Source organism: Poecilia mexicana, unplaced genomic scaffold (genome assembly GCF_051168715.1).
Source record: "Poecilia mexicana isolate PSO_F unplaced genomic scaffold, ASM5116871v1 scaffold_3, whole genome shotgun sequence".
NCBI classification, from domain to species: Eukaryota; Metazoa; Chordata; class Actinopteri; order Cyprinodontiformes; family Poeciliidae; genus Poecilia; species Poecilia mexicana.
In genome coordinates, this window is record NW_028263372.1 from 13,000,626 (window position 1) to 13,062,659 (window position 62,034).

Sequence of the window (62,034 nt, forward strand, 5' to 3'; positions counted from 1 at the left end):
ACATGACTTCTTTTTTTTTTTTAAGAAAGAAAAACACACAAACATCTCCATTTATCACTCATCAGGTAAAATTACAAACTCCAGGATCCACTTAGCTCTTTCACAACAACAGAATAGGACCTAGAAAAATCAGAAACGTACTTTACAAAACCGGACTCAGTTCCATTCAAATTCAAAAAAACCCTTTGTTAATCCCTCAAGGGGGAAATTAAATGTGGTTGTAACTCATCCAATTTTCTTCAAAGGGTTGTTGTGAACGTTGATGGCTGTGGGCAGGGATGGTATCCCTGAAGCAGTCTGTGTTACGGCGGTTTTTGAACAAGCCTCTGACTGAAGAAACTCTGTTGTTGTAAACAAAGCCTCATGAAGAGGATGTTTTGGGAAGCAGGGAAAATGACTGGGAGATTTCATCTTCTGAGGACTTTACTGCATGTTAGTTGGTGTTTTTTTTTTCCAGAAGGTGATGATTCTAATACAAGAGTCTTTAGCTCCCGCAGGGGAGTTTTGGTGACTTTGTGTCTTGTTCAGTAGTGATGGTAGGATGGAGCTAGATAGAGATAGACGGATTCTTGCCTCGCCTTCAGTAGCGTGTGAAAAATTAAAAACACAAATGTAAAATCCCTTTTATTTACAATAAAGAACTAAACATAGGACTGAATATGAAATTATATCTACCACATTATTTTGATTATGACACAGAATTCAGAATAAATTCCAGCTTAATTTAATCGTTTTCAAGAGGTTATTGCTCAAGATATTGCATAGATGTTTTGTTCAACTTGTCAAAACATACCCAGCAGATATTAGCAGGTTAGTTAGTCAGGCTATCTGCTCAGGTTCCCAGTCAACAGAGATGCTTCTTGTAAGCTGACAACTGTCGTAGCGTTACATGAATGAGTGACGGGCGACGCTTCTTCAGAATTTATTTCAACATTTTTCTTCCTTGTAAGCTAGTAAAAAAAAATCTATGAGCCTTTTTTCAGCTGCTGATCTGCAGTGCGCAGCAATATGGGATATGTTACTTTGCATTTCAGCTGGAGCTCAAAGGTTAGTGGAAGCTCAGTTTTATAAAACAAACCTTTTAAGCTTAAAATAAGGAATGGAGTGTTGACGATAAAGGCAGATGCCCCTTTTCATGTTATTACAAGGTTGAGGCCTGTCCACCGTATATCACAATTTCTATTAAATTTATAGACAAATAACATTGATTACATTAATTATTAGTGTTATGTTTTGACTTGGAAACACAGGTAAAAAGATAACATTGTGCTCGGAGGTACTGGGCGGTGACTGAAATGTCGCCTAGCTACATATAAACATATATAGATGAGTGTTTGCTTGATGGACAACTGTTAATCTCCTGGTTTAAAAGCTGTGAGAAACTCTTCAGGACGTGTCTGTCATGGCCGCCTGGTTGTGAAGATGACAATAATAAATACTGACGTGAAATCAGCCACAGAGCAGTGAGTAGATGCTCGAGCTGGCTGTGGTTTCACACACTAGAGATCTCACTAACAGCTGAGGTATTGATCCCTGTCTGCTCTGAGAAGCAAAGTGACAAAACACTGTCAAGACGAAGATGAGGAGGAGGAGGAGGAAGAACAACAGTGAGGAGTGTTTATTTCTGACATTTGTGCTGCATTATCAGTACTGGCTTGTGGTTTGGCACTAATTGGCTTCCGTAGACATTTAATGAGGAGGTTTAAAGCAGCAGAGGTTCTCAATACCCAGTTGCTGCTCAGGGCGCCACAGTCTAGGGGCAACAAAAGAGTGAAAGAAATGGTAATAAATACAAAGTTATCTTAAATTGCTCACTTAATGACTCTACTATATTGTTTCTTTTCATGTTCAATCAGTACTGTAAGAAAATGTTGCTGTGTACCACTTATGCCTGGTGGTGCAGCCTATTAAACATCATTTCTTCTGTTTTTAAGGAGTCTGGACTGGATTTGTCAATATGTAATTCAAAATCTAAACTTCCTGCTCAAATACATATTACTGAAAATCCAGTTTAAGATAAAAAAAAACACATTATTTTAGATCCAGACAAGTTTGAAAATTGTTAGCCTCTCTGAATCAATTAATATTAGATCAATAAAAGTTTTATGTCTTTGTGTTTCTATTCAGTTAGGTGTTTTGCAGATTAGGCTTCTTGCAGAAGGAAAGTCTCACCCAGACTCACCCAGGACGCCCTTTATGCAAGAACTGCCTCATAGCAAAAAGAAAGTACACCCTCTTCCAGCTTGTGTACAATAACACACAACAGACTCCGCATGATCATTGATCAAACAAAGATGAAACCAAATGGAAAAGCTTTGTTTGAAAAAAGTAAATCCTTGTGATAAGACTTTTGGTGCAGCTGAACATTTCCTTATTCACCAAACTTTAGCTGAAGCTTTAGGTGTTGAACTGAAGACCTCATAACAAAACTTTAGCATGCAGAGGAGATAACACCTCCTCTGCATGATGATCATGCAGAGGAGGATCATCATGCATGATCCTCTGCATGATGATCATGCTCTGATCATCACACCTCCACCTCCATGCTGGGAGATGTTTGTGCTGAAATGCCATGTTTGTTTTTCATCAACCATTGCATTGTGTGTATGACCAAGCATCTTCAGGCTTTCTGTTCAAATGACATTGTTCCTGCTGTCTCCTGGCTCATTCAGGTATAATGCGGTAAACCTCAGATGTGCTGATATATTCTGTTTTGGAGAGGAGAGGTTTTCATCTGAAGACTCTTGAAACGAGTCGCTTTTGTTCCATCCTTCCCTAACTGTATTTCCATGAGTTTGTGATGGAAATGTCCAAGCTACTATACAACAATCTGGCATTATTGGTCAACCATTGCAAATGGAGATGTGTTGCATGACCAGTGTTACACCAAGACCAGCTTGGGCAGGAAGGACAACAGAGAGAAAGTTAGACATCAGGTAACCCACAGCAAAAACATCTTATAATTGCTGTACTTCTTTTACTTTTTTAATCTTTCACTGGTGTGACTGCAGAGGTTCGGCAGGTGCCTGTGGATGGTACTCATGTTAGTTACAGGCCATGTCTAAATTTGTGTTGTCTGACTCTCCTGCCACCTATAGTTTCGACTGGGTGCGCACGGTGTTGCCATAGAAACTATTTAAATCCAGCTGGGGTGTCCTCAAAGCTCACTTAAAGTCAAACTGATTATAGCAGCTAAATGTTTCCAGACCGTTTCACGACGAACAAGAAATTTTAAGATCTCGTGGCACGAGGCCTCATCACAACCCTAACCATCGTATTGATATGTGTTTCGATGGATTGTAATGAATCAAGTTGCATTGTATGTCTTATTTTATATGTGTATAGCATATTCTATCATATTGTGTTGTATTGGGATCTATCATGTTATAAAGTAACATTTTACATGACAGGAAAATACCAGAAATCACCTGCTAGCAATTTAGGCTATTTTTGGTCCTGGACGACGATATTTCCATCTTGTAATCAAGACATCCATCTAGTGTTTTAGTCAAAAGCATATATTCACTTTTCTAAAATAATGGACCACGTCTTCCTTTTTTTTTTTTCCCAAATCATCTTTTTGGCCAAAAATAACCTATACCATTATTTTAGGAAGGTGACGCTGTGCCATTCACCTCCTTTGAACTGAAGGCATCTAGACTCCCAATTACACTCGCCAGTGCCGACTCATGTGTTTTTACTATGACCCGGATGGACTTACGACCTGCCGACGTCCCGCAGCTGTTGACTCCGGCCTGCCTGTGCGCCTGAAAAGGTTGCAAACAAGATGGGCCGGTGATGCGTGGTGATTTCCACGGGTAATGGAGGAAAAACAGGAAAATTAGACAGAAAATAACAAGCATTGCTTGAAAACGTGACTCCTCTTAAAACGTTTCGATGCACAAATTATAATTTAACACCGAAAATAAGGGGAAAGCCCGGCATCACACGCTCTTTAATTTGCAGACCGTTGTGGTGGCCTCAGCCCACAGGATAGAAACCGCTCCACATGAAGGTGAAAATTAGCGCCAGAAAAACACAAGCTAATCATTATTGATTAAAACGGCCGTTTCAGAGCAATAACTCACCTTATTTGTGACACCAAAAAAAAAACACACAAAATGATTTTCCATTAATTCAAAAAGTCTCGTACACTCATTAAGATAATTACAATGCCATGAGCTGTGGAGGGATGATTACACAGTGAAGGGGTGGAGTTCAAGAGCCAGTGGCAGGATTAGGCAGTTTCCCTTCAGGTCACTGTGAGGTCGGCAGCCACCGCAGCGCCCAGGACAAGAGCCAGAGAGCCTTCTCCACCGCTCGGAGCCTGGGATCCATTTCTTCTCCTCCATGACCATAAATCTGAATAAAGCAAAAAAGCAAAAAACAAAAAACAAAAAAACAATTAGGATAGGAAAATGGACCCAGGTGAAAAGAAAACAGGGTGGCATGGAAACGCGGTAAGCTCTAGACGAGTCCTGCCAGCGGCCGCTCTCCCACCAGTGGCCCCTCCTCTGAATCCTTTTACTGTATCCAAACCACAAATCCCACACTTTTCCTGGAAGAGCAAAGAGGAGACTGGATTGAAATATACATTGGAATTTTCTTCAGTGAGTGGGGGTACGGGAATGCCCCAGAAACTTTCGAAAAGATTAAATCTAGCTATGCAAATAAGAGTTTAAATCAAAAGTCGATGCTTATTCATTGAATTAGCCTCTGCTCCTCTTGCACTGGCAGCTCTATTTTTAAGCTCTGAATGTAAGTATATGGTGGCCCCTGGAAAGATTTTTTGAACACTGAAATGCTTAATTAGTTTTCCTCAGGAGTGCTGCAAGTTTGTAATCAAACTCTCGTAGCTTTTTAGGCCAAGGCTAATTACAGGTTGGAGCAGGGAGCCCGCAGAGATCCAGGGTCAAAACAAAAAAAAAAATGTCTGACTGCTTGAACCCAGGGAGGCTTACAGCTCCTTTTCTCCTTGGACTCGTGGCCTGAGTTTCGCTTTGAGCGCCTTTTCCTGCTTACATTACCTTTTTAATCTCATTCTTTCTGCTCCAATGCGAGTTTCCATAAATGATTGCGTTGTCAGGATGCCATCAGGCTATGAACAGAGAGCTTTCTGCTGCAGTGGGTGCGCGCCTGAGCGCCATGCTGTGGTTTGTTGTGTAATCTCTTAGTTATGCGCTTTATTTCCTTACCACTGGCACCGAGATGCCTTCCTTTCACTGTTTTCCATCGCCACCAGTGCTTTTAAAGCCAAGATGATAGTTAAAGCTTGATTATAGATTTTGAAAAAGATTTTAAATAGAACGCAAGAACAGTGTTTTGTTTTTTTTCTAGCAGAATAAAACATGCACGTTCCTCTGGTGCTAAAGAGCCCAAATGTCTGCTGTCTTAACCTTTTAGCTTAACTGTAAAATTCCTATCTGCAACACATCACGGCCGTGCCTGAAGGTCCTCATTAAAACGAAAGCTTTTTGGGATTTGTTAGCAGCCCTGTAAAGCTTTTCATGATGTGGCTTTGCTTTATAATCCACTCAGTAAATGAGTTTACATTCCTTCATTTGCTTTGCATGTGTGTGGAGTGACAGTAAGCTGCACGGTGGTTAGAACTGACTGAACCAGATAACCTTTTTGTTTTTTTTTTGTTTTTTTTTTACTGTATGTTTAAAAAAAAATACAAAGGAGTCTGGTTGTTTTTAGGTTGGTATGCTAACAGCGGGCGTGTTAAGCGAGATCATGACGGGCAAATGTTTCTTCTTTATATGTATAATGCTTAAAATATTGCCATGATGTGTTAGTCTCAAGTTGAACAAAAATGCAAAGCTGCATTTTCCCCCCGTTTTTAGCCTTTGAGAAAATAATAATTAAGCTTTCCTTGTATTTCTTTAAGGTGCTTATGATCAATATTTCTCCAGGCTTTCTGGAGGTCTTTGTGTTTTTCTTTGCTCCTTTGATTGCTTTTATAGTAGTTTCCTGCTCAGTCCCTATTTCTAACGATGCCCACAGATTGTGCAGTGCATGCCTGAAAAAAAGGATGAGGAAATGTATAAGTGCACGAAAAAAGAAGTGTCAAGTTTACAAAACTGTCCCCATCAGAATAAAACCTCCGGTATCTCGAGGTTATTTCTTTAAGAAATCTGAAAGAAATCCAGTAAAAATCAGAAACAAGGACCTGAGAGAGCCATCAGCTGAAAGGGAAGAGCTCTTCTAGTGGCTCTTTGGGAATCACCTTGTTGGGACTTAAATACAGTTTTCCGCCTGTCAGTTGAATTACTTTAATGATTCAACCAAGGAATTGAGAACAAACGCGTCTTTATTTCAGCTTTTTAAAAATCTACGTTAAGTGCAGATATCAAATCTTTCTGTTGAACATGATTGGGACTTATTCTCTTCTTTAATTACATTAAATCAATGTAAAGTGTTTGGAGGGTGAGTGGGGGGGTAACCACTTTCACCCAGATGTGTCCAACAGCAGGAGTTCAAATTTACAAAGTGTGAAGGAAACACATTGAAATATCTGATCCATTACAAAATCTGCAAGTTACTCTGAAATTGTTTGTTTTTGGAGGAACAAACTAAAAAAAATAACTCTTTGACATGTGAGAATAAGGCCATTAAGTAATAATATAAAACATTTTAGATACTTGGTTGTGATCTTAAATTATTCAACTGAAATAATATGAAACAGTGAAATGAGCTGAGAAAATTATCACTTCATAATAACAACATAGCAGCTGTTTTACAACAATATAATATAATGATATTTTAGCTCAGTTAATAGTTTTGAACCACCACAGATGCATTCATTTAATACAAATACTTTATTGACAATGTGTGTGTGTTTGTGTGATGCAAATATTTTAATGGAATTGAAAAATATTGAGAACATAAACCAAGTTTGTCACTTTTACAGTTTAGGTTTGAAAAAACAAAAGACACTGAAAGGCTGTAATGCATATATAGAATCAAAGTGCATATTCTTGTTCCTTTTTATGTTGACAATATACACATTATACTATACATAAATAATTGCATCGTAAAAATGACTCAAGTATTTACATGTAAAATATATTTTATATAATATATAAATTTATATTAAATCTAGGTAGATTACAATTGGGGTAGTGAGTCCGGTTGCTTCCTGTGAGTCGGGCCGTGTCGGTGTGCTATCTGTGGGTGTTGAGCAGCACCTCCAGCCAGCAGGGGCAGGAGGTGATGAACTGTCTGGAGTAGCAGGGGCCCCAACCCTTAGCGAAACTGATCCGGATGCTGTGGGGGTCCCAGGGCCCTTCCTGAGTCTCTGGCTTCACGCCGTGCTCTGTCATCCAGCTAGAACACTCAAAGTCAAACACCTTGAGGGAGAAACCAGGCATCACCCTCCTCACGCTCAGCCCACGAGCGCTCGGCAGGTCCAGAGTGGGCGAGTGGACGAACACCGGGTGCTGGCTGCGGTTGTAGACCCACACGCCGTCGGCCTCGAGACTCAGCACAATGCCGAAACCGATTTTACTGCGAATCTGTTGTACATTGCCGCCGCCGCCGCCGCCGTTGCCTCCCGATCTCCCTCCTCTTCCGTGGCTGTGGTGCCGGTAAGGGTCCGATGCGGCGTGGATGCTCGGGTCCTCGCGGCGGCTGTGGTAGGCGTTGGCGTGGAGCTGGCCGAGGCAGAGGCCCGTGCCCTGAGGTAGGTCGTAGAAGATACTGAGTGAGGGCTCGTAGGCCGGGTACAGGCGGCCCACGCGGGTCCGCTGCTCCCAGTAGGCGACGCTGCACCAGTGAGAGCGGTGTCCGCCGGAGGTGGAGGAGCCGATGGAGGTACCAGTGTCTGACAGGAAAACAGAGACGGGAGAGATAATGTCAGCGTCATCAGGTCACTGTAGCAGAGATTTCACCAGCAAAGCTTCGGTAGCAAAGTTGGTATATGTGTGTGTGTATATATAAAATGTGACATACTCTGCTTCTTTGTCATTTAAAACAGTGGCTGCCAAATTCAGCTCTCAGGGGCCGGTGCCCTGCAGCTTTTAGAGCTGCTTCACCACACCCGATCCAAATGAATGTCATTACTTTCTCTGCTTTGATTCATTCATTTAAGTGGAGACGCTTCTCTAAAGGTAGCAGAGCCCACAGATCAAAAAACGAACTTTCATCAGTTCAATACAATATTTAAACTAAAAGCATCATAAAGAAAAAACAAAAAAATCAAAACATGCTTTTATCTTAAAAGTTGTTAATTCCACACAACTAATTAGCAAGAATATATTCTTAAAAACATGAAGTGTTTGTAGCTGTTTTACCTAAAAATATGTAAATTATTATTATATTACGCTAAGGTTCTTTACAGCATAATTTGTGAACAAATAAAAATCTGCCTTTTCAATGCTCTGTTTGGTAGCAAAACCACAGGTCTGCAGGTAGATCTAGGCTTTAGATTTTTGAATTTCTGTGTATTTATTTGTTGCCTCTATCACTAGGTCTGACATAAAACTTGTTGTTTAAATACATGTCAATATTAAAAACACTTTTAATATCAAGGAATAAAGCCAGAAAATTCACAATATTTCCATACTGAAACTTCTATTTTCAATACTAATCCAGATCTGCATATTCCAGACATTCCAGCACTGAGATATTGTGTAATCCAATGATGAATCTAGTCTCAGGATCTCAAAAGTCCTTTCACTCTGCAGTGTTTATCATGACCTTAAGGGGGCGACAAAACGGGCGGCAGAACGACTGATTCATTTTCAAAGCAGGTAATTTCCTATGAGGTTTGTTTTCAATCAGCAGTTTCCTTCCCTTCAGATGTAATTAACTATATCTTGATTAGTAGAAAATTAATTATGTTCCAGATTAGGATCTGCCTTTCTTCTAGTGATAAATGTATGTATGCGTGCAGAGATTCAGGAGATTCTCATTATTATTAGAAATAAGAAAAACTTTGATTACTTAAACACAAAAGTCCACAAACTGATCGCCATAATTAGGTCCATCTTGGCCAATGATCTTTCTCCTCTGCAAAACCCATATGGCAAAATTAACAAAGAGCTGGAAGATTAAAGACGTGCGGTTTTCTTTTGCGCTCAGTCAAAAGTTTCACTTCAATTTGTCACCTGTCTGTCTCAATTTGAAAAAGCGGGTTTCCCCTCCGCCGTCCCCCATCTCCTCCTCTGACATCCCTCACCATCACCCTCCGCAACCCTTCCTCAGGTCCAGAGGTAAAAGAGGAGATTTAGAGTGGCAGAGAGGAAAGTTGGGGGGCCGAAAGCATTCAGCTCTCTGTCAACCTAGCATAAGCCCATGAACCCCTGACCCCCGGCCCTCATGCTATCAGCTCACATTAACTCCCACACAGAGTGATGCCATTATTTTGCTCCAGAGACTCTATTGACACAGAGGATTTAAAGACCCATGTGCCTGTGGCCCCATTCCTTTCACATAACACCCCCTCTTCACCCGCGAAGAGCCAGATGATGGCTGCTCTCTCATTAACGCGCTGCTTTTAGGTGAAACCGGGACCGAGACGGGACCGGGTTCATTTCAGCAGGTCTGAGCATAAAAGGTAGGGGCTCTTGTGAGTGCAATCGCTGGGAGACAGGGTCTCTCTCTCTCTCTCTCTCTCTCTCTCTCTCTCTCTCTCTCTCTCTCTCTCTCACACTCACACTCACACACACACACACACACACACACTCTCGTACAGGCCGAGCCTTCTGATTCAAACGGCACCAGTGCAAACACACAAACACCCCTTGCACAAAATTGCACTTCTCATCTGAGGCCCACGTGTGTCATTAGTGAATTCCAGGCTGGCAACTCCTGCAGTCTGGAGGTTTTACAGCTCTCCAACAAGAGAGCAGGCTGCTCAGCTAGCAGCTCTCTCACTCTTTCTCTCACACACCCACGCACACACACACACACACACACACACACACACACACACAAAGAATCGCACACACTTTTACAAGCCTTGCTGCCTTATTCCCTGTAATATGGCAACACAAACATGTCTGGGGAAACACAGGGAGACTTTATGAGCTCATGATCAAATTAATGCCCAAAGAAAACAGAGAACAAACTGATTTTTTAAAGATTTTTTTTTTCATTTTGTAAAGATGCATGCTGCAACAGGAAGGCAACAATTAGACCCTGACATGTGAAACAATTCAAGAGTTTTTACCTAATTTTTCAGTTTATGACTCGATAAGAAGCTAAATATCTCATTTTGCAAATAGCGTGCCTCAGGTGAGGGAGCTGTTCAGGACTTCAAAGCTACAGGATTAAAGTCACGAACGAAAAATAAATGAAGTCTTGTGTTTCTCAGAGTTAGTTTTTTTTTTTTTGAAACCATTGAAAGCGCTCTGGATCGATAGTTTGGTGGATAATTTTCTTTTTGTTTGGTGAGAAGAAACACGCATTACTCAGGTCCCGTTCGATGTTCGCTGGATGTTATTTTCATTCACTTTGATCATGTTTTAAGCACAATAGAACAGGAAATGAATCTAAGAAAAGCATTCAAGTCCAACGGAAACCTTTCAGAAAGCCTGGAAATGTATTAAAACAAGCTTTACAAGCTTGGAAACACCTTTTGCACCTAAAAAAAAACAAAAGCATGGAGAAATTAAAAGGGGCACGAAGCTTAATCATGGTCCTCTACGGTGAGAAGTTCAAAGCTCTAAATCATGATGTGCATCAGTGTTTGACAGCCCCAGAGGAACAGCAAGACATGCTTAATGTTTCTGGCACCGGCCTCAGTGTCATCACGCTCAGCCTGGCTATCATCCAACTAAAGGTATGACAAGCTCGTGTGAGAACGGCGAGGGAGGGAGGAGGAGCAGGAGGGAGGGGCAACCGACTTCTTCAATGGAATTTTTAAAGAGGGGTTCAGACCTGAGGTTATCAGCGTATTTATGTTTGAGTGGAGGAAGTCGAGGTGGGGCGGGAGCAGAGGGAGGAGGAGGGAAAAAAAAAAAAAAAGAAAGAAAGCCGTGGGTGACTGTGATGCGAGCGTGCAGGCCTGCATCTGTACAACAGGGCTGGCAGCAATTACAGCGTCCTGCAAGCGTTTAGGCCGACCACTATTTAAGAGCTCTGTTTACCAATTAGATAAGTAGCCTTTGTTATTTCACTTCAAAATCGCTGTCTCTTAGTGCCAATCTCACCGAGGCGTCCACTGCGCCTCACACCGGCTTCGCACAAACAAATGGGGTTAATTAGATATATAAAATGACTATAACACTGAACAACAGTCACCTTCTTAAAAGGACTGAGACGATTTTAGAGGTTAGCGACGTTAGCATCCGACGTTCAGAAGACAGTCAGTCAGTTTCCTCCTGGTTCCCCGCAGACGCTTAAAATCGGGACTTCAAACATCGCGTGGCGGACGCTCATCTTCCCTCCTTGATTTCCTGACATTTCTTCCGCAAGGATCACAAATGAACAGGCAGAGTAAAAATAGATGCTTTAGCATTATTCTGCAGGGGTACCTGTGTGCAAAAACTGAAAATTAAAAAGACTTTAGATTTTAAAAAATTGTCTTTTTTCATTTAATTCACGGTTAATTCAAAGAATTAAGAGACTACTTCTTCTAGTTTTATGTGGTTTTAATAAGACCAAAGTCGGCATGTGTTGAGCTTCCCACAGGAGTCAGTGGTGAGTCCCGTTTTCCACAACATTTTAATTGAGTACGATGCAGGCAGAGCTTCCAAAATAACAGCAGAGTAATCTCTGTGCTCTATGTGTAACACTCCACTGCTATTACCTACAATGATGAGTTCTGTCTCAATTTAAAGAGTCTGTGGTATGCTGAGACAAAGAAAAAACAACACAAGGATGGGGCATGAATATGAGAAGATGTGATCCAGAGAGCATCATGGTACTTGTGGAGCTCTGGTTCCACACCCAAAGGGCACAGGTTGCTGCTCAGACAAAAGCAGTTTGACCTAAAAAAATGTCTAAAAATGTCTACTGTGTGTAAAAAAAATAATGGTAAAATGCAGTTTAAGTAATAAAAAAAGTCTATTTTATCATTTGGAAGAGTTTTCTACTTTGACAGTACGATGGATGCTTTACCGATCTGATCAGGCCTCCACACTAAAACCGTTGGTAAGCAACACATTACATACAATTTGGGTTAAAACTTTGATCATTAATCAAGTTTTGTTTTTAATCATAAGCAATTTCGTTCAATAACTCAAAGCAAAACATTTGAGTTATGAGAAATTAAACTTGGTTAATAACAGAACTCTGTTCACAGTCCCGATAAACCATTTGGTTGTTTATATATATATATATATATATATATATATATATATATATATATATATATATATATATATATATATATATGTATATATATATATATATATATATATATATATATATATATATATATATATATATATATATGTATATATATATATATATACATATATATATATATATATATATATATATATATATATATATATATATATATATATATATATATATATATATATATATATATATGTATATATATATATATATATACATATATATATATATATACATATATATGTATATATATATATATGTGTATATATATATATATATATATATATATATATATATATATATATATATATATATATATATATATATATATATATATATATATATATATATATATATATATATATATGTATAGCAAAACTCCTGAATAGGAACATACTTCATTTTCACTCTCCTCTTCTCAGTGACAGAGTATTGACCAGCCCATTATGGCCTCTAACAGGTTGAAGAGAAAATACTGTATTATACTGTTGTTCCATTGAGCAACAACTGTATAAATAAGGGTGGGTGTTTTCCGTGACCAAAAATATTTCTAGAAGATGTACTTTGTTCCTGTGTTTGCTTTTAAACTAAATATTTCCTTCTTTTCAAGCAGTTGACCGAGCGCTCTCAGCAACAGGTGTGGGAGGGGGGACGGCTGCTTAACACTGAATCCGGCTGAAGAAAACTTGGTTTTCACCGACTCTCTAACTGGCACCTCATCATAAGGTCTTTTTAAAGCAGGAATACATGACGGATGGAGGTTTTGAAATCATGTCAGCATGGTTCATCTTCAAAAGGATTTATCTATTTATTTATTTCTACACTCAGTGATATGAGATCCATCTATAATGGTGTCAGACTCATTTTCATTTTTGGCCTTATCGTGATCATTAATGTTCTTAAAGGGAAGTTTGTGCCAGAATGTACTGATGAAGTTCATTAACAAACTCTTAGAATATTATTAAATATCTATGTCTGCATTCTTCTTAAAATTAAAAAAAAGTATTAATCATTTCACAATGATGTACTTTGACAAAAACTGATTTAATTTGAGTGATAAAATAATATGGTAAGCGCACAATTGCTCTATTTAGGTGTCCTGCTAAAGTTTACAGGCCCATGTAAAAATTCATGGCGGGCCGAATCTGGCCCTCGCGCCTCGAGTTTGACACATGTGGTCAAATGTTTTGAATTTTGAAAAGTAAACGTTGAACTTACTAATTTATTTTACCTGCAGTTTTCTATCTGAATTTCTTCATCATGTCACCAACCTATAGAGGTAGAGAGTCTGGGAGGAAAACAGGGGAAAAAGAGGGGGAAAAAAGGAATAAAAAAAAGAGAGGTGGACCGGGTGAAAGAGGGAGAGAGAACCTGCCAAGCATAACCAGCATCCACGGAAAAAATGAAGAGAGAGAAAGAGACTGTGAGAAAGAGAGGGAGGGAGGGAGACCCTCATCTTTCATCCAGTGCCAAGGATTAGATTCCCCTCCAGTTACTAGACTCTTCCACTGTGCTGAAAGAAGTGGGAGGGTTGGGAGAGGGGGAGACAGAGGGGGCATGCGAGGGAGTCGGAGGGGGAACAGGAGCGAAGGATAGGATTTAGCCACTGACCATTGTCAGGAGTCGAGATGTTTTGTTATCATCCTATGTCGTCGTGTTTGCTGTGGAAAACTCAGAGTGGAAAAAAACATCACAAAAAAGGGAGAGAGAAAAACTCTCCCCTGCCTGAAGAGAAATGGTAGATTCTGTGTTGTTTGAGACAACTATCATTAGAGGGCAACTTCAAACCAGCAAGCCACATTTAAGCTGGCGTCTCGACTATCTCTGCCATCAGCGAGCTGCCTTATCGCCAGACGAGGCCTTTACAGTCGAGCACAACCCAGGCTCTCACACGCATCAACACACACGCACATTCTTGCACGCTTGCTTCCCTGCCACCGCCAACCCCCCCGCTCCACTCTCCACTCTCTTGCTTTTCATTGCAAAGTGGACCTAGTAATGGAACAGAATGCAACTAATGACGTTTCTGCGCTCAGAAATTCACGGCGAGTCGGACGAGTTCCTTGAGCCTGGAGGGTGGCCGAGCTGCAGGGAAAGCCGCTGTGCGTCCCTGTGAAATTCCTGGGCAGATCTTAGAAGCAGAGAGCTCCTCCAGAAGGAAGAGAAAAAGTGACCAGCTTCCTGCGTTTCTGCTGCGACTTCAAACAACTCGCCCTGAAGGAATGCCGCGGCTTGAACGTATACACAACGGCGTCCTTGACAACCCCACTGTCACGTCGTGTTTATCGACATCCATCACGTCCAAAGTCAGGTGGTACTTTGGAAATGATTTCTGCAAACTCTTGTCGTTTGTTCTTCTGTTGCATATGCAAACATGCTAAACATGGGACGCCTACTCATTTAATCCAGACACATGTCCGTTCTTGTTGAGAGTCAGCAGTTCTTAAGGTGCAAGCGGAGAATCTGTGAATGCAGTATTGATTTTGTGCAACAAAAGTGTAAGAAAGCTGATTTGTAGAGACACGATTGCTGACTGAGACTAGGGGAGAGCCTGCTAGTTGACAAGTCTCCCCTCCCAACACATTCCTGGACAGGCCCTTTTCCTCAACACTTCCTCCCCCCGCTCCGAGAGTCACAAGGGTCAAGTTGACAAGTCTCTCATTGAGCCTCACGTGGTCCCACTATATGGCCTTCACTCCTCACAACATAATTACACTCATTTATTGGTGGAATACATCCATTTGTTCCGCTGCGAAGGAGGAATTATGAAATTCCTCTGCAAACGTTAGTCAGATAAACGATCCGGCGGTGCCGATGCACGAGAGCGGACTGAAAGACGCAAGGCGCAACGCCGATGCGCCAGGAGACGCAGGTCAGAATGAACTTTTAAACATGTTTTTACAGCCGGCCCTAAGGCAAACATTTGACCTTTCCAGATCTTTTAAGAGGACTAAGAACTGTTAATGTGCTTTTTAGACGAATAAGTTCCGAAGCAGTGATAAAAAGGTCATTAACCTTTTTGCTCAAATTCTTTGCTGCATTCATAGATTTTTTTTTTTTTTGTGAAGGGGGAGCGGGGAGCTGGGGGGGCTTTATAAACTCAGAGTCTGTCGACATCTGCAAAGAATCTTTAGGTTCTGCAGCATGGCAGGCTTCCATTAAAAGCCAAATTGCGAGTTGGCAAAAACTCTGAGGGAAAGCCACAGCCAGTCCTGTAATTTAAACCTTATTTTAAATGGTGATTGCCTGACAACATGGACCCAAGGAGAGGGAGGAGAAATGCGACTCACAAAGACGTAAAGAGGGAGGACAAGAGAGGCGAAGGCAGCAAAGGAGAGTGGGCAGCTGACAGCAGCAATAAATATTCTGTGCTTCAAATGGCAAATGTGCTGATCAGAAGAAATAAAACGAAAACAGGTCAAACTAATAGGAAACTGGACTTAAATAAGAGAACATGGCAATGGATAGGTCAGTACAAGACAAACGCAGAGCGTGTTGAATGTTTTATTTCCTGCTGTGAATTAACAATAAAAGCCTGTTTTTCTTTTTTGATCTCGGGCTGCTGTCACAGCGTTTCCCATCTTCCCATGTATCGAAAATAAAATAAAGGGTGAAACATCGAGCGCTGTCACGACTTTGATGCACGCGTGTCGGTTTTAATGTGCTCCCACTTTGAATAGTGTGCTTGTGCTAGAATCAAAGGTGTGGAATTTCTTCTACCTTTATAATATTTTTTTTTTTGCTGAGATGTCACTGTCACATTTTAGTTATTTTTCCACCCTGAAGGATCAGCAGAAATGCCACATGTTCTAATAATAATTAGACCAATGATGGTTGGCCATCTTGTGAGATTCATTTTGAGTTTTAGGTATCCAGCATGCCGAGGTAAGTGATGCATTGGTACTGTGTAGAGGGATAGGTAATATTATTATTGGATAACTGCTGCATTATAGAAGTCCTAGTGATGGCATAAGCTGCAGTTTTCAAAGATTTTGTCCCAAAAGTCATGATCAGACTGCGGAAACATAGATAAATGCATAGTGAGTTGATGCTGTGAACGCTGATTCCTATAGCACATCGCGTCTTCATCGTGTCTTCATCGTGGCTTGCTATACCATTGAACAGACACGCAATAGTGCGATGCGAGGATTAGGCTGAAATGCAACTAAATCTGTTTTTCTCAATGGGGATAAATGCTGGAAGATTTAATCAGCATTACAACTTCAAATGGCTTGATCCGCTCACATTTTACAGTATTAGAGTAGTAGCAGAGGCAGAAACACGAGGAATCAAATAGCAATAGCGCCATACTCTTCTTCCTCTGACTGGCCCTGCTTTTCATTGATGTAAAGGAATCTGATAACGCTGGCGTCTTGTCTGAGTGGGCAGCATTATCACATTTCTGGGGAAGTTCTGATTGCAATCTCGCTGTGTTTGACCAAACAACATTCGTGCTCTGTTTTCAGTGCTGGAAAAATCGGAACCACATGTATTAACACTTGTGCCGGCCCATATTTTTAGCATATTTTCTGCTTTCAGAACAACTGCAGACAGCAGAGCAAAATAGAGAGACGCTTATTTACTCTCTATCAGTTCATCTTCCTATTATAAGAATTGTACGATAGCATCTAGAGGTAAAGGAGAGAAGAACACTGACTAAGCTCCCATCATGATAATAATAATGATGATGCTGCAACCTCTCCTCCGTTCGCTCTCTGATTGGACGTCTAAGGCTGCAGAAGTCTGTGGTTGTGTCTGCCCTTGTTAAAATCAACCATACTCAACAGTGCGATTGCAATAAAACATTTGCAAGTAAGAAACAGATAAGACCTCTTTGTCACGCAAACTGTTCATCACGTTCAAACTTGTAGAAAGGTGACTGAGCTGTGGCTGAACGGCACTTGATTTACCATCCAGGTTGAAAGATCTCAAACTTTAAAAGTCGTGGTCACTGCCAGAGGTACGAGAAAAAGACGTGAGATTTATCTGTGTAAATCTCTCCAATATCCGAATGACTTAAGTGACTCAGTTTAGAGAATGATGACGCCACCCCAACCCATTCAATGGTCGCCAGAGAAATTAGGAAATGATAAACTAACCTGATCAGCGTCATGGTGAGGCAGGTACATTAAACATGATTAAGGCTTCTTCTATCAATTTTTTGTTGACGTCACAGTTGTAGCCCTTCTTGATCCAGACCTGCAGTGTCAATCACACAGCAGGTCCTGATGCTCAATTTCAATTTTAGCGTGGTCATTCATACGATTGATTGAATAAGAACACAGTGAGATTTCTGTTTGTCCAGTAATGAGAGCAGTATTGTCACAAGATCATAACATGGTAAAGGAAGCTAAGAAACAGAAAATAGAAGTGACCCTTTTATGGGTCATTGACTGCGGTACACTGTGGTTATGGAAATATTAAGCAACATGTTAGTTTATGCTCAGCTGGTACTTAGGAGCTAAATATACCCCAGACCATCACACCTCCGCCACCAACCAGAACTGTTTGGGTTATTGTAGGACGGCTCAGTTCTTCCCTGTTACTTATTCTGATTCTGACCTTCTGACCTGAAATCAAGACTCATCAAACCATGCAACACTTTTCCAGCTTGTTATTGATGAATTTGTAAATTTTAGCCTGTCTTAGCCTGGTCTTCTGCTCCAAGGTTTGTGTTGTATGCTGAAGGACCATATTCCACGTGCTTTGGCTGAAACAAGCTATTTGTGTTGCTGTTGTCTTTCAACCTCTAGCGAGTCTCCCCATTCTGCTCTGACCTCTGACATTAACTAACTAATTATCCACATGTCTGTTGGGTAACACTTTATTTGAAGGGGGTTGAATAAGACTGTCATGACACTGTCATAAACATGACATAACCTGTCATGAACATGAATAAGCCTTCATGAATATTTATGACTGTTGTCATAAAGCGTCAGTCGGTAAATTATGACACTTTTAATACAAAGTTGACATCATTCAAAATGTCTTTGTTATGACAACTTGACATTAACCAGGAAATTATTACTGTTTAAACTTTACCTTTAATAACATAAAGTTACCTAATTTTTAAAGTCCAATCAGTAATACTTTTATAACAAATTTATATCAGTCAAATTCATGACTAAATCTCAAATTCATGACTAAATTATGTGATTTGTCTCAAAATCATCAGACGTTTCACACTTTTCATCTGAGTATCATCACATTAGAAAAATAAGTAGTAGGGGAAGATGCAGAGCGTAGTTAACAATTTCCCCCAGGAATTTGCTTCTTGTTTTCCACTCAACAGTTCACAATATTATTCTCACAATCGATATTTAATAGATCAGATCTGGCAAGACGTAAAAAGAAAGTTAAGTATCTCTTAAAACTAGCAAGCTCTTAATACACAGTGGACATGTGAGGATGTTATGTTCACAAATTAAAAAAGGATATTTGAAAATAAACTTCACTTTGGAAACTGTAAAAAGTAATGTTTTCTGGATGCGAAGGGAAACGCAGCAGAAAAAAAAATTACGTGTTGCCAAATTCCCTCGTACAGGAATGCGTACAGATAAAGTGTTGGCAGTGAATAAGCACAACTATTAAAATGTTAGCATAGTTAGCCTTTTAACTATGCTAATGAAATCAAAATCTTGGCTGTACATATAAAACTGTTGGTGAGGAAAATGCGACACTGCTGATTTTGGAGTAAAGTGTGTGCCACATCCTCGGTTGTGTTTGTCCTTCCTTTAGAGTAAAAGTACTGTGATGGAAAATATTTGAGGAAATGACAAATGGTTAATGGGCCAGTGCTTGTTGTTAAATTCCATAGTCTAATGTGTCTCAGTCAGGCATAAGACCAAGTGTTGTACGCCTGCCAGAAAACAGTTTGGAGGCTCATCGACAAACGATTCTCCCTGGAAACACTAACACGCTGATTCCCTTCTACGTCTTAAGATCCTGAATTACTCTTTAATCAGATTTCCTTTAATGTGTCTTAAAGTTCTGCCTGCCATTTTGTTTTCAAATCACAAGCCTTGGTAGATAATTTACAGAACCTTGTTTAACTACGTTCACCTTCACTGACCCGGAGAGCTTCACACTTTACTGAACCAAACTCTTGAGCGCAGCTCAGCTTCAGTCAAACTCCCAAACCCGCCCTTGACCAGGAATGTCAGTGCAATTTAGTGTGTTTCTTAAGAGTTAATGCAGTATGTTCATACATATCTGATGTCACTCTCCAGAGTGAGATCCCCAGGTGCCCCCCTACCACACTTCTTTCACCTCAAGGCCCCACTCCTGACCCCACCTTCCCCATTTCCCAACATTCCTGGGCCGTGCCACATCAGTCAAAGGCCCAATTCATGGGGTTAATGCTGCAGCGAGTGCAGACAGGGCTTCGAGACAGGATGTTTGGCTGATACCTCGCTCTGCTAAAGCAAACAAGCCCCCAAAATATGATTACCAAGGGCAGACTGGGAGCAGCGCTCCAGCCTCACTTTAGTTCATCCAGGCCACACTAATGTCCTCTAAGTGTCTTAGCTTTACTTGTTTCCACATGTTGAACAACCCAAACCTGAAGGTGGATCAGTCTGGAGCTTATGAGAACAGGGGGAAGATGTCCACTGTTTAGGCATTGCTCTTTTAGGCTGTAGACCGCTTTGAAAAACTGAAGGCGAAGGCTGATTCCACAAAATATAAAAAAAAAAAAACTTCTCAAAATCTTAACTTGGCAGTGTGCTTTAAAGTCTACAAACCTTTGCCTGAGTCATTTAAGTTGGATTATGTCAATAAATGCAGCGAACGGACAAATAAATGCTGCATACATAGAACTTAGCTAACACTGAACTAATAAAAAAAAGGAGGAAAATCAAGTTCGGTCTTTCTTTAAGGTCTTAATAAAACATTTCTGAGGAACTCCACACAGAAACCTGTGGTTTTTTTGGCCGGATATGGATGCGAGTGCAGCGCATTTTGTGGATTGGTCCCACTGGATTTGACGCACTGGAAGGACTAAACACAGAGTTTTAGGCGACCACCACGTGACTGAAACTTTCCTAAATGCAACAACAAAAAACAACTTCCAACGTTTAAAAAATACCTCAATAACATAAAATAAATCTTTTCATGTATATAAATGGAGATAAAAGCCAACAAACAAGGTAAAGTAAAACAACAAAGCCGAATCATTTTTCCCTCTTGCTCCAGTTTGCAAGCTAACGTTAGCACTGCTGAACAGCTAGCTGCTGCAGGAAGTTGTCTCACTTAGAAACTTACTATGCTTTATTTTCCCTTGTGTAATGGTAATGTCACAATGAATCCAGTATTTGTCCATGTACTCAAAGCAGTGAAAGAGATTATACACTGATATAGGTGGCAGAACTAGTAAATCGTCTTACTTAGAAGTAAATAATGTGTTCAAAGGGTTTATTTCTGTGCCATTTACTTATCATAACTAGTTTCACAGGCATCACCTCACATTCCAAGTAACTTATCTAATCACAATCCTGCTCACAAGATCCAACTTCAACAGCCAACATGGCTGACTTACACTAAGAAAGAGGCGATAAAGGCGATAATAAACTACTTTTTTACACAACCTCAAGCTGTAAACCTGTTGGTGAAACGCCTAATATTTAGAGTATCGGCAACAAAACATAGTTTTCACCTTGTCTTATATATCTTCATGCAAAAAAAGGGTAGATGACCCTTTTTTTAGGGTAAATGACTAGTCTAATTGATACTCCACAAAGATAAACGTGTTAGATAATGGATGGATGGATGTGCATTTATGTGGCACTTGTATTGAGAAAATTGGGCTCAATTTTACATCAGAGAGGAAAAAAGTTATCTGGATTTAGTAGCAGATGAATTAAACAAGTCAAACCTACTAATAACAAATTACAGCAGTAATGGAAATGGCTTATTTAGGACACTTCATTATTCTCTGATAAATGTGAGCCACTGCACTAACCATCACACATGACTTTAATTTTCTTTTTGACACAATATTTGGCATTTACTACGAACCATATTCACCTTTCTCACTCACAACCGTGCCAACTCTTGAGATTATTGTGAGTCCAATGATTTTCCTCCCTCATTTCAGTAATTTGCATACCACATCAGAAGAGAGACTAAATGTAAATACAGCAGACAGGCGTTGTAATTTGAGAAACGGCAACAGAAGCCTTTTTAAACACAGTCCAGCGCCCAGAAGACAAGCGGCTCTCGCCTGGACGTAAACCGTGAAGGTAGAAAAGCCCCTCCATTCATCCCACCCAGCTCATTGCGTGATGGGAGAACATGTGTGTGAGAGTGTGTGTGAGGGTTTTGTTCCGATAGGGCCCCTATGTGAGCACACTGAGACGATCTTATCACCGAGTCAGACAGAAATTCCTCGCTGTCTCTCCTCCGTCACACAAACACACAAACACACACACACACACGCATTCGCACACAAACTGAAAATAAGCAGCCGAATCGCACATTTTGTTGGGAGCCGCACACAGATGATCCGCGCAGATATGAACATACTAAACTTCCAATTTTTCCCTTGTCATAGCAGGCCTGCTGTTTTTAAAGGGAACGTTAACTGATCGAACGATAAAGGAGGCAAGGGCAAAGGTATGCATGAACCACGCCCTGCTGTGCCTTTTTTTAAGGCTAAGCTGGCCGATTTTAAAGGTATAAAACAGATGCCGAGGTGCCACAGCACTTATTCAGAGCTTGTTTTTGTTCTGAGAAAGTATCGGAGACTTAAGGTGACACACACGAGGATTACCTCCACAATAAAAGAGTCAGTGACTCTCTCGAAGCATCTATCTGAGATTAAGGCTTTTGTTAAAATATCGTCAGTCATCTCTTCCATGCATGTTGGTGTGCGCAGCGCGTTCAGCGTATTTCCTGTTATTTGACCGGCTCTGGCTCCTAATAAGATTCATACAGCCTGTCAAAGGGAACAACAAAAGACACATGCAGATTTCTTGGCTGCCTCTGTTTACCTAAGTCTCGCTCCTACTCACACTCTTGGCTTGATTTCTGGTTTTCGGCTCCAGTATTCTGGTGTGGGGGTCAGCGGTTCAGAGACCACACACACACACACACACACGCACACACGCACACACACACACACACACGCACACACACACACACACGCACACACACGCACACACACACACAGATGCAGAGACAGACGGAATACAAGCACCATGTCTTGTTTAAAACATAACTTATATCCATTTTAATTTCTACATCCTGGTGGGGTTGTGCCTTTTCCTACTAATCCATTTGAAGAAATCTAAACATCACAATCTGAAGCTGGACTTGTTCGTTTTGACGGTACAGATTTAAGGCTGCTTTCAGTGTATTCCCACTTTGCCTCTTTTATTTAAATGTGTTCCGGACGTCAACAAGATGAGACTGTTTAAAACTGAATGTCAACACTGTTCCTCAATTTTATGTTGTTGTTGAAGTCGCTTCTGTCAGGCTGCCGCAGGACAACTGTGCCTATCCGTAGCTTGCTACCATCAGCGTGTGAATGTGTGAATGACTGAATGTAGTCTAAAGCACTTTGGAGTCCTCTGAACTTGATAAGGCGCTACACAAGTACAAGCCATTTACAATTTAGCGATAACAGGTTCTGGTCATTTCATGCTACTTTTGTGGTTTTAGTCACTTTATACACAATTTATGATGAATATGTGTAAATTTGCCCACCACCAGTCGGATGTTTCATATCAGTTCTAACAACCAAGTGATACTAAGACATTTTTATGAGGTGCAATGGTCTGCTGTAGCAAAATGTGGTTAAATTACTCCAAAACACAGCCTCCACAAACAGAAGATCTGTTTGGCTTAGTCATGATCTTCCAAATGGAAATTAAAATGAATCTGAATTGGATGGAAGATAAAGTCTTCAGAAAAAAATATGCAAAAAAAAAAAAAAAAAATCCAATTATTTTCTTCTCAATAATTCATAAAAACACTTAACTCCAACAAAAAAATAAGCTGATAAAAACAGCTTGGCTACATGGACATAATGAAATGGATTGTTTATTTTTACAAAACTAAAGTTCAAAGGCAATGCATGGGTGTGAAAAGACATTATGAACTGGCAAAGTAGGAAAACCTCAATGGATAAACCAGTAAAATCTCTCGCTTTGCATGATCAGACAGTCTAGAAAAATGTTGATTTTAAATTATGTATTTCGGTTCTTTGCTACCAGCAGCAAGCAAAAGACAAATGTCTTACATTTATTTAGCTAGATATGTGGAAAAGAACCTAATATTTTAACAAACTTTTAAAAACAAATGTAACTTCACCATTAACAGCGTGATTCACCAAGACGTAGTAGGTGAAACTTTTGCAAGATCAGCTGAGGGATGATGCAACTCTCAGGACCTGTTTCAAGCTTTTGCATGGCTGTTTGTCCTAACTCTTAAAGACACACCATGTACACACTGTTACTTTTCGGCAGATAGTCATTTAGTTAACTTCTTCTTCTGTGTTCACGGATGCTCTGCGCTACAAGCTGCCACAGACATCTACAGGGATCAGGTAAAAAAACAAGAGAACTTCAAAAATTTAGAGGACACTTCGTCATGACCGCTTTTAGAAAGCATTGCTGCTTAAAAAAGGAAACTATAAATAAATTGGGAGTTGTTTAAAACTTGTCCAGACTGTACAGTATTTAAGTTAAAACTTAAAAATGTATATCTTATTAGTCGTGTTGAATCTCAATGTATTTTTTTATGCAGAAACACCCCCAACAAAACTGCTGATGCAGAAAAAAATTAACTTTTGACGTCTGAACCGTGACTACGCTGCGCAGGCTTTCTAGGTGCCCATTCACCTTTCAACACCGTCCACAAGTGAGCCCAGGGAGGCTTGATTGAGTGGGTTTGTGGGTTTCTTCTAACGCTACAAGGACCTCTCCACCCGACCCCAGCACGTAAACAAATAAAGCTCCAGTTTCATCATCTAGAGGGGGCTGTTTCCTGTCCCAACTCAGTCCTCAGCTACCCCCCCCCAACCCACCCATCTTCTTTCCACATATACTCTTGCACACAAAACTCTACACCGCCGCCTCATCAGAGCGGCTCGGCTCCCCCCCCCATCCCCATCCCGCCCCCAAAGTGCCAGCCTCTTTCCACTGCTCAATTGCAGAGAGGAATGAAGGGATTTGAGGGAAGAAAGAGGGAAAGGGGGGGATGGGTGGCTAGAGAGGCAAAAGGGATTGGGAGTATGCACGGGGATCTTGTTGCAGCTTCGTCCCGGTGAAATATTTTGCCGTGGAGAAAGCGTAGAGGAGGAAGGAGAGAGAGAGAGAAATGCTACACTGCTGCGGCATCTAGATAGCAAGACCCCCAGACCCCCACCAAGCCCTCCATGCCACTCTCACAATAGGAGCTTTATGCAGTGGGCCTTTTGGGTTGTCCCCACAGCCTTTGAAGATAGTGGGGGGGCGAGGGGGAAGCACAAACCGATAATGCCAGTATATATAATTTACCCCCTTGTGCAAACATCCAGGAAGGGGGCATGTTATGTACGTTTGCATTAATGAGTGTGTGCGTCCGTCTTCTGCAACACGACAGAAACTTTTTTTTTTTTTTTTTTTGCCGCACTGAGAGGAAAACCTCAGCAAAGATGTAACTTTTGGCATCCAAAACATCCCCTTTGCCCAAATGCATCCAAATACTTCTGCGGGGGGAAAAAAAATGCAGGTGACTCACCTGTGTAGTCTCTTGGCATAATGTGGGGCGGACTGGGAAGGAGGGGGGCTGCAGTTTCAGTGTAAGACAGAGCTGAGTCTGTTGTGTTTACAAAAAAAAAAAAAACACAAAAGAAACATGAGATCCAGATTATTTTTCTTTCCTGTAACATTTTTTAAGAGGAAAAAAGTGCCAGGAGGTAAATGCTCTCCTGGAAATAGTTTTTTTTTTTTTTTTTGTCTGCAGTGACAAAAATAAATTAAGAAACAATGCAGGTAATATATCACAGATTCCCAAACGTTGATCTAAGTTACACATTTTAAGTTCGGCCCTCTTTGGGATTGCGCCGAGAGTTTCCCAGAGAACAAACTATTCTTGCTCAAACCGTCTCTCCTCTGGAGAGAGACTGGGTGTCACTTTCAACGGCGGCAGCTTTTCAACAATAATCCATGTTTCCACACTACAAATACGGCGGTGACAACACGTTGCTGCTAGTTCACCAGTTTGCTGTGTGGTAGGCCATTTTCACCAAACTTACCCAGTAGCTTGTGTTCATCTGAACGGGACTGAGAATATGGAGGAGGAGGTGATTCTGAAAACACAGCAAAAAATGGAGTTATGGCACATAGACACTGTAAAATAGAAGTCAAAATGTATTCATTTACAGTGAAGACAAGGTCAGCACTGTCGCTACCCAACCATTTGAAACTGTGCTTAACCTGAATTTTTAGAGGTACTTAAAGGAAATATCGGTTCAATTATTTGCATAGCTGAAGCAAAGAAGTGAACTGTGAAGAACAGCTAATGAGCACTAGAATGAAAAAACATGAGCAATTCAAGCACACTGATCTTTCCCTGAAGCAAACTATTCAAAAAGAGAAATATATGAGGGAAAATTAGTAAAACTCCCAGCACAAACTGAAGTGAACCAGATTCAACAGAGAAAATACGCTTCTGAACGTGGATCTGGGAATGACTGCTTCAATCTTAGCAACCAAGCTAACAGCTGTTAGCAATGTAAGTTAATAACAACATACATCTCTGCTTTAAGTTCCTCAAAGCACTACAGCAACATGTTCACTAGATATAGTATAGCTGCTATTTACTGCAGCTTTTACTGAGCTTTATCCGAAAGGCGGCCATATTAGATTTTCTTGTTCTGCTTGGTGAAAAGCCATACTTTCACACTCTCTAGCACGGCTTTTAGAGACTTTTGCCCCAACTTCAAACATTACAGTATCAACAGCTGAGATACTGAGAGGAAAACTGAAACACACAAATAAACAATATCCTCCAACAAATCAAGCAGAACCAACAGCTAGGATTTTGTTTTTCTCGCTTCTTCTTCGTTTTTGTTGTGTTTTCATGATACGCCACAGCAAACTGAAAAATCCAACATTTTAAAGGCTGCAGGTCGATTTGCCCCTTTGCCGATTCACATCCTTACTACATTCCTACTTACTTACTTGCATCTTTGTCTACTTCCGTACGTGTAAAGAACGTTTAAGGCCCATACTTAAACCAAGGCAGAGGAGCGTTGTTTTTATTTTTTTGGTCCATGAATAATGGATGAATTGCCATAAAATGTTCAAATCTCATCAATAATTAAATTTGTTTGTATATGATTATTGCATATTGCAATTGCATTACATTCGATTCCAACTTATTAGGGTTCAAACTCCCATTTAGGCCCATGTCGACCCTCGTGAAACGCTGGTAGGTACGACTTACTGGAATCATATGACCGCACTTCCTAACAGCAGGCTAAGATCACAGTATAGAAAATGACTTTAAATGATCTATTGTGCAAAACAACCAGAACTGCAAAGGAACCGTCACCGGCTTACACGTCTCCGTCAAGATTGTGGTACTTGAAAATGACTAAGGTGGCATACTTTAAAAGCAAACGTGTCCTAAAACTGATCTTTACTTTCGATTGTTCAACACGAAGAATTTCTCAATAAGTTTGATTTTACCAGCCAGCTGAGTTTTATATCTTCAACCCTATATGCTAAAAGCAAGTCTTTCATATTTTTTTTTTCATATTAAAAATCAAAATATTCCATATTTCTTATTGGTTTTAATCAGACATGATTAGTCGCCTTTAGTGCTGTGCTTTCCCTGCATTTATCTCTTTTACTACAGCACAGCTAACATTTTTATATCATTCGGACTCTCTCAAAGGAAGCTCGGAAATCATAAGTAACATAGCTGCTGTTGCTGGGAGAGTCCCTTCAGCACAAAGTGGACCTGGGTTTGTGGCTGCGGCCCCTTTAAGAGCAGAGCCAGTAATTGCTGGAGTCCTCAGTCTGTCAGATACCCAGCGAGTCAGTCTGGCGCCAGGGCTATGCAAACTGTATATTATCGGCACTCCTTCACCTAAATAACAAGAGGAGGACCTCCTTGTCAAAGCAAAAAGAGCCGAAGTGCAACCTGAGAGCGAGCGCTGGGACTGTGTAGGAAGGAGGCAAAGTTTTTCAAAAAGAAAAAAAAAGGAAAAGGAAAAAGAAAGTCGTTTATAAATGTGTTTGGGATGTCCAGAGGAGCCCAAGTAAAAACTGAGAGATTAAACGTTTGGGGTTTTTTTTAATTACACGAAACGCAATAAAACATGAGAGAAAGTGTAACTTCTGACTTTTTTCTCCATTAAAAAAAATCAACAACATGATTGGATTAAACCCTTTAGAAATATTTGCTGGCAATAACTCGATTATTATTATTTTTCCCTCTTGACTGACACTTCAAACAATAACTCCTGCAGGCCGCAGGCAAACAAAGCTCACTTGTTGGAAATACCCATTTAATTCATGCAATCGTTTATACTCTGAGTCATCATCAGTCTTCAAGTGGATTAAAGTATAATTAAATTTGTGAAACCCCTTTCACGATCAACTTTTTTTTTTTTTTTTTTTTACCAGGACCTCCACCTAAAATTGGACCTGCAGGAGGACTCACGGAGACCTCTCTGATCCGTGATGCCTGAATATGTTTGCTGCTGTTTGATCATTTGCAACCCGTCTGTTTGATCCACTTAGGGCCCCCCCACCACGTAAATACACCTCCCCCAGTTTTGTTGTCCTCCTCACCTGGCCCGCACAGCCGGCTGTAGTGATAGGGGTTGCAGCACACCTTTGCGCTGTCTCCGGAGCCGAAGCTCTGGCAGTGGCACAGCGCCTTGAGTCGGGCTGACAGCGGCAGGTCGCTCCAGCGAAACAGCCGACACAACAGATACTGGGGGGAGACGTGGTGACCGCCGAGCCGCAGATCGGTTCTCGGCACGGTGACGCACTCGCCTGGCACCCCTCCTTTGGTCTCCACAGCCTTCACCAGAGCATCAAGAGATCTGTCTTTGAGTCTTTTCAAAAAAGCGTGAGCGGTACTCGCTAAGTCCTCCTCGAGCCCGGTGCGCCTGGGTGCGCACTGGCAAGGGGCCCCCGCGTCTTTCCTTAGGGCCCAGTAGGAGCTCCGTGGTCTAAGATCCCACTCCCCAAACAAACAGCACGTCATAGTCCTCCCGTCGCCCTCCTGCTCCGGCAAGGAGCTCCTGCGTCCCGCGACGCACATGACACCCCGGTCGTCGTCGGATTGCTCCTCTTCGTCCCTCTCAATGGTCTCCGTCATGTCTCCAGCCTCTGCGGAGAGTCCCGGCGCCGCGTCACTGCGTGTCACCGACCTCTGCTCGTGTCTGTGGAGCCTTCCCGAGTGACCGTGCCGTGCCGCCTCGCCTCGTCTGCCTCCATCCCGCCCGTCGCTCTCGGTGACCAGACGGCTTCTCCAGAGTCGCCGAACAAGACCGGAGCGTTTCGACTTGAACATACGACAAACCTAGACAGTTTTGGATGAGTCCCGTCGGTCCCGTCCGCCTCTCTGGGGATGCCGCATCGATTTACGTTTGTTTCCAAAGACGGGGAGTTTGAGCACGGTGCGCACCACATGCGCAGCCGGTGGTCGCGGTTTCCCTGCTCGCCTGCAGCATCCGAAAGTTCAACTCAGACGCTGAACATCATCGGCTTTCCGAAGAAGGCTTGCACACAGTCACTGCCCAGTGAACTGCTGTCGCCGACCCAAATAAGCCAAAACTTTCGCCAGCCGCCCGACAAAACCTTCAACTCTCCAACTCTCGGGTGATCTAGCGCACAGTCCGCAAAACATAGTCAGACAGCATCAGTTTACATCAGTAACAAACACCTTCAGAAGCAAGCACCCAAAGTTTTCTAGAGTTTTGCATTGAGTTGCAAATAATAATAATAAAAGCTCTCCTCCTTCACTCCTTAAATAAATCCTCACAGCCCTGGAAATCCCGTTCCTATAAGTCGCCGGACGCCGCAACTTCTTTGCCACTGTCCCGGGATACAACAGAGACGTCCGGGCGCTCCGGTGCCAAACTACCGGACGGGTTCCGTGCAGAGAAGTTGTTTCTAAGAGAGCTGGAATTACTCCACTCTCCACTCCCCTGCAAGTCTTTTTCGGACGTAGACTCATGCACACACACAAACACACGCACGCACACAAGCAAGGACACACACACACACACACAGACACACACACACACGCTCAGCCACACGCAAACATGCTGCTGCGCACAGCCAGTAATCAAGCCAGACGGAATGAAGGCAAGTTCTCTCGATTTTATTTTCAAAGTAAAGCGGTTTAAAAATAAATTATCAAAAATATTTCGGGAGTTTTTTTTTCTGCTTTCCAATAGATTTAATCCACATAATTCACTAAAACAACAAACTAAAAAGAAGAAAAATAGAGATGAGCTAGTAGAAATTTAAATGTTTCCCTTTATAATATACATTTCTCATTTCACCTTAACATTCATTCCTTGTCTCTAACATGTTCTAAGGGACAGAGTGGCCAACTTGTTGTGACAAATACGTAGGCAAAATATATCTTGACTGATGCGTCAAGTAGATAAGTCTATATGGGCCCCATATGGGCTGTCCTGAGGGTGAAGAGTTACTAATAATTGGGCCCAGATATCCTGTGTTGGAACTAAATAACTGCCCAAAATCAGATCAGTTTGTACAAACTTTAAGTAACTATTTGGGTCAGGGTTGCTCTGTGTCAAACTTGCAAAGGCACCTAACCTGGTGATATTATAATCCACCCAATGCTTTTGTAATCACACTCGTGACTGACTTGCTGTCTAGGCTGGCATATCTTTACTCACACAGGAAGCTCTTGAGTGTGTGGATTTTTAATCCAACCAACTAGCAAAAATAAGAGAGGAAAAAGAAGAATAGCATTCTTTATTGTTATAAACAGGAAAATCCCCATGATTTTTAGTTCAATGTGTAATTTTTAGTTTTGAAATGTATGCTTGAGAGGTATTCTCATGCACTCATGGTACATTTTTGCATGTATTGGCATTACGTTGTCAGTAATCTGGTGTGTTTTAAAAAATAACTTACAGTAGCATTGGCCATAGGACTACAATCTGCTTATATTATGCAAACAGACATATTAAAGTCATATGGGGATAACTGAGAAGCCAGTTCAATTTCTCGGTGGGATATTTTTTTTTAAATCGTTGTCTAAATGAAGTATGAAGGAATACAGAGAAGAGTAGGACTCGGAGTAGAGGTAACCCTTGAAAATAGAATTTGAGCTTGATTTTTAGGTTACGACTTGTCCCCTTCACATTGAGCTACAAACTAATAAAAAGGTCTTACTACAAGCAGAGACAGACAATGAAAAAATGTAGCGCTCTAATTAGTTTACCACCGTCATACACAATTGCAAATTGTCCTGACAATTGCTTCCTAAAAGTCACGTGTTAAGCATAAACATTTGGAGATCAATCATTTTCATCGTGCTTTTACTTTGAAACTCCAACCACCGTGACTTCCGTGTGTCTCTGTCTGCTTTGACTTTCTCTCTCTCTCTCCGTGTCTCTCTCTCCGGGCCCCAGAGGAAAGCTCTGGAGCCATTGGTTGATTCCCGCCATCATGTGCCAGTCTAGACACTTTGGCGGCTCGGAGCTGCTCTGATTGTTGCGCAAACACGGTTTCAAGTTTCTTAACTCTTAAAGACGCAACATCCCGCTCTGCTGAGCTCACCCTGGAAGTGCTCGGCAGCTAAATATCACATCAAATCCCCAGAGAGCTCAAGAAAACTGTATGAAAACGCATTTGAATAAATGCATGAATGGCATATATTTGTATTTACACAACTGGACCCTGTTTAATAATGTGCAATTATAAACAGGAATATATACTGCTCAAAAAAATAAAGGGAACATTTCACTTTAATTTTGTGTGTGGCTCCAAATCCAGGCCTCCATTGGTTAATAAATGTGATTTCCATTGATGATTTTTGTGTGAATTTGTTGTCAGCACATTCAACTTTGTACAGAACAAAGTATTCAATGAGAATATTTCATTCATTCAGATCTAGGATGTGTTATTTGAGTGTTCCCTTTATATATATATATATATATATATATATATATATATATATATATATATATATATATATATATACACACACACACACACACACACCCCTACACACACACACACACACACACACACACACACACACACACACACACACACACACTGTGGGAGGAAGCTGGAATAACTGGAGAAAACCCATATGGGAAAACATGAAAGCTCCATGCTGAAAGACCCCAAAGACCTTCTTGCTGTGACCGGCTTCCAACTGCTGTACAAATAAAAAAAATTAAAAAAAAAGAAGTGAAAGAATAAATAGATAAAAAAAAAATAAGATGAAAGCTTTTTTTTTATAAAACACAACAAATAAAATGTTTTATTGAAGGTTTTAAAGGTAAAGTTCATCCAGAATCTTTTTTTTTATGTGCTCAATAATGCATTAATTTAAAAATGTGACATCATCAGCACTTATTCGATGCCGTCACACAAGGAATCTGCTAAAGTGAGTCGTCTGGAGTCACAAACTAGGAGGTCCTTCTGCACATGTTGAGAAGTTCCTGTGTCGGACTCTCGACCTCAGATTGCTGCTAATGGTAAGGATAAGCAACCTGGATTTAAACCGGGGGTTATAGGATTTCAACCAGCAAGTTCACGGCGTGTTTCTGTGCCAACATGACTGCTCCCACAGATCTCCTCCGCCAGCCTCCGACCGGCGGAGAAGGTTGGGGGTCAGCATGTGTGGACAGGGAGACCATCTAGACCTCGTGTCAAAAGCCTTTACTCCATGTCATGCATACGTGCTGTGCACGATCTGCGACTATGTGAGGTTCCAGGGCTGTGGGAGGCAGGGTCAAGTTACAATGGGAGAGGGTGTGTTGGAGAGTGCGGCTTCACTGGGCACCTGTTCAAAATGTGCTCCCCCGTGTAACTTAATCGGATGCTGAGATGCAGAGAGGCAAAGGAGAAGCGTGTGGGACGAGCTTTCTGCATGTTTCAGTGTCTACAGAGATCAAGCTGAGGTCAGAGCGGACACCAGAAATTTCATTTATAGGTCTCGAAATGTATTAATACACCAAGGAATTCGGTATTTGTGAGAGTTAATCCTTACATAATATAGATTACCATCCATATGTCCATACGGGGGAAGGAAGAGCTTTCTAACTTTTGTTATTTCGGGCACAAGCGTAGAGTTAGTGCAGAAGTATTCAGGTTTAAAAGTAATATTTTAGTTTTACAAACATGCTTATTCAGACTGGAAGCAACATTTAACATCTTGGAGTGACGCAGTCAGATTCCTGATTTAAATCTGTTAGATAATTTGTGAAGCTAATCTCCAAAAATATCAATAGAAAACATGCTAAAAGTCAGTTATGATGCCAGTGAAGTTTTCTGCTGAATGAGGATGATATGAATAGTTTTACATAAAGCTCTGTTTTCTCACATTTTTCTGATATGAAGTATGACCAATTACACTGTGGTGCAATTAAACATAACAGCATTGGCAGCGACGACTGCGTACTGGATTTGTCTGTGCCCTTTAAAGGTGTCGTAAATTAGAAACATCATAAAAGTGGTCGTAATGAACGCTGCTCTTTGTGAAGAAGAGTTAAATATTGATATCGTAAAAAAAGAAAAACAGAACAAAATAAATGAGATGTGAGAAACACCATAAAAGTTGAGCACAGCTACTTTGCAGGAACACAGTCCTGAGTACGAATCCTGGACGGGGATTGAAAAAGACTGATTATTAGACTTGTTGACGGAAATATGCTTTGGATTAATAATCTGCTGAAAGCATCTGGTAAAGGCCAGCAGCCTTTTGTTATTTTAAATCTTATGGCATTTTTTGGACGTTCATGCATTCGTGTAAGCTTTGGGTGTTTGGAAAAAGAAGCAATTCCCACAGCAGCACATATTTCCCACCACACTTACCAGTGAGAGAGGCATAGTTCCCCACACATTCATCCTTTGTTTTATACTGAGCCCCTCTGGTGTTTTGCTCCTGTAAAACTCAATGTTAGTTTCATCTGATCAAAGTCAAAGTCTCAGTAAAAGTTTATGAACTGCCCATAATTAAGTTTGTAGTGGTAATGCAGATAAGGCCTTTGCAGGGAAAAAGCCTTTAGGTCACATCATATTAAGACTTTTTTTTTTACACAGATGTTTTTGAACGGCGGATGGTGCCGTGGCGACATGTGAGTGGGCTCTCTCAGTTGTTGACGATGAGGACACAAAAATGGGAGTCTTTAAAATAATCTGACCCAGACCATCAGTGGCCATTACTTTGACTGCATTAGCCAAATAAAAGCCTATTGGTTACTTTTGTCGGTGTGTGTGATTGTTAAGAGCGTGGGAAGAGGTGTGTCGGCGGCGGTGGTGTTAAAGGTTGGTGGGAGAGTAGACAGGGTGTCCGGCACCAAACCACCTCCCAAAATAAACCTCCGTCCCTGCGTCTCTGTGTCTGTCCAGCGGCAGACCTGTGGGCTCCCACAGCAGCGTCAGAACCGGCGACGGCAGCAGCAGCGGCAGCAGCAGAGGAGTCTGGGTCCACGGCGGCCCGTCACAGGAACTACATGTCATCGGCTTCATCGCTCCCTAATGGCTCTGCTGCACCAGAGATATGGCAGACAGCGTGCTGCCCCGCCAAGGCGGCAGTTTATTCTGCTCTCACACACGCATGCATGCATACATAAACATTCGGGCCCGCACAAACTCCAGCTGCCCACTCCCAGCCACTTACAGAGCAGCACTGGAGAGACTGGGAGGCCCCGTTATGAAAACAGTCCGGGGTGCTGGAGATAATGTCGGACCAGACCTTTGGAGTCAGGCCAGGCTGCCCTCTTAATCTGATGTCTGTAGGAATCCCTGCACACAATCACTGCCAACAGTCACTGACATTACCCAGCTACCTCATTTATCTCTCTCTCTCTGCCTCTTCCCAGCTAAAAGGGACTAGCCGGCATTTAAATAAAAGGCACAGGCCTGCAGAAACCACTGGAATATAGAAAACTAACATATAAAGACTGCCTACTTTATTATACCTGCTAATTTGCTAGTTAATGCATATAGCAAATCAGCCTGTGGCAGCAATTCAGGGTATTTTAGGCATCTAAAAGTGATTAACACACTTTTTAGATTCACAGAGAGCATCAGAGGATTTAGGTGACTTTGAACATAGTTGTTTGTGACAGATGTGCTGGTCCGAGTATTTCAGAAGCTACTGACCTGCTGGGATTTACAAACATTTTTATCGTTTACTGAGAATGATACAAAATAGGGAAAAGAGGGAAATAGCATATTGCTGAATGTCGGAGGCATTTAAAACGTTAGAAGGGTAACCGCATTTTAAATAAACACTCATTGCAGCCAAGATATGCAGCATAGTGTCTCAGAATGCACAACATGGGAATACTGGAGGCCGATGGGCTACAGCAGCAGAAGACTATACCGACTGACTTTTGTCAGATAAGAACAGTAAAACGTTGCTTCGTCAAGTGAGTCTAATAAACTACATTTAAAAAGGTACAATGTACAACTCAAACATAAACGTCACCGTTTGATGCGCTGTACCAGTTTATAGCAAAAGCTAATTCGCGTCCGCCATCCCTTGACTGTTGGTGGAGAACGTGTGAACAGGAATCTCAGCATCATTGTTTGTTTCTATTAACTTTATTGAACCTTTGTGCAACTATTCCATATTTTCCTGTACACTAAAGGGAAATTTATGCACTATACCTGACCATGGACTGGCCCACTGCAGGACTGAAGCCCAGGTTCAGATGACCTGAACCTGCAGAGATCCCTGCAGTGGCTCAGGGTCACCACAGAGTGTTACGGCTTTGTGATGTTGATCTGTTTCATATTCTGCTGCAGGAGGAGAATAGAACATGACTGTCCGACTCTCCCTGCAGACACTCAAGATGGCAGGACAGCCAGAGATATGACTTGCACCAATTATGTTGCAGGTCAAAGTACCTCCATTCATACAGAAATTACAGCTTTAACGTTCATTTAGTCTCTTATTGTTCCCTGATGCAACTTCCAGGATTTGTGATGTTTCTCCAACAGTTAATATGTCTAACCGGTAAAATTAAATCGGTCTAATCTGAGGTAGGTAGTTCAATTTTGTTGGTTTAACTGCTTTACTATGAAGTTGGCAATATGTGGACGGATATTTCTGATGGATATCTTCATGTGCAGAACTGGCATTGATTCAAGTGTAAACCCCAATCTGTGTTTGTCAACTAAAGGACGAGGTCGTAGTCTTTGTTTGGGAAGGAAAGTGGAAATTGGGCCATAATACTCACCTGCAACTGTATGTCTTTCTGCAACTCCCGGCTACAAACAAAACAAACAGCATTATTAAATGAGTCCTTGAAATAATGTAAATGGCTGAGATGAATTAGTGCAGTTCTGATGACGAAAAGGAGTCTGACTTTGTAAGTACAGGGTCAGACTCTGTACCTAGGTGTACCTAATAAATTGACCTATATGCATGCATGTCTGATCGATGAAAATTTGTGTCTTTGTTGTGTGACTTCAGCTGGCTGCAAAATTTGTAAAGTAAAATTTGCAGGCACGACCAGGTTGGACGTTAAATTTAATTTTCAGTGGTGAGTTCAAATACATCCGGAAACATTGGCTTAATTGGCTTAATTAGGACGGATGTGGAAAAGACACAAAATGGCACCAAATTGGGAATTTCTGCACCTAACAGTGCAACCTTTTATTGCTAATTTATTGATGTTGCCATTTGTCCCAATAGCAGAAATGTCACCGCAGCGAAATTGTCACATTTTCATAGTTTCTTCAATAAAACAGCAAAACAGTGGCAAAAAAAATGAAACAAAATAAAATAAAAATAAGACATCTTGCTACTCAGGAGGAAAAATTATGTTGAAATTTTATGCTAATGTAAACTAGTATCTACTTGGAGATAGGTTGTTGTATGACCTTTCCATACTCTAACAAAGTAGATGTAAGAGTGATGAGCTTCTCTCATCAGGAGGCCATTTACCTTCAACTGAACAAACTTCTCACCTTGATAAAGTGAAAGTCAAGGACCTGAAGTTTCCTCGATAACATTTCTCTGCTCTAAACACAGACATCAACGTCCGATGGACTCTGGCACCGGAGGAGACACATCAAACCTCTCTTGGCTTTGAAACTGAACCCGTCTGACCTTTCACTGAAATCCCATACCTTATTTATTTTATTATTTTTTTTTTTTGCCGGTGCCCACATTATTTATTTTTCTTGCTCCGTCTTTGCCGCTTTGACTCTTGCGCTCGCCACTGGGTCTGAACGGGCTGCTGACTGCACTAGTTGGGTCATTAATCACTCGTCTCCTCGCTGCACTCTGTTCTGAGAAACAGAGTCCCTAATTAATGGAAAGCACTTTGCGACAGAACACACAAGTTTCCTGGAAATTAACCATTAATCTACACTTCCATTATACATGTGCTGTAATAGCATGAGGTGGGTGGGGATGGAAGGGCTCGAATGGTGGAAAAAGCGTGATCACGGGTTCACAAATTTGGAAACTTGTTGCATAAAGACGCGTTCGAGGACTCATTGACACGCAGCTGACTGCTTGACGCTGAGTCAACGCGGCATTTGATTCTGACTGAAAGCATTTGGGATTCTCGTGATAAAGTCTGTCGCATGCGACGGCATGTGATGCAGACTTATTGTTTTGTTTTCACACAGAGCATTAAAATTACTTGCTCATGTTCCATCAGGAAATTATTATCATCGGAAGGATCAGATTTCTCTACTGAACTCATCCAGTGGAGATTATTTGGTAGATTCCTCTTGATTGTATATCCTGTAAGACTTAATGGACATTGTGAAGCTCGACGACAGCCTCCCTTATCAAGTCGATCGTTGGAGACGCTGCTGGAAAACATGTTTGCTTGGCTGTGTGCAGATGGGGCCTCCTGATGAGCTGTGTTGCATGCCACTTCCTGCTATCTTCTCTTGTTTGTCTATTGCCCATATTTGGGTGTGTTGTGAATGAAAACAAACAGCACGGAGAAACGCAAAAAAGCAGCTTGGAAACACAGACAAAGCCAACATTTCAGAAAATACAACATCTAATAACGATGTTTTATAACAATCACAGTTATATAAAGTTATCATCTCTCTGATGGAGCACAGACCCTGGTTTTGCCAACTCAATGAAAGAAACACACACACACACACACACACACACACACAAACACACACACACACACGCACGCGCACACACACCTATTTAACTGCATCACAGTCACGTCTCACGTTCATACACCATATCCCCGTGTCATGTTTTCCCTTCCTGGGAATGTATCAGAATCATGCACCTTTTAGGGTCCTCATAAACTGGGTCCCAGTTGGGTGAGTGCCAACGTTGTGTGACATGATATTTGTCCATTTGTTTACTTTCACAGCATTGTAGTTTGTTTAGACTTCAATGGGGGGGGGAACAGAACTGAAGAAAACGTGGAAGGAAGCGGGTCGAAAACAAAGGAAGAGGAAGGGAACCCGCTGCGATGGAGACTGTCCGTCACTGATCCTGGTTCAGCGGGAGTCATGCAGGCTCTGGCGCCACTCGCACTGCTGAAGCCTGCAGTCATCTACTGACTCACTTTTATTTATTTTTTTGCCCAATGAAACATCAAACAGCTAAAAAGTAAAAAAACAAAAGAGAAAAGCAAATGATCGGAGGGAGGATTGCTGTGTGGCTTTTGAAACTAAATCATTTCCCGATCGAGAATAAGTGTATTTTGCATCAAATCAGTGGATGATTTAAAAAGTGAGAAGAGAACAGCAGAAGATGGATGAAGGGATACAAAGATCACTAATATGAGTCAAATAAAGTTCTAGCTCTCTGGTAAGCTGTTGCCTTGCAGCAAGCAATTCCTAAATTCAACGTCAATATGAAGGAGCCCAGCTTTTTAATTCAAATATGTTGAAGCAGGGATGAATCTGAAAGTCACTGGATAGTTCCTGCACTGGCAGATAAAAGGCCCCCATCCTTCAGTCCTTCCAGGACTTGATGCTTTGAAAAATCCTCATTACCATGAGGATGCCACCATCTTATTTTTTTGGCGGCGTTTGTGGTGACGAGCAGTGCTCAGTGTTTTTCAAACGTGTTGTCTGACGGACAAAAAAAGTTGCATTATTGACCCGTCAGGTGAGCTTTTTGCAGCAGTGTGTCACTTTCCCATGCAGATGTCTGATGAAGAACCATGGCAACAGCTGCTGTATGTGGTCTCTTCAAGTGGTTGTACGCGTTTAAGTGGCAATTACAATGTTTAGCGTTTGTGTAGGCTGGCTCCATTTCTTAATGATGAATTTAGCAAAAATTTCTGTGATGTCCTGTGAGTTGAGAACCATTTTGTTCCCTACTCCTGACTGATACTTTTCTGTAGTCCTTTTCTTGTTAGATGCTGGGAGTGTTTTGTTTTTCTTTGCCCTCATGTTGTAACTGTGGCTGCAGACTTTGAATTCATTAGTTGTGTTTCCATCTAACATAAAATTTCACAAACTGAACTCACAAAAATACATTTGCTTAACGGAAACATGCTAACTTTGAAAAAACGTTTTTTCGACAAAATTTTGATAGATGAATGAGATGTTTTCCATCTGTATTGAAATAGAAAATTGCAATTGTAACACTTTTTTCGCATCACCCGAGTCATGTGATCAACGGCCGGATGCTACTACTGGTAAAAACTACGAAGGAGACAACAAGAAGTAGCCGGAGGATGATAGTTATTTTTTTGTTTTTGGACAATGCGAGGCTGGCTCCACCAGGGCTCTCACAGCATCGCACAGTTCATAAAAAGTTCTGTCATTTGAAGGTATTGCTTACATCTGTCGCTGCCAGAGGCGGTCCTATCGACCAGAGCGCCTACATCAGAATCCGCCATTGGTCGCTGCCATTATTTGTAATGACTTACAGCGTGAAGAAGCTTATTCAGTTGTGATTTTAATGTCATTTCCTGTTTAGTGGAATTTTGTTTTTTTGACAACAGCCAAATATCCACAAAGTCTTTTGGACATTTGTATTGGTTACTGAGCTATTAACATCCACTTGTAAGGCAAAGTTTTCACTATTTATGTAAAAAGAAATTCCAATTCTATTGGCCACAATTTTATTTATATTATAGTAGAAAGTGTGTGTTGAAGTTAACCCCGACTCTGCTAACTGTAGTTCATTTTAAGCTGCTTTTACCTCCATGAAAAATGGCTCAAAGAAACCAAACTGGTTAATAACAAACTTGGCGAACTTCATCAAAGGGTGTAATCTATTCATTTTTAGCTCACCATGAAACATAAAAGATGCACTAAACTCGATTTTCACCTTTACGGCCTTTTGGGATTGCTTCACCTCATATTCGCCTCGCTCGGACAGTAGCAGACATTTTAACCAGCAGCAGTTAAACGGGAATAGATCGTTTTCAACAAGGTGTTTACACGCCAACTTTAAGTTCATCATTATGCACGCCGCAGTTCCATATTTACAGATGAATTTATGTTTTCGAAAGGCTAAAGGCGGTGCCTGGTGTTGAGGTGTGATTTGATTCATTGAATTCATCTATATTTAACTGTGGCATGTATGTTGAGACTTCAGATGCGTCGTTTTGTGGTTTTATTGATCTGTGTTCAGTTTTGCGGTGGTGACAAGCAGCAGCAGGTGACAGCCTGGCAGTGGGACGAAGTGAGACGTTTAGCAGAGGTGACAATCCCCTAATCCCTAAGAGGGTGGAGCATTTGCCACCAAGACTTAAGTTTAAAATGTCTCCATCACTTCACAGGACATTACGCTGACTTCAGTAAATTCCCTCCAGACATAACTGTGGCCATAAAAGTGACCTGCCTCTCTCTAAACAAAGTGTTCACCTTAAAACTTAAGAGGCTCGTTCTGTTTTTTTGTTGTTTTTCCTCAGGCTGCCACAGAGTGACTGCAAACAGATGCATGTCCTCTAAACAAGAGTTAAACAAGCAGGCACACACACACACGCACACACTCACCCACCCACCCACACTCAGGAGTCAAATGCTGCAGGAATTCTTGACAGCTTCCTTTTAAGGCTCCGGCCGGAGCTGTGAACGCTGGCCGGCCGGTGTCATCTTTGAGCCGGATGATGGCGATTCTAGAAATAGTGAGGAGAAGTGGATCACCATCTGCCGGATTTTGGTCTTTTAAAGGGGTTTCTTTGAATCGAAGAAACCGGTTTGTGCCACTTCGCTGCGACCCAAACGGCGCGCAGTGTGTGGGTCGGTTTAGACAAAACAAGGCCCAAAAAACAGAGTCCAGATGATGGACTTTAGAAGGACGACACCCACGGCTCTGCCAAACACTCTCCGAGACGCTCCGGTTCTGTTTACGCAGCGCGGGCCGAACGTTCAAGGGGACGCTCTCGGCGTTGCATGTAATTGCTTATGATTCTCCCTCTGGACTTCAAAGACTGGGAGTGCTGGGGGTTCAAAGGTCAAAGGCTCGACTGTCGCCCAAATGCCTTCCAATTTCCTGTTTTGTCTGACTCGGCAAAGTCCAAGGGGATCCGCAAAGGGAATATTTGCCTTTTGTTGGACCCAGACAAAGAGATCTATTTCAATTGTCCTAAGTGTCTTCTTTTAATCTCAGCCCAGATGATTCTCAACGTGCCAGCATTCATTTTCACTTTTAAAGCCAAACCTAAAGCTCTGTCGTTGGGGTTTGTTTTCTCCCCAAGCTTCGCACACTAAGCAGGGAAAAAGGAATGCAACTCCAACTCCCTCATTTCATGTTGTCGGGATGAACTGGGTTTTATCGCCACTGTAAACAAAGACCTCGCCCTCGCACTCTTAAGCTGGAAGCAACACAGAGATTCCTCCGTGAAGCGCATTATTGTAAGAAATACTTCGGAGCACAGTTGACATAAACAGCAACATTGCTGCACATGCTTTTCCCGAACACGGAGAGCATATGTGGGGGTTTTGTGTGTTTGGGAACGTGTGCAGCAGGGGGGAAGACGGGTTACATGCAAGTGAGTGGCCCCAGGTCTAAATTACACTGCAGCATGGTCCATCTCAAAGCCCACATCTGGGATTGGCCCTGACAACTGGATGCAGAGCTGCTCTAATTTTGGTTACTTTGTTTATAACCCTATAATAGAGACAGTATAGGACCGCAAGGCTGGGACGAAGGAGGGAAAAGACGCAGGAAAACAAGGAGAAGGCATTTTGGGAGCTCTTCGGGGAATATGGGCGTAAATGTATAGAGTTAGCAGAAAGGGGATCTGCTTAGATTTCTGCACTGGATAAAAGCAAAGGTTTTCGTTTTGTCCTCGCACCGTGCCAGAGACTCGGCGCTAAAAAACACATCAGGTTTTAGCTTGTTGAGCAAATTTGCAGTTTTATTGGGAGTAGACCGGAGCTTTACCGGCCCACTGGCTCTCTTTGGAGCTGCGGCTTAATCACTCAATTCACTTTGTCAACAGTGGATACACAGAGCAACTCGGAGGAACCTACTAGGCAGCGTTTTGCCTCGAGGATAAGGCTAAAGCCACTGGGCGAAAACGGAAGCCGCACTGAGAGGTTTGACATATCTTCAGTATTTAGGGATTAGGCTGTCATCTGCGCATTTATCTGTCAGTCCCAGCGACTAATCCTAAATGGGCGAGCAGTTTCAAGAGCCGCTGAGAATTGACTTATGAGTGTTTTGAAGTGTTGCAGCTACTGCCATTAAATGTGACGCTCCAATTAATAATCATTTCTGACAGCGTTTGTCTGCACGCCGCGTGGAAAACCCACTAAAGCTTGTCTGCTCATTCAGGAGGCCGCGGCACTTCAAGCTTAATGGCAAGTGGGAGATTATTGCTGATTCGACTATTGACGAACAATCAGCAGAAGATTTTTTTTTTTTTGAGGAGAATAAATCAAATCGCGTCACGCTGCACTGAAAACCAAAAATCTCTCCGACCCAACAGAGCCATGGAGACGCAGCTGAGAACAATCAGAGGAGAGTCTCAGGCAATCTGAAAGCATTTCCCCGGGCCTCGCACTTCAACAAAACCAAATTTATGAATCATAATTGATGTTTATTAATAGCTACAACTGAAACCAGATATCTGCGCAAACTGTACAAACATAACCCTTTTTTTGTCTTTGTTTTCTGGCTTTCCAACGTTAAACCAGACAAAGACTTTCCTGCTCGGGTTGGGTTACATTGCCGACATTACCTCCTAAATGTCTAAATAATGACAGAATTTTTTTAAACAGAATGTTTAACTTCCTTCAGATTCATAAGTTTACATACCATTCATTAGTGGTTGTACAGAATCGCTTTGTAAGCTGCATGATTTCTTCTTCTTGTGTTCATTTCCTGGAATTTTGGCCCATTTTCCCTGAAAGAACTGGTGCAACTGGGTCAGGTTTGTGGGTTCACTTTCAGCTCTGCCTGAAGGGTTTATTTATTTTTTATTTTTTCCATCAGACTGAGATCTGAAACATTAATTTTGTTGTCTTTCAGTAACTTAACATCCAACTTGGCAGTATGTTTTGGGTGATTGTCAGTTTTGAAGACCCGACTGCGGCTAAGCTTCCTGTTCCCAGCTGATATCTTGATATGTTGCTTCAGTATCTCAGGATTTTCTTCATGCACCAACCCTTCCTTTAGCAAAATAACCCCACGACATGACGCTGCCAGCCTTTCGTCACACCACAGGATTTGTCTCCAGAAATTACCACGTTTGTCCCCACTATCAAAAGTGGAATCTGGCTTCCTTTGGAGTAACTGCTTCTTCCTCTCTGAATGGTTTTTCAGCCCCTGTTGGTACAACCAACATCTTCGCATGATCTTACTGCTTTGCTTCGATGTTGATCATCACAGTTCACACGATAGACCTCTGGAAATTGTAATCCAGGATAAAACCCGACCGAAGGAGCTCCACAATCCTCTCTCCGACATCGTGGCTGGTTTGTTTTTATTTCTCCATGACGTCACACAGAGAAGCAGTGCGTGTGAGGTGTGGTCCCATTTCAAATCAAATGTTGTGAATTAGCCATCAGAGTATATTTCATGGTCAGTGGTGACTGAGTCAGACATGAACTCCACTGAATACCTTCATGTTCTACAGGGTCAAATGTTATGCCGTCTGTCCATTAACATGACAACAAACGCAGCAGCTAATCTGCAACAGGACGGCGCAAAGATTCGCCGTTTAAACGTAACGCAGACTGAAATCCTGCAGCGAGACATTCAGGGAACTTTGAAAAAAAACGAAAAGTTTGAAAACCTCAGTGACTCACTGTGAAGAAAAGTGGAGCAAAATCTCCTCCACAAGGATGCCGAAAACTGACTGCATCTGGTTATGCGGTAAAAGCAGTTATTTTCTTCTGTTTGTACTTCATTTTTGTTTAACAAAGAACATGACAGTGGAAATTATTTGTGCACTTTTCTGGCTGCATTTAAAGAACTTAAGGAGATTCAGAAAAAACCTAGAATTAAAAAAAGGTGCACTTTTGCTTTACCTTTTGTTATTATTGTGCATTATATTTGAACTCTTCAAAGAGGAGATTATCATACAATAGAGGGAAAGTCTATTTTATTGACCCACACTGAGGTGGATGGTTGGGCGTGTTGCTCCTGCCTCAGAAAGTTTGACCATAGCCTCATCAAAGAACTGGATGTACTGGTCACCAAAAAGTTTTGTAGATTTGGTTTCTAAGCAACAACTTAATATGAAATAGGAAATACAAGAATAATAGTTCCTTTAGTTTATCTAAAAGAAAAGGTATCCTTTATATGGACCGAACAATATATTACACACCGGAATGAAAACACTTTGTTGTGTTTATTCATGAATAGTGTATGAACTCTTTAACTAAAAATGTTTTTAACCTTTTTAGAAAAAAAGTCACTGCAGTTTTAATTCATCATTGCGTTTTGCAGCTCTTCTGTCATTAAAAAACTCACAAACGCACACGGAGAACTTTTATTGCAAAGTTGTTCCCATTCTCTTATTAAGGCTTTCGAGTTTGATTTTGTGACAACAATACATAGATTGTTACAGAGGACTTAAAAACAAGGAAAACTAAAATTAAAATTAAAGACATAACATTACAAAAGTTTGTTTTGGACAGTGGTGTGGAATAAAAAAAAAAAAAGAGAGATCAGCAGGGGGTGGCGGCATGAAACCATTCTGCAAGAGCTAAACTCGTAAATCTTGTCATGAAGACGAATGCGATTTGGACGGAGGCATCATCTAAATAGGGAACATTTCATTTCATAATTTAGGGAGAAAATTTGATTACGGGAGAAAGCGGAAAGAAAACAAACACGGAAAACAAGATTCCACTGTATCAGATTTCATCTGGATTTAACGTAATAACAAAAAAATTTCTTCCTGCATAACTTACGAGTTCCCCGCTTTCTGTATATTAGATTGTGTTGTGTATAAAAATACTGCTCAGTCCGCTCCGAAGCATCAGAACCGCTTCACCTGTCTGCGCTCTTGCCTCCTCTGCTTTTTCTCATTCACCTCCTCCGGCGCCGAGGGGTTTTCCGCCATAAACCAGGGGCCCAAAAAGTTCACCCAAAGCAGGTGAAGAGCCCGAGCTGGGGCCTGAAACACACACACACACACACACACACACACAAAGATGTTATCAGGGAAGAAAGCATCAGAAATAGTAAGAATTTTCTTGACACCTTCTGGAAAATGTTCTCACCAGCAGCCAAAGGTACCAGAAATAAGCAGAGAGGGTGCTAAGCACTTGAACGATGGCAGTGAGCAAGATTACATCTTTTAGGTGCCTAAAACCAAAAAAAGAAAACAGCAGAAATTATCATCTCGCAAACACTAACACTGTAATTTATCTACTACATTAAATAAAAACTGACTCTGCCATTCCCTGCTCCATGTTTAGGTCTATTCCTCCATCCAGCAGACTCCCGTCGTCACCAAACGCGGGCTTGGCCATGGCCGACATGGAGCGGTAGCTCCCAACGTACACGGCGAGCGCGAACAGCAGCAGCAGCTTCGGGAAGCGTGTGTGTGTGTGTGTATGTGACAAGTTCAGGCCCAAGAAAAACGACAAGATGTGCTCTGACAGTTTAGGAGAAGCTTGAATTGACTCACCCAGGTCCAAAAGGTGGAGGAACTGTAGAAAACTAAAAAATTCACAGCGGCATATATTGCCTGCAGGAGAAATCTGATTAGTTGTGGGGAAACTTGCCAAAAACAGAGCAATGTTTTTTGTTCTCGTTAAGCAGTGAGTGATAGTTTTCTATTAAAGACCTCTGATAGGGCAGAATGTCTGATTGTCGCCATGATTCGTCCAATCAAATGCGAGGAACTTCATTTGTGACCAATCAGTGTCCTAAAAATAATTATTGCACATTTCTGCTTCAAAACCAACTTTTCCACTTAAAGGTATTCAAAAGTAAGAAACTTAGTCACGTGTTGAACTGAAAATGATCTTCTATTGTTTAGATTAGTGCAACAGGTGTTTTATATACTGAATGGGAGAAAAAAACTTATAGAAAACTCTGCAACAGACTTAACAGGAATCAGCTTAATTGATCAAAATTAAAACTTTTTTTTTTTTTTCTCTTTAATTTCTTTTTAGTATTTTTGTGATCTGGTAAAACCTTACATATCACATTGAACCTGAAGGTCTCCCAAACAGAGGGTTTTGGACCCATTTATCTAATTTAGACACTCGGATAACAGCACCAGGGGATACCACCAATATTTTTTCATAGCAATCTTATGGCTTCAGCTGTTTTTTTTAATAAGATGCCAGAATGTGATCGGAGTCTTCTCTTGCTGCACGGAGGACACACTAACATTGAACTGCTTCTACCCTACCTGTTGCTGTGCACTGCCGCTCAGCGGGCGGAGAGAAGCTTTCTAGTTTCTACCCTTTTCTCCTCATTCGGAAATATTTCCTGGCGCAAAAAAAAAAAGAACACCAACAGAGAACTAAAGGAGCTTTAACCACCTCGCTTCTTCAAACTTCTCAACATCAGCTAGTTTTTCATACCTTCACCTTCCCAAAACTGATTTTATTTTTATTTTTTTGCCTAACTTATGTTTTGGCTTGTAAGAAAGAGCATGAAAGGAGTCTTAAATCGACCTGAACTTTGATTGTGACACTAATAATCTACCTGTTCTTTTTCACAATTGCAAAACAATGCCAAGTTTAAAAATTACATCAATTAATAGGATATTTTTTGCAGAAAGACCAAGATGAATGTGTGTGTGTGTCTCACGTTGGCTCCCAGGATGACTCTGGTGTAGAACTTGAGCGTTGCCTCGTTCTCCTCATAGATCTGCTTCTTCCCTTTTGTTCCAACTTTACCTTTGGGCTTCATGAGAAAACACAGAGAGCTCGGTGAGCAATAAGGAACAGCTCTCAATCTGAACAAAACAAGTCAATCCACCTTAAACAACAAATGCAAAATAATCACTTTAATCACAGACTTCCTGCTTTCTGAAGGAAACGCTTATCAAAATACAGACAGCAGTATTAGCTGTTTTCTCCCCGATTTCTCTTTCAGCATCGGTTGCTGAAAGAGAAATAGAGTTGCAGCCAATGAAAAGTATTTCCTTACATTTAAATTAGTTGTCAATTAAATCATGTTCTTCACAGCCTGATGGCAACTTCTGCAATTTCACATTTTGTCACTTCAAAACACAAACTACAACTTATTTTACTTAATGTTATGTGACAGACTAACAGAGTAGTGCACCATGGTTAGGCAGAATGAAAATTATACACAATCTTTCTTTTTTGCAAATAGAAATCTGAAAAGTGAGTGTGCCATTCATTTATATTTCAGTCACATTCAAAGCTCTCCTGGTCAGTAAAAAAACCTTTGTGTAATCCTAAGTGATGGAACAACTAGTGGAGAAAATAGTCAAAATAATCCCAGCAATGCTGTCGTTTTTGGGGGGGTTAAAACATCATTAATTGAAGTAAATTAAAATTAATAACATGATAAGAAATTTCTCATGATTAATGATAAGATACTCAGGGAGTCTGAACACAAATATATATTTTTTTTATTCCTATAAAAATCTGTAAGCATCCTTTACCCAATCCTGTATAAATCCCAATTAAGAAAATTTTGAGATGTTTACAAAGCAACATTTGAAAAATACTTTCAGAAGATACCGTACTTCCTTCTCTTTTGAACTCCGGATAACCTGGACGGTTTTATAAGGTGTGGGGAATCGATATGTGGATCTCAGGCTGTAACAAAGTATCAGGGAATAACATTTACATCTGCATCTTTGATATCATTTTTGCTTTTATCTGGATGCAAAACTGGTTCGTGTTTACATTTGGATGCCTTTTTAAATGTCTAAATATACCATAAGTGGGTTGTCTGTAAAAAAAAAAAAAAAAAAAAAAAAAAAAAAAAAATATATATATATATATATATATATATATATATATATATATATATTATATATATATATATATATTTAAATGATTAAAAAAAATGGGGAAAGACTTAAATGGGCACCAAGAGCAAACTGTTTTTCATACAGTACTTCCTGTTCTGTGTTGACCCTGAAAAAGAAACTAAAACGTGCTGTTATGACGTTTCCGTCGCCTGCGATGGTTTTGTTATGCCAGAAGGACCAACTACAGTGACTACAGTCAGTTCATGCGGATATGAACCACCGTCCCAGCTTCAGTCACTGCTTTCAGATCAAACTGTCTCCTTCTCTCACCGCCATTCCCTCTGCTCGTCTCTGCTGAGGATCTCCTCCACTGCGTCGTCTCTGTCATGGACCTCACTCCGGCCGCCGCTTCTCCCCGTTATTCTACCGGCATAAAATAATCAGACCCTGAGGTTTCTGTCTAGTAAAGTCCCTTAGAAACACATCAGCACTCAAGGCTTCGGACAAGGAAACACTTCCGGCGCATGAATATGTCGTTGCAAGCATAGACATCAATACGTAGACGCCTCATGGAGCGCTGAGTAGTACGTAACAGCGTCCGCCATCTTCTATGTGGCAGCAGAGCGATCGGAGCTCCTTAAGTCCTGTGCTGTGTGAACTTATTTCAACCGTTTTACGAAACAAACTGGATTCATTAGGATTACTTTGCCCAGGTAAGGATGAAAGATCAGAATTACTTGACTTTGCAGCCAGAAATTCGCTTCTAAACAACCGAGAAATATTTCCTATGTAGCTAAATTGGCCCGAAATAACCGCTGATTGTTAGCTTAGCAGCTAACGTTTTCACATTGTTTTCTAATAAGAGAGAGGTGATGAAAAACCGCTGTTAGAGGAGAAGTTAATTAAAAACCAGAGGATTTAGTGAGGAAAGATCAGTCAGGATCAGAGCTGGAGCTGCTGTTCTTCAGTCTGTTTCCAGCTCAGCTTCACCATGTTGGTATTTAGCTATAAAGATGCTACGAGTCAGAGCCCAACATGCTGAAAATGTCTTTTACTGAATGTGAAAGAAACATATACGAAACATATCGTATGTATTTTCTATTACACTTATGGATAATTTCTATTTTATCCTTGGCTTTAGCCTGTGAACCAGGACGTCTCAGAAGTCATTGAGTTCTCCCAGTGTGACCAGCAGACTGAAGCCCTGCCTGTGACCAGTGCTCCAGCAGGGCGCTCCCAGTTCAATAAATAAAATAAATGTTTTATTCTTTCACTTTTTGTGTATTTTTAAATATCTCAATCTGAAGTATTAGTGTATTAATGTAGCTTATATAATGAAATAAAAAATAATTTACTCTGTTGGAATTATTTTCACTCTTTGCTGTCAATAGCAGAGTTGACATACTGTAAATTCTCTGGAAAAAAGTAAGAAAAATATGTAGTTTAATGTTTGACAATGACTGATTTATAAATCAAAAGTCATTTCTCAATAACGTATAAAAAATAAATACAGGAAAATTATTTGTTTCTTGTCTTGAAATGTTAAATGTACATTAAACTATGGAATTATGTAAATATATTCTTTAATAAAACACTGTAAAAGTGTGTCTGTTCATCAATGTCATTATAAAAATTTTCAGAATTGTTTCTATCAAATAAAACATTGTGCTCTTTAATTTAATTGTGCTCTTTAAAGTTAGAAATGCTCTCTTTAGTAATTTCTTTGCCAAATATATTAATGTGTGTGAGAAAATGTGTCAATGGCAGGTATTAACTTAAAATACTTTGTAGAACGGCACTTTATAAAGTTCAGTCCATTCACTTGTATTAGCTTACTGGCACATATTCCACATTCAGTAAATATGCACACACAGATTATATTTATATATATAGATGTGTGTTTGTGTGTGCATATTTGCACACAAACAGTTCTTCAGCAGAAAAGAGAAGAAAATTAACCTTACTGTTCAAGACTATATATATATAATTTCTTATACATTATTCATATATTTGTTATTTGAATAATAACATATTTTTTATTTGTTAACTAATAAATACATTTTATATATATTTTATATATACATATATTTTAGTGTTTAATATATTGATGTCTGTGTGTGTACATATGTTCATAAATGTTGATTACTGTATATATAAAAACGATTTATCAAAATCAATTGCATTATAGGTTCACATTTATTTTCTTTATTCAGAAATTGCAATTAAAATATAATGAAAAGTCAAATGTTGTCTTTGATGATTGTTTAATTTCCAAATATATTCCCGTTTATATGTGAGTGGGTCGATGACGAACATTAGCTAAAAATACTTTGTGGAATGGCATTTTCTGAAGTTCGGTCCATTCATTTGTATTAGCTTACCGGCAGAGATGCCACATTCAATATGGCGGACGCGATTACGTATCGCTGCAACGGGCCGACCCGCTCCACGAGGCGTCTACGTGTTAATGTCTATGGTTGCAAGAGGCGAGTGCAGTCATAGTGCAGCTATGAGAACATGAAGTGATGCTGCCACCTGCTGATCGGAAGGTATATTTGTCAGTAATGAAGAAGGGGGGGGAGAGAGAGAGCAATTTATGCCTTTTGAACTGCTTTTACACAGTGCACTGCAAGGGGTTTTCACATATTTTTTTTTTTTTCAAAAAGTCTTTTCATTCATTTCTGTTTTGGAGAGGTCAGTAGTATCGGCCTTTAGATTCTCAGTTGGACTCTGGTCTGGACGCTTGACCATTCTAACACAAGAATGTGCTTTTATCTAATTGTTCTTCTGGCTGTGTGTTTACTGTCATTGTGCTGCTGGAAGGTGAACCTCCAGACTAGTATCTTATATCTTCTAAGAGGTTTCTGGCCTTAATAAAGAAAGTTGTCCACACAGCATGATGCTGCCTCCATGATATTTCACAGAGGGGATTGTGTGTTTCAGTTGATGCACCTGTGTTAGTTTTCTACTCCACATAACTTTGTGAATATATAGATCAAATGTTCAGCTCAGGTTTATCTCAGCAGAACACTTTGCTGTGTCTGCGGTGTCATGACTTGCAGCCAACTGCTAATAAGACTTCTGGCACTTTTGCAAACCGTGAACTATTTTACTTCTGCACAGCATAATCAAGAATGTTTTTTTTTTGTTGTTGTTGTTGTTTATTTTTGTGAAAGATACCAAGTTTAGCTACAGATGGAAAATGTAGTTTGCTACTGTTTGGATTGTGTAATGTGATGATACTGTACTACAGGTCTGCATTAATAATGCATCAGAGATCAAGGACAAGTTTATTTTAAACAATTTGAAGTGAAACTAGAACTTTTGAATCACTAGTTACACAGAAAATATTTTATGAGTCTGGATGTTTTCATATTTTACTTTAAAGAGATACAGCGTAGTAATTTTCAATATTTTTCTCAAAGTTCTACTAAGAACTTTTTTTTTTCTGGGACTATTAATCAATGTAATAGGCACAATCTAGTCCTACATGATAAAGTAATGCACTACTTTGTAAAATCCCAAATTATCTGATTAAATGCATTTCATAGAAAGATAACGATTGGTGTTTGATCAAAAGCAGACCTGTAGAATCAATAAACCATTTAAGCAGAACCTGACTGGAGACAGGAAGAAGTTTGAATGATCTCAAAAGCAACGCATTATGTCCAAGTGGATTACAAAGTCATTGACATCTATCATGTAACATGACTGTTTCTCAGGCCTTGGGAATGAACCAAAGTGAGAGCTATTATCCACTTATAGACAAAAACATAAAACAGTCTCAGGAGTGGCCTTCCTACCAAAATCTCTCCATAAGGAAGTCTGAGGAAAAGTTCCAAGACCAAAAACAATTCTGACAAAAAGGAATTGTTATATGGATATATGTGTTGTTGTTTGTTTTTCTCAAGTCCTATCTCATATGTGCCTAACTTTGGAAAACATATTTTGTAGACTGAAAAGACAAATATGGAACTTTTAGAAGGTTTGCATCTTGTTATATATGGTGTAAAATAAACACAGCAGCAAAGAAAAAAAGATTTCATAAGTATAGAAAAAAAATAATTCATTATAGCGAAATGCTCTGTTTGAATCCATGTGTTTACTATTTTTGAAATTTACTGTAACAACGTGATGCTGGTCAGATTGTCTTACTAACTGGATTTTTTTTTCATAGTTTTACTTCACCATGTAAGTAATCCTAATAAAATATTGTGTTTGCAATAAGTCAAAAACAAGAAGTCTGCACGTCACGACCCAGCTAACAGAAAACATTTTCAAGATTTAAATGTGTTAAAAAGTAACTGTGACCCTTAATAGCGAGTCAAAACCCCTTATTTACGCCACAATACAATCCTATCTAATCAAAGCCAATGGAAGCTCACATCTTTCTCGAAACCGCATGCATTGATCCCCTTCGGCCACCATACCAGCAGCAGAGTCAGTATCTTAATAACAACACTGCGGCTGTTTTGTTTCAGTGGGTTGCTCCTCATCGGACCGCGATGTTATCAGCCTGTTTTGTGGCTTGATAGACACTCCAATGTTTGTACAGTTTCTGTCCCACTCCTGACTCCCACTGTGACATCTCGTCCTGACCATGGAGTATCTTCTGCAGGTGAAAATCGGAGCTTTGGTCGGCTTGTTGCTCCTGACGCTTCTGTTTGGATTCATCCCTGCTAAAGTCAGATGGTTCAGAGACACAAACGGAACAGGTGTGTGCCCTATAATTTTATTTTAATGTGGTGTTTTAACTGTTTGTGTTTGGTGAGGAAAGCTTAATGTATATCGGAGGTTTTAAAAAGACATTGCTCTCATATCTCAGCTAATCATCGCTCCTAATTCCTTAAAAAACACATTTTATTGTTATTAATTTACCCATTTTTTTCCCACAACGCTAGCGCCGATAGGCAAAATGGGGGGTAATGTTTATTTCCAGCATCTAAACTTTTTATTGCTATTTATATGTATCAGCTGGAAAAGAGGTGAACCTTAAATTGAAAGAAATTTGAATGAAATTCCGTGGGAGGGGAGGCAATGCTCCGCCTATGATGAATCATTGCGCTCATCCTGGAACCCGATTCATTTTGTGTCACATGTTTTGACTTCCGCCTCGTGTTGCAAAGGTAATCAGCCACTGATAAGTTTATTTCGTCTCACAAAGGATGTGTTTGATTCAGAGATTAAAGAGCAGAGAGAAGGCAATAAACAGAACGAGAATCGACCTTTGAAATTGCTCAATCAACAAAACAATCTGCACCTCTTGCTGGCGTTTTTTCGGTGGTAACGATTTAATGAGTTTGGTATTGATAAACACTATCTTAGTCCTCCATCTTCCCTCTCAGCTCTGGCAGGAATCACCTGATGAGGATGAAGCCTGAAGCTCAGACCCTCCTCATCACATGATTACATTTTATTTGTTGCTGAAGACACACAAAGTCTGTAAGGATGGCAAACCTTCTCATATGGAAGTGAAAGTATCATTTCTCTCCATTACATCCGTGTGTGCTGAAATACTTGAGTCATCTGGACCTCTCCTGGTGGCTATGATCACATGATACTCAGAAGTTCATTAGGCATTTCCTTTTTGGGATTAAACATACATGTTTTATTATTATTAACTGTCGGTTTAAAACTACACAGTACATCTATGCAAAATGATGGATCAAGACAAATACTTTTAATCTTTTCCTGCCAATTAACGTCAAATCAGGCACAATTCAGCCGAGCAGCAAACAAATCGGCTTGAGGATTAAAGACTGAAAGAATCTGCTCTGCCTTGTTGTTCACCTTGTCACACTAATATATATTTTTAATTTAGTTGCAGCATTTGCTTCATTTTATTTACCGTCTTATTTTTTGGGATAACCAACTAGTCAACTCAAATCCTCATTCAGCCAGCTGCCCTTCCAGCACTAAAACAGATCAGTGGGCAAACTGGGGCGAAGTGCCTCGCCCAGTGCACTTCGACAAGTCGTGGACGAAGCTGGAATTGAACTCACCACCTTCTGATTGCAAGACAACTGAGCCATAATGTTGGTTGGTTGAATCAAACATGACCATATTGGTTCTAAATGAGCGTATGTGATATCGCTGCTGCTGTGCATTTACCGAATAAAGGCACAAACATACTTCCTTGTTTTAGCTTAGTTAGAATCACCAGGATTATTTCTATTGGACTTTTGAATTTGAGGAAAGTTACATAAAATAAAATTGAAAAAAAAATCACAGATCAATAGGACTTGCTAAGTTTTCTAGCATTTACCAAATAGGAATAATTTCGGTAATTCTAACAAAGTTAAAATAAGAAAAGCTTAGTCTGATTTAACTTCAGACACTGAGAAACAAAATGCGTATGTGTCTTTTTATTCGGTGTCTGCAAATATCTGGTTTCAACTCTACATTACTACTTCTATCAACCAGACTGTTTTAACTCCATGTGATTTTAACGTGGAACTGTTGCACCGCTGTCTTCTCCTGGACTCTCTCCCAAAATAAAAAAAATAATCATTTGAATGATTCTTTGTAAAAGAAAAATCAAACAAAAAATTAGATCTTAGTTATCAGTTTCAAAAACCAGTCATGGATTCGTATCAAGCAGGCCTGAATGGTAAACTCAGCAAAGCAGCTTATGGGTGTCAACATGTATGCACCCAGCTTTTTTTTTTTTTCTAATACATATCAACACTTTAAAAATAAAATATAGAAAGAAAAACGATTTATTATGGTCTTTTTTTGTTTTAATTTACACACCTAACTACCATTTTTCAACAGTTGCACATGTGACATTATTTCATGTCCACTATACGACAGCATACACCTTTCAGATTTCTGTTGTCTTGTTCAATCCTCAAACTTACGAGACGTCTTCTTTGGATTTGCAGAGGTCCACCGGACGGTTCTGAGCCTCATCAGCTGTTTTGCCGGCGGCGTTTTCCTGGCAGCATGTTTGCTCGACATCATCCCGGATTACCTGTCCGACATCAGTGCAGAGATGGATGCTCAGAAGTTGGAGGTGCGTCCCAGTTAAACTAGGACCGCGAGTAACAATTATTTAAAATTTTTACCCTTATGTGTATTTACCGTCACAGTTTCAAATGCTAGATTCAAAACTTTACAAAACCAGTACATATGTGTCTATTTTATAAGGTGAGTGAACACTTTAGTATGTGAAAGGACTGAAGAAACAAAAGAAGCCAAAGGGCCAAAGCGTTGATGTAATCATTAGGGTTTGTTTTTTTTGTCATTATTAACCGAGCTGTTGTTGCAAAAACCGTTTTGCCTGAATTCACCAGCCTGTCCCTCTGACCTCTGCGTCGATATTCAACAGACCAGCTTCCCTCTGCCAGAGTTCATCATGGCCGCGGGTTTCTTCACGGTCCTCATCCTGGAGAAAATGGTCCTGAGCTTCCGTCAGTCGAGAGGAGCTCACCACGGCGAGAGGGCGCCGCTGCTGTCAGAGAACGGCCACAGCCACAGCGGGGCCATGACAGCGCCCGACCTGGAGAGCAGCGGCCACCACGTCCACGTCGACTTCCAGGCTCACTCCCCCTTTCGCTCCTTCATGCTTTTCCTCTCCCTCTCGCTTCATTCGGTTTTTGAGGGGCTCGCTATCGGCCTGCAGAGCACTGACTCTAAGGTGAGAAGACGGATAGGGTTCTTCTTGATCCTCTTACGGTGGTCGTGTTGCTTTGTATTATTGCTTTCTGTTTACAGCATTACAGAGCTTTACTTTTTGTTGTTAGAAAAAATAAAAGTCAAGCTTGGAATCACATCTACAGAAAAGTGAGATATAGTTAGTGGAAACTTTCAGTTTAAAGCTTCAGAACGCACTGAAAGGCAGTAGATCGCAGTGACATGACAAGACTGGAAGTGTCTGAATACTCAGGTTTTAGTTTGTGGATAACCAGAGCCGGCCCAAGGCATATACAAACTAACCCACTGCTTATGGTCCCCAGACCATCAGTGGTCTCCCATAACTGCTTGAATTTAAACTTAGACTTTTTTTTTTTATAAAGAATCAGAATATTATTAAGTTTGACTTTGATGGTTTCAGCAGCAATAAATTAAAAGATTTAGATTTTTTTTTTAAAGAATTTGTAAAGTTTATTTTGTACAAGGTTAACCTTTTCTTTCTATTCTCCAACTATGACATGATGTAGTCCTTTATTTTTTTTTACTCACTCTTCAAAATGGGGAAAAGCCAAAATTGAGAACATGCCACTGAAGGGAAGCAGTAAGTGGGAAAATTAACACAACGAAACTCGCCTTATCTCCACTCAGAACAATAGTTCCTGCCGACATAATTTGTAAAGAGGACGCTTGAGTTTAATGGCATTGGGAAATCTTTAAGATACCTGGAGATTTTGAAGAAAACATGGTGGGCTCTACCACAAATTTGAAAACGGGTCTTCATCAGGTCTTAAATCATAAAATGGTTTACAACATATGACTAAATCATCAGATAAATTGTTCACCTCCTCTGATGGCCAGTGTCTGATTCTTATGTAGTGTGTGAGCTGAAGAGCAAACCAGCGGAAAGAGCCCAGGACTCTGGACAATCTAGAGAGATAACGTTAAGAACAATGGTCAAAGATCCTCTTCTCTGTATGCTCACCTCTTGTGAAATGTTAAAGGTGAAGACGAAATGTTGCCCTTTCGGTCAAAGGAGGTTTGTACAGAGCATCGACAGCAATGGGGTCAATAATTGTGCCAACAGTTGGTTGAAAGATGAACATAGAAGTTTTATTCTCACTGAAAATGTTAAGTTAAAGGTTAGATGTTTGGGGGGGAATTTTCTAGTGTGAGTTTATGCTACTACAATAAAACATGCATTTATTTTATTTTATTTTTTTACACGTCTGCAATGTGTATTTAGTTACATAAATGAACAAAGCATCATGTGTGCTACCAGTGGAGCCGCTTGATAACCGGTGTCGGGTAGTTTTCCATCTCTTGCCTGTTGCTATGGTTTCCTATCACACTGTTCCAGTTGTGCTGGTCTGGATAAATATGTGCAGATAAAAATTTCTGCACTTGCAAGTGCAAGTGCATTGCTCACTTTGCAGTTGAAACTAGATATACACTGGATGAAAATACATAAACACATTTGTATCCCACCATCTGAAGTTAAATCAGACCAAACTTTTCTTTTTCTAGCTTAGTTATAGTTACTAAAATTGTTTCTGTTTGCTAAATTCCAGAAAATACACTGAGAAATTTTTTTTTTAGATTTTCTTTTTGTGTAACTTTCCTCAAATTCAAAAGCGGACATGCATTTCATCGGTTTCGAGGATAGCTGTTTTTTAACCCGTGTGACTTGGCTGTTGATGTATTTGTGCTTCTTTTGTTCCCTTCTTTAAATTCTTGCATAATCAAAATCACGCTGCGCCTCTTCACCTGTTGTTTTGTGGAAGCTAAAAGTCTTTGAACGACTGCTCTTCCTCTGTGTTGTGAAAACAAAAGGCTTTGTACTCAAACGTCCAGAAGATTCTGCAAGTTGTCGGTAAAATTTAGACATTCGAGTCTGGAAAATGTGCCGCTTTCCATGAGTTTTTGTCACAACTCTGTCCGGCCGTCCTCGATACATCTGCGTGTTTCTTCCCCTCCTCTCCTTTGATATTGCCTTCAGGGGTTAGCCATCATCATCCTTGTAATTTGCACATATTTACCCGAGGTGCTGAGAAGTGCAGAGGGCTCTGTATTTACAACTTAACTGCGGTGGAAACACTTTGTGCCAAAGTGGCTTCCAGGGTTTCCATCACATTACAAGAATCCCTAACCGTTTAGCTTAAGCTCACCGCTGATGCAAAAGATGCAGAAATGACCAGAACTTTTCTTGGGTTTTGCAGGTGATGGAGATCTGCATCGCCATTCTGGTCCACAAGAGCATTATAGTGTTCAGCCTGTCCGTGAAGCTGGTCCAGAGCGCCGTTCAGCCGTTTTGGATCGCCGCATACATCGGCGTGTTCGCCCTGATGTCACCCTTGGGCATCGGCATCGGCATCAGCGTGATGGAGGCGCAGCTGGCGGCCGGCGCTCTGATCCAGGCCGTCCTGGAGGGGCTTGCCGCAGGGACCTTCATTTACATCACCTTCATGGAGATCCTGCCGCACGAGCTCAACTCGGCCGGGAACCAGGTACTCAAGGTGTTCTTCATCCTGCTGGGCTTCACCGTCATGGCCGCCCTGACGTTTCTCGGCTGAGCTGAGTGTCTATAAGAAGGTGAGGGGGGGGGGTGCGAGCTCCTGTGCGTTGTGCCTCCGACTCCCAGTTTCCACAAGCCTGTTTGTCACTTTATCTCAGAGACTTGGCATTTTTAACCTAATTTCGCCTCTCTGTTACACTGAACTCTGGACATTTTTAAGATGCAACGACTTTTCCGGTCTTATTGCAATAAATATGCTGTTGGGAGTGTTTATGGTGGAGGAAATCAGATGATGTTTATACGTTGTTTTAAGATGATTTTATGTACAGAGAAACCACTTGCATGCCTGCAATAAAGAGAACACAGGTAGGTTTATTGCTTTTTTTTGTTTTGTTTTTAAGGCTTCAGACCTGCATCAAATCGACTCTTTTGCAATGTTAAAAAAGCAGCTGGAAACAAAGAACGGCGTTTAAAGCTTGAGATGCAATGAATCAAGTGTCTCAGTGATTCTCCATACAGTATGTGAAATGTTTACGTTTTATTTCAAAGTCAAAGAGGAAGTTTGACGGCTCCCAGTTCGAACTACTGCACTGTTGTTGTTGTTTTTCTTTAAGTTACACTCCTTGTTTTTGGATCACTCTCCGCCTTAAACATTTCCTCTAAATGCAAGCCTCATGACTTTTACCAAAACCTTATCATTTTTGAACAGACTGTTTTTCTTAAATTCACACAGAAAAACCTGCTTAAAAAATGAGTTGCCATTTTTGCAAGACTAGACGAGCTTTAAATATTTGCAGATCACAATGTGAAGCCTTAATGTTGAACAATACTTGTTTACTGACTGAGAAGTAAAAGTCCCGAGCGACAATCTGTCACCATATTCCCTATTTTAGCTTGTCATGTGTCCAATTGTTTCATCATTGTGGTGAATATGCAGACGACAGAAATCTGTCAGCAGAAATGTTGATGCCACCTAAAACTGCAGACTATTTTTTTTTACTTATATTTCAAATAAATGGCGTCCACAGTTTTCACTCCTGCTATTTGTTTACCAAGTATCATTTTTGACTAATCTTTTGCTTTGTAGTGTGAAAACCTGTTAAGACAAAGACTGTATGACTGCCTGTTTAACTGAGATTGTGCCTTATCGTTGTTCATCTTTTTAAGGATTTATAACCCTGATCAAAGTAAAGAAATTATGACTCTTAAAGTGGTACAAAGTGTATTTTTTTCATACCTTAGTTGTTATATACCACTAATATTAATATAGTTTTGATTTGGTTTGGAAGTCTTTGATGAAAGTACAGTTTGATTTACCTGCAGATTATCTTTTTTTTTTCTCAAGGTTTAAATGGATCGGTTTGATTACTGCAGCCACCAGGTGGGGCTGTTGCTTCTGACTAAATTTCTTTCCTTTTAAGAAAAAAGCATCATATACAACTGACTGAATTATGTCAATTATTAAGCCTTTTTTGCATATTCAGCTTCTAATAAGTATTTTGACCTCTTATGTTTTTAAAAGCTGTTTGTAAACATTCAGCGATATAAACAGTAAAAAGAAAAAAAATCTGATCTACTTTGGACATCTGGGAACATTTTTTTGTTCTTTCAACCACAAATGGGACCAAATAGGAACTTGTTTCTTATTGATTTATCAACACAGAAGCTCTTAAAGATAAAAACCTTGATAGAGCGTAAACTCTATCAAGTAACAAAAAAATCTACTTTAATTTGTTCAGCATTCAGTGAGGGAAAGAATCCTATTTTAGGAAATAATTCATTTGTACAACAAAACCCCTTCCTGAAACACTTTGTACAAGGGCTAACACCACCCCCTTTACTTTTACCATACACCACCCCCTTTACTTTTACCATTAGAGCTGCACATTATCTTCACATACATTTCACAAGCTGTGAGCATACAGAGACCTAGATCTGTGACCTTCTCTTCTCCTTATATCTTTATCTCTACTGACAGCCCAGAATCCTGGGTTTTCCCTAGATGTTCAATGTCTTCCAGCAGGTCCAGAACATATGTTTCAATAAACACAGAAATGGTTCACCAGACACAAAATTAACCATTTTCTCTGTCATCTCAGTCTCTCCTCTGGAAAACCTGAGGGGGAAGTTGAAGCAAGTGTTCTGTTTTTTTTTTTAAGAGTTCATAATGCCATGCATTCCATTACGATTGCATAACAGAGAAATACAGTTTTAGTTAAAGACCCATTGGTGTTATGTAGAGTTGTTTTGCATGTTTATGTTTGGGACAGTAAGACACGAATCTCAGTCATGTGCTACACAATGTATACATATATATAGCACATTTCCAAAATTACATGCTTCAAAGTGCACAAAGTGCTTCTCAAGATAGATGGCACTTTTTGCTCAGTGAGTTTTGAAGATTTAATTTACCTCCCTTTTCATCCCTAACAGTTTGATCAAAAATAAACATGGGTTTACTGCATCCACACAGGCCTGTGTGTGAGTCTTCAGACGATGTACTGTATAACATCCAGAAGATTCATCATTCCAGGACCAGAGCTGTATCCCAGACGGGGAAGAAGTGTCTGATGTAGCATTTGGAGACCTTGTTAACCCCTGCTTGCTGCTGTGAGGTAATAGGAGGTCATCCATAAACATCCACTAATGAGGAATGCTTCTAGGGGGACAAAAGCACAGTAAATGTGCCAGTTTGACAAGACAGAGTCCTCAGTGTGTAGAGCTGGACGGTGGAGCGCTCAGCTGTGGTGGGGGGATAGGCGCTTCGTTTGTTTGTCCCGCTCATTAACCTCGTCTCAGCGACAGGACTTGATTGTTTTCTCATATATTGCTCTCAGAGCTGAAACACTTTGCTTCCTGTTAGTGTTGACATGTTGTGCCACATGTTGCTGTGCAGTGATTCTTGAGAAGAGGGACAAAACAGGTCCTGTGGATAAAGCACAACATTTGAATAAAATACACAAAATATATATATATTTTCAAGTATCTGATTAAACTAACCTAGGTCATGTGAGCTCAACAATGTATATTTTCCTGGTGTTTGCTGAATATTTTTTTTATTTTAAACTTTGTGGTAAGTGGCTGGTGTCTTTAAAATCCCTTGTCATGGAGCAGAACTCAATACATTATAACATATTAAAACAATTAAAGGAATACTAAGATAATATATTATGACAAGTATAAGTATTCAAATAAATAATTATAAAAGTATCAATGAATTGAATTAATATAATTTTTATATATTTTCCAACTCCACTGAAATTTGTCCCAAGTTGTTGTCAACACCGTCAGACATAAAAAGAATGTAAAAAAAATCAGGCATTATTGGGGGGCATCAGAACTTCTGAGGACCCCATGACCTCTTCCTTTCTCTTCCTTTGCTAACAGGGCTAGTTAGCTCTAGTTAGCTTAAGTTATTCTTTAGTTTTTTCTTCTGTTGCTCGTCACAACCATGATGTGTCAACTACGGTGGCCGACAGGTGCAAATGCGCACCAAAAGAGAAAACACCCCCGAATTAGAAAACACCCCCGAATTCGAAAACACCCCCGAATTAGAAAACACCCCCGAATTAGAAAACACCCCCGAATTCGAAAACACCCCCGAATTAGAAAACACCCCCGAATTCGAAAACACCCCCGAATTAGAAAACACCCCCGAATTAGAAAACACCCCCGAATTAGAAAACACCCCCGAATTAAATGCAGCAAACAAAAAAGAAAACACCCCCGAATTAGAAAACACCCCCGAATTAGAAAACACCCCCGAATGAAATGCAGCAAACAAAAAAGAAAACACCCCCGAATTAGAAAACACCCCCGAATTAGAAAACACCCCCGAATTAGAAAACACCCCCGAAGCAGCAATGGCGACAAAATAATTTTTGCTGTATTACACTTAAAATTACACAAATTTATTTTTTACAATGTTTTTAGGCGAGAATGTAGATGTGTAGATCTGAAATATCTGCTCGGTTCATTAATAAATCACCTACTTCCAATATTGCTCCGACGTTTTCGGAGATGTCTTCTCCCGCTGCATTAACAGCCAGCTTCACTCGCAAGCTGTCAGCTGGCCGGGCGCTCCATG

The 62,034-nt window shown here is 40.6% G+C and overlaps 3 protein-coding genes and 1 long non-coding RNA gene across 5 annotated transcripts; 2 read left to right on the forward strand and 2 right to left on the reverse strand.

The window, feature by feature from the left end:
- Window positions 1-6,295: 6,295 nt before the first annotated feature.
- LOC106924782 (SMAD family member 6-like) lies at window positions 6,296-29,464 on the reverse strand. Its single transcript, XM_014998650.2, has 4 exons — window positions 28,095-29,464; window positions 25,547-25,600; window positions 25,030-25,107; window positions 6,296-7,825 (listed from the first exon to the last, which is right to left on the reverse strand). The coding sequence occupies exons 1-4, from the start codon at window positions 28,822-28,824 to the stop codon at window positions 7,167-7,169; spliced, it is 1,521 nt and encodes a 506-aa protein (XP_014854136.2). The 5' UTR covers window positions 28,825-29,464; the 3' UTR covers window positions 6,296-7,166.
- Window positions 29,465-44,363: 14,899 nt separating this feature from the next.
- tmem208 (transmembrane protein 208) lies at window positions 44,364-48,306 on the reverse strand. 2 transcript variants are annotated; one of them, XM_088004180.1, is made up of 6 exons: window positions 48,131-48,306; window positions 46,660-46,755; window positions 45,524-45,583; window positions 45,286-45,422; window positions 45,114-45,198; window positions 44,364-45,007 (listed from the first exon to the last, which is right to left on the reverse strand). In XM_088004180.1, the coding sequence occupies exons 1-6, from the start codon at window positions 48,134-48,136 to the stop codon at window positions 44,870-44,872; spliced, it is 522 nt and encodes a 173-aa protein (XP_087860306.1). In that variant the 5' UTR covers window positions 48,137-48,306; the 3' UTR covers window positions 44,364-44,869. The 2 variants fall into 2 exon arrangements, with proteins under 2 accessions (XP_087860306.1, XP_014854134.1); XM_014998648.2 differs by lacking the exon at window positions 48,131-48,306 and having other exon boundaries at window positions 46,660-46,761.
- Window positions 48,307-48,386: 80 nt separating this feature from the next.
- Window positions 48,387-49,405, forward strand: LOC148160178 (uncharacterized). Its single transcript, XR_015762484.1, has 2 exons — window positions 48,387-48,513; window positions 48,942-49,405. It is a non-coding gene; the product is annotated as an uncharacterized LOC148160178 (long non-coding RNA).
- Window positions 49,406-52,200: 2,795 nt separating this feature from the next.
- slc39a1 (solute carrier family 39 member 1) lies at window positions 52,201-59,157 on the forward strand. Its single transcript, XM_014998647.2, has 4 exons — window positions 52,201-52,515; window positions 54,685-54,815; window positions 55,131-55,439; window positions 57,652-59,157. Exons 1-4 carry the CDS (start codon window positions 52,401-52,403, stop codon window positions 58,003-58,005), a joined length of 909 nt encoding a protein of 302 aa, XP_014854133.1. The 5' UTR covers window positions 52,201-52,400; the 3' UTR covers window positions 58,006-59,157.
- Window positions 59,158-62,034: the final 2,877 nt, after the last annotated feature.

What these genes read in the sequence shown, in the direction of transcription:
- LOC106924782 (XM_014998650.2), bottom strand. Translation starts at nt 28,824, where the DNA reads ATGTTCAAGTCGAAACGCTCCGGTCTTGTTCGGCGACTCTGGAGAAGC. An exon ending in CAGCCGGCTGTGCGGGCCAG is followed by an intron (nt 25,601 to 28,094) that starts GTGAGGAGGACA and finishes CTGTGTTTTCAG; the next exon opens with AATCACCTCCTCCTCCATAT. An exon ending in AGATGAACACAAGCTACTGG is followed by an intron (nt 25,108 to 25,546) that starts GTAAGTTTGGTG and finishes TAAACACAACAG; the next exon opens with ACTCAGCTCTGTCTTACACT.
- tmem208 (XM_088004180.1), bottom strand. An exon ending in CCTCCACCTTTTGGACCTGG is followed by an intron (nt 45,423 to 45,523) that starts GTGAGTCAATTC and finishes CGCTTCCCGAAG; the next exon opens with CTGCTGCTGCTGTTCGCGCT. An exon ending in ATGGAGCAGGGAATGGCAGA is followed by an intron (nt 45,199 to 45,285) that starts GTCAGTTTTTAT and finishes TTTTGGTTTTAG; the next exon opens with GCACCTAAAAGATGTAATCT.
- slc39a1 (XM_014998647.2), top strand. Translation starts at nt 52,401, where the DNA reads ATGGAGTATCTTCTGCAGGTGAAAATCGGAGCTTTGGTCGGCTTGTTG. An exon ending in CAGAGACACAAACGGAACAG is followed by an intron (nt 52,516 to 54,684) that starts GTGTGTGCCCTA and finishes TTGGATTTGCAG; the next exon opens with AGGTCCACCGGACGGTTCTG. An exon ending in TGGATGCTCAGAAGTTGGAG is followed by an intron (nt 54,816 to 55,130) that starts GTGCGTCCCAGT and finishes GATATTCAACAG; the next exon opens with ACCAGCTTCCCTCTGCCAGA.